Raw genomic sequence first — 72,089 nt, forward strand, 5'->3', positions numbered from 1 at the left:
GCGTTACCACACCGAAACAGTCAATTAAACGTGGTTGTGATTAATATTTCAGAGGATAACGCCGGTTATGTTTCGGTTAGGTCTGGAATTTGCCCTTATCTGGCTCGTACTTTCGCATTTTTCGCATACCTGTTGGCCAGATCCTGGGTTTTCTCTGGTTTGGATCCCGTAGTAATGTGGTTCCACAACGAAACAGTCAATTAAACCTGGTTGAGATTAATATTTTAGCGGATAACGCCGGTTATGTCTGGGTTAGGTCTGGTATTTGCCCTCATCTGGATCATACCTTCGTATTTTTCGCATACTTGTTGGCCATATTCGGGGTTTTTTTCTGGTTCGGATCCCGTAGTGATGTGGTTCCACACCGAAACAGTCAATAGAAGCTGGTTCCGATAAGTATTTTAGAGGATAACGCTGGTTATGTCTGGGTTACTTCTGGTATTTGCTATCATCTGGCACATACTTCCGCGTTTTTCGCATACTTGTTGGACAGATCCTGTGCTTTTTCTGTTTTGGAACCTGTAGTAATGAGGTTCCACACCGAAACAGTCAATTAAACTGGATGCGATTAATATTTTAGAGGATAACGCCGGTTATGTCTCGGGTAGGTCTGGGATTTGTCCTCATCTGACTCGTACTTTCACGTTTTTCGCATACTTGTTGGCCAGATCCTGGCCTTTTCCTGGTTTGGATCACGTAGAAATGTGGTACCACACTGAAATAGTCAATAGAAGCTGGTTCCGATTCGTATTTTAGAGGATAACGCTGGTTATGTCTGGCATAGTTCTGGTATTTGCAAACATCTGGCTCATACTTTCGCATTTTTCGCATACTTGTTGGCCAGATCATGGCCTTTTTCTGGTTTGGATCACGTAGTAATGCGGTACCACACCGAAACAGTCAATTAAACCTGGTTGCGATTAATATTTTAGAGGATAACGCCGGTTATGTCTCGGTTTGGTCTGGGATTTGTCCTCATCTGGCTCGTACTTTCGCATTTTTCGCATACTTGTTGGCCAGATCCTGGCCTTTTTCTGGTCTGGATCACGTAGTAATGCAGTACCACACCGAAACAGTCAATTAAACCTGGTTGCGATTAATATTTTGGAGGATAACGCTGGTTATGTCTGGGTTAGTTCTGGTATTTGCAATCATCTGGCTCATACTTTCGCATTTTTCGCAAACTTGTTGGCCAGATCCTGGGCTTTTTCAGGTTTGGATCACGCAGTAATGTGGTACCACACTGAAACAGTCAATTAAACTGGATGCGATAAATATTTAAGAGGATAACGCCGGTTATGTCTCGGGTAGGTCTGGGATTTGTCCTCATCTGACTCGTACTTTCACGTTTTTCGCATACTTGTTGGCCAGATCCTGGCCTTTTTCTGGTTTGGATCTCGTAGTAATGTGTTACCACAATGAAACAGTCATTAAAAGCATGATCCGATTCGTATTTTAGAGGATAACGCTGGTTATGTCAGGCATAGTTCTGGTATTTGCAATCATCTGGCTCATACTTTCGCATTTTTCGCATACTTGTTGGCCAGATCATGGCCTTTTTCTGGTTTGGATCATCGTAGCAATGCGGTACCACACCGAACCTGTCAACTATACCTGGTTGCGATTAATATTTTACAGGATAACGCTGGTTATGTCAGGGTTAGTTCTGGTATTTGCAATCATCTGGATCATATATTCGCATTTTTCTCATCCCTGTTGGCCAGATCCTGGCCTTTCTCTGGTTTGGATCACGTAGTAATGCGGTACCACACCGAAACAGTCAATTAAACCTGGTTGCGATTAATATTTTAGGGGATAACGCCGGTTATGTCTGGGTTAGTTCTGGTATTTGCAATCATCTGGCTCATACTTTCGCATTTTTCGCATACTTGTTAGCCAGATCCTGGGTTTCTTCTGGTTTGGATCCCGTAGTAATGTGGTTCGACAACGAAACAGTCAATTAAACCTGGTTGAGGTTAATATTTTAGAGGATAACGCCGGTTATGTCTCGGGTAGGTCTGGGATTTGTCCTCATCTGGCTCGTACTTTCGCGTATTTCGCACACTTGTTGGCCAGATCCTGGCCTTTTTCTGGTTTGGATCACGTAGTAATGTGGTACCACACTGAAACAGTCAATTAAACCTGGTTGCGATTAATATTTTAGAGGATAACGCCGGTTATGTCTCTGTTAGGTCTGGTATTTGCCCTCATCTGGCACGGACTTTCCCATTTTTCGCATACTTGTTGGCCAGACCCTGGCCCATTTCTGGTTTAGATCACGTAGTAATGTGGTACCACACTGAAACAGTCAATTAAACCTGGTTGCGATTAATATTTTAGAGGATAACGCTGGTTATGTCAGGCATAGTTCTGGTATTTGCAATCATCTGGCTCATACTTTCGCATTTTTCGCATACTTGTTGGCCAGGTCATGGCCTTTTTCTGGTTTGGATCACGTAGCAATGCGGTACCACACCGAAACAGTCAATTAAACCTGGTTGCGATTAATATTTTAAAGGATAACGCCGGTTATGTCTCGGTATTTTCTGGGATTTGCCCTCATCTGGCTCGTACTTTCGCATTTTGCGCATACTTGTTGGCCAGATACTGGCCTTTTTCTGGTTTGGATCACGTAGTAATGTGGTACCACACTGAAACAGTTAATAGAAGCTGGTTCCGATCAGTATTTTAGAGGATAACGCTGGTTATGTCTGGGTTAGTTCTGGTATTTGCAAACTTCTGGCTCATACATTCGCGTTTTTCGCATACTTGTTGGCCAGATCCTGGGCTTTTTCTGGTTTGGATCACGTAGTAATGTGGTACCACACTGAAACAGTCAATTAAACCTGGTTGCGATTAATATTTTAGAGGATAACGCCGGTTATGTCTCTGTTAGGTCTGGTATTTGCCCTCATCTGGCTCGGACTTTCCCATTTTTCGCATACTTGTTGGCCAGACCCTGGCCCATTTCTGGTTTAGATCACGTAGTAATGTGGTACCACACTGAAACAGTCAATTAAACCTGGTTGCGATTAATATTTTAGAGGATAACGCTGGTTATGTCTCGGTTAGGTCTGGGATTTGCCCCCATCTGGCTCGTACTTTCGCGTTTTTGTCATAGTTGTTGACCAGATCCTGGGTTTTTTCTGGTTTGGATCACGTAGTAATGCGGTACCACACCGAAACAGTCAACTAAACCTGGTTGCGATCAATATTTTAGAGAATAACGCTGGTTATGGCTGGGTTAGTTCTAGTGTTTGCTATCATCTGGCTCGTACTTTCGCATTATTCGCATTCTTGTTGGCCAGATCCTGGCCTCTTTCTGGTTTCGATCACGTAGTAATGCGGTACCACATCGAAACAGTCAATTAAACCTGGTTGCTAGTAATATTTTAGAGGATAGCGCCGGTTATGTCTCGGTTAGGTCTGGGATTTGCCCTCATCTGGATCGTACTTTCGCATTTTTCGCATACTTGTTGGCCAGATCCTGGGATTTTTCTGGTTTGGATCTCGTAGTAATGTGTTACCACACTGAAACGGTCATTAAAAGCATGTTCCGATTCGTATTTTAGAGGATAACGCTGGTTATGTCAGGCATAGTTCTGGTATTTGCAATCATCTGGCTCATACTTTCGCATTTTTCGCATACTTGTTGGCCAGGTCATGGCCTTTTTCTGGTTTGGATCACGTAGTAATGCGGTACCACACCGAAACAGTCAATTAAACCTGGTTGCGATTAATATTTTAAAGGATAACGCCGGTTATGTCTCGGTATTTTCTGGGATTTGCCCTCATCTGGCCCGTACTTTCGCATTTTGCGCACACTTGTTGGCCAGATACTGGCCTTTTTCTGGTTTCGATCACGTAGTAATGTGGTACCACACTGAAACAGTTAATAGAAGCTGGTTCCGATCAGTATTTTAGAGGATAACGCTGGTTATGTCTGGGTTAGTTCTGGTATTTGCAATCATCTGGCTCATACATTCGCGTTTTTCGCATACTTGTTGGCCAGATCCTGGGCTTTTTCTGATTTGGATCACGTAGTAATGTGGTACCACACTGAAACAGTCAATTAAACCTGGTTGCGATTAATATTTTAGAGGATAACGCCGGTTATGTCACTGTTAGGTCTGGTATTTGCCCTCATCTGGCACGGACTTTCCCATTTTTCGCATACTTGTTGGCCAGACCCTGGCCCATTTCTGGTTTAGATCACGTAGTAATGTGGTACCACACTGAAACAGTCAATTAAACCTGGTTGCGATTAATATTTTAGAGGATAACGCTGGTTATGTCTCGGTTAGGTCTGGGATTTGCCCCCATCTGGCTCGTACTTTCGCGTTTTTGTCATAGTTGTTGACCAGATCCTGGGTTTTTTCTGGTTTGGATCCCGTAGTAATGTTGTTCCACACCGAAACAGTCAATTAAACCTGGTTGCGATTAATATTTTAGAGGATAACGCTGGTTATGTCTCGGTTAGGTCTGGGATTTGCCCCCATCTGGCTCGTACTTTCGCGTTTTTGTCATAGTTGTTGACCAGATCCTGGGCTTTTTCTGGTTTGGATCACGTAGTAATGTGGTACCACACCGAAGCAGTCAATTAAATCTGGTTGCGATTAATATTTTAGACGATAATGCCGGTAATGTCTCGGTTAGGTCTGGTATTTCCCCTCATCTGGCGCGTACTTTCGCATTTTTCGCATACTTCTTGGCCAGATCCTGGGCTTTTTCTGTTTTGGATCCCGTAGTAATGAGGCTCCACACCGAAGCAGTCAATTAAACTGGTTGCGATTAATATTTTAGAGGATAACGCCGGTTATGTCTCGGGTAGGTCTGGGATTTGCCCACATCTGGCTCGTACTTTCGCATTTTTCGCATTCTTGTTGGCCAGATCCTGGCCTCTTTCCGGTTTGGATCCCGTAGTAATGTGGTACCACACTGTCATTAAAAGCTGGTTCCGCTTAGTATTTTAGACGATAACGCTGGTTATGCCTGGGTTAGTTCTGGTATTTACAATCATCTGGCTCATACTTTCGCATTTTTCGCATACTTGTTGGCCAGATCCAAGGCTTTTTCTGGTTTGGATCACGTAGTAATGCGTTACCACACCGAAACAGTCAATTAAACCTGGTTGCGATTAATATTTTAGAGGATAACGCCGGTTATGTCTCGGTTAGGTCTGGAATTTGCCCTCATCTGGATCGTACTTTCGCATTATTCGCATTCTTGTTGGCCAGATCCTGGCCTCTTTCTGGTTTGGATCACGTAGTAATGTGGTTCCACAACGAAACAGTCAACTAAACCTGGTTGCGATTAATATTTTAGATGATAACGCCGGTTATGTCTCGGTTAGGTCTGGGATTTGCCCTCAGCTGGATCGTACTTTCGCATTTTTCGCATTCTTGTTGGCCAGATCCTGGCCTTTTTCTGGCCTGGATCACGTAGTAATGCGGTACCACACCGAAACAGTCAATTAAGCATGGTTGAGATTACTATTTTAGAGGATAACGCCAGTTATGTCTCGGATAGGTCTGGGACTTATCTGGCTCGTACTTTCGCATTTTGCGCATTCTTGTTGGCCAGATCCTGGCCTCTTTCTGGTTTGGATCACGTAGTAATGCGGTACCACATCGAAACAGTCAATTAAACCTGGTTGCTAGTAATATTTTTGAGGATAACGCTGGTTATGTCTCGGTTAGATCTGGGATTTGCCCCCATCTGGCTCATACTTTCGCGTTTTTCGCACACTTGTTGGCCAGAGCCTGGCCTTTTTCTGGTTTGGATCACGTAGTAATGCGGTACCACACTGAAACAGTCAATTAATCCTGGTTCCGATTAATATTTTAGAGGATAACGCCGGTTATGTCTGTGTTAGATCTGGTATTTGCAATCATCTTGCTCATATTTTCGCATTTTTCGCATTTTTGGCCAGAACCTGGGTTTTTTCTGGTTTGGATCACGTAGTAATGTGGTACCACACTGAAACTGTCAATAGAAGCTGGTTCCGATTAGTATTATAGAGGATAACGCCGTTTATGTCTCGGTTAGGTCTGGTAATTGCCCTCATCTGGCTCGTACTTTCGCATTATTCGCATTCTTGTTGGCCAGATCCTGGCCTCTTTCTGGTTTGGATTACGTAGTAATGCGGTACCACATCGAAACAGTCAATTAAACCTGGTTGCTAGTAATAGTTTTGAGGATAACGCTGGTTATGTCTCGGTTAGGTCTGGGATTTGCCCCCATCTGGCTCGTAATTTCCCATTTTTCGCATTCTCGTTGGCCAGATCCTGGGCTTTTTCTGATTTGGATCCCGTAGTAATGTGGTACCACACTGTCATTAAAAGCTGGTTCCGCTTAGTATTTTAGAGGATAACGCTGGTTATGCCTGGGTTAGTTCTGGTATTTGCAATCATCTGGCTCATTCTTTCGCGTTTTTCGCATACTTGTTGGCCAGATCTTGGGTTTTTTGTAGATTGGATCCCGTCGTATTGTGGTTCCACACCGAAACGGTCAATTGAACCTGGTTGCGATTAATATTTTAGAGGATAACGCCGGTTATGTCTCGGGTAGGTCTGGGATTTGCCCACATCTGGCTCGTACTTTCGCATTATTCGCATACTTGTTGGCCAGATCTTGGGTTTTTTGTAGATTGGATCCCGTCGTATTGTGGTTCCACACCGAAACAGTCAATTAAACCTGGGTCCGATTAATATTTTAGAGGATAACGCCGGTTATGTCTGGGTTAGGTCTGGTATTTGCCCTCATCTGTCTCGTACTTTCGCATTTTTCTCATACTTGTTGGACAGAGCCTGGCCTTTTTCAGGGTTGGATCACGTAGTAATGCGTGCCACACCGAAACTATCAATTAAGCCTGGTTGCGATTTATATTTTAGAGGATAACGCCGGTTACGTCTCGGTTAGGTCTGGTATTTGCCCTCATCTGGCTCGTACTTTCGCATTTTTCTCATACTTGTTGGACAGAGCCTGGCCTTTTTCTGGTCTGGATCACGTAGTAATGCGGTACCACACCGAAACAGTCAATTAAGCATGGTTGAGATTACTATTTTAGAGGATAACGCCAGTTATGTCTCGGATAGGTCTGGGACTTATCTGGCTCGTACTTTCGCATTTTGCGCATTCTTGATGGCCAGATCTTGGCCTTTTTCAGGCTTGGACCAGGTAGTAATGTGGTGCTACACTGAAACAGTCAATTAAACCTGGTTCCGTTTAATATTTTAGAGGATAACGCCGGTTATGTCTGGGTTAGGTCTGGTATTTGCCGTAATCTGGCTCGTACTTTCGCATTTTTCTCATACTTGTCGGCCAGATCCTGGCCTTTTTCTGGCTTGGACCACGTAGTAAAGTGGTACCAGACTGTCAATAAAAGCTGGTTCCGATTAATATTTTAGAGGATAACGCTAGTTATGACTGGGATAGTTCTGGTATTTGCAATCATCTGGCTCATACTTTCGCGTTTTTCGCATAGTTGTTGGCCAGATCCTGGGTTTTTTTCTGGTTTGGATCCCGTAGTAATGTGGTTCCACACCGAAACAGTCAATTAAACCTGGTTGCGATTACTCTTTTGGAGGATAACGCCGGTTATGTCTGTGATAGTTCTGGTATTTGCAATCATCTGGCTCATACTTTCGCTTTTTCTCATAGTTGTTGGCCAGATCCTGTTTTTTTTTCTGGTTTGGATCCCGTAGTAATGCGGTTCCACAACGAAACAGTCAATTAAACCTGGTTGCGATAAATATTTTAGCGGATAACGCCGGATATGTCTGTGTTAGGTCTGGTATTTGCCCTCATCTGGCTCGTACTTTCGCATTTTTCGCATACTTGTTGGCCAGATCCTGGCCTTTTTCTGGTTTGGATCACGTAGTAATGCGGTACCACACCGAAACAGTTAATTAAATCTGGTTGCGATTAATATTTAAGAGGATAATGCCGGTAATGTCTCGGTTAGGTCTGGTATTTGCCCTCATCTGGCGCGTACTTTCGTATTTTTCGCATTCTTGTTGGCCAGATCCTGGCCTTTTTCTGGCATGGACCACGTAGTAATGTGGTACCACACCGAAACAGTCAATTAAACCTGGTTGCGAATAATATTTTAGAGGATAACGCTGGTTATGCCTGGGATAGTTCTGGTATTTGCATTCATCTGGCTCATACTTTCGCGTTTTTCTCATAGTTGTTGGCCAGATCCTGGGTTTTTCCTGGTTTGGATCCCGTAGTAATGTGGTTCCACACCGAAACAGTCAATTAAACCCGGTTGCGATTAATATTTTAGAGGATAACACCGGTTATATCTGTGGCTCATACTATCGCATTTTTCGTATACTTGTCGGCCAGATCCTGAGTTTTTTCTGGTTTGGATCCCGCAGTAATGTGGTTCCACACCGAAACAGTCAATTAAACCTGGATGCGATTAATATTTTAGAGGATAACGCCGGTTATGTCTCGGTTAGTTCCGGGATTTGCCCTCATCTGGCTCATACCTTCGTATTTTTCGCATACTTGTTGGCCATATCCGGGGTTTTTTTCTGGTTCGGATCCCGTAGTGATGTGGTTCCACACCGAAACAGTCAATAGAAGCTGGTTCCGATAAGTATTTAAGAGGATAACGCTGGTTATGTCAGGCATAGTTCTGGTATTTGCAAACATCTGGCTCATACTTTCGCATTTTTCGCATACTTGTTGGCCAGATCCAAGGCTTTTTCTGGTTTGGATCACGTAGTAATGCGTTACCACACCGAAACAGTCAATTAAACCTGGTTGCGATTACTATTTTAGAGGATAACGCCAGTTATGTCTCGGATAGGTCTGGGACTTATCTGGCTCGTACTTTCGCATTTTGCGCATTCTTGTTGGCCAGATCGTGGCCTCTTTCTGGTTTGGATCACGTAGTAATGCGGTACCACATCGAAACAGTCAATTAAACCTGGTTGCTAGTAATATTTTTGAGGATAACGCTGGTTATGTCTCGGTTAGATCTGGGATTTGCCCCCATCTGGCTCGTAATTTCCCATTTTTCGCATTCTTGTTGGCCAGATCCTGGGCTTTTTCTGCTTTGGATCTCGTAGTAATGAGGTTCCACACCGAAACAGTCAATTAAACTGGTTGCGATTAATATTTTAGAGGATAACGCCGGTTATGTCTCGGGTAGGTCTGGGATTTGTCATCATCTGGCTCATACTTTCGCGTTTTTCGCACACTTGTTGGCCAGAGCCTGGCCTTTTTCTGGTTTGGATCACGTAGTAATGCGGTACCACACTGAAACATTCAATTAATCCTGGTTCCGATTAATATTTTAGAGGATAACGCCGGTTATGTCTGTGTTAGATCTGGTATTTGCAATCATCTTGCTCATATTTTCGCATTTTTCGCATTTTTGGCCAGAACCTGGGTTTTTTCTGGTTTGGATCACGTAGTAATGTGGTACCACACTGAAACTGTCAATAGAAGCTGGTTCCGATTAGTATTATAGAGGATAACGCTGGTTATGTCTGGGTTAGGTCTGGTATTTGCCCTCATCTGGCTCGTACTTTCGCATTTTTCGCATACTTGTTGGCCAGATCTTGGGTTTTTTGTAGATTGGATCCCGTCGTATTGTGTTTCCACACCGAAACGGTCAATTGAACCTGGTTGCGATTAATATTTTAGAGGATAACGCCGGTTATGTCTCGGTTAGGTCTGGTAATTGCCCTCATCTGGCTCGTACTTTCGCATTATTCGCATTCTTGTTGGCCAGATCCTGGCCTCTTTCTGGTTTGGATCACGTAGCAATGCGGTACCACATCGAAACAGTCAATTAAACCTGGTTGCTAGTAATATTTTTGAGGATAACGCTGGTTATGTCTCGGTTAGGTCTGGGATTTGCCCCCATCTGGCTCGTAATTTCCCATTTTTCGCATTCTTGTTGGCCAGATCCTGGGCTTTTTCTGATTTGGATCCCGTAGTAATGTGGTACCACACTGTCATTAAAAGCTGGTTCCGCTTAGTATTTTAAAGGATAACGCTGGTTATGCCTGGGTTAGTTCTGGTATTTGCAATCATCTGGCTCATTCTTTCGCGTTTTTCGCATACTTGTTGGCCAGATCTTGGGTTTTTTGTAGATTGGATCCCGTCGTATTGTGGTTCCACACCGAAACGGTCAATTGAACCTGGTTGCGATTAATATTTTAGAGGATAACGCCGGTTATGTCTCGGGTAGGTCTGGGATTTGCCCACATCTGGCTCGTACTTTCGCATTATTCGCATTCTTGTTGGCCAGATCCTGGCCTCTTTCTGGTTTGGATCACGTAGTAATGCGGTACCACATCGAAACAGTCAATTAAACCTGGTTGCTAGTAATATTTTTGAGGATAACGCTGGTTATGTCTCGGTTAGGTCTGGGATTTGCCCCCATCTGGCTCGTAACTTCCCATTTTTCGCATTCCTGTTGGCCAGATCCTGGGCTTTTTCTGATTTGGATCCCGTAGTAATGTGGTACCACACTGTCATTAAAAGCTGGATCCGCTTAGTATTTTAGAGGATAACGCTGGTTATGCCTGGGTTAGTCCTGGTATTTCCAATCATCTGGCTCATTCTTTCGCGTTTTTCTCATAGTTGTTGACCAGATCCTGGGTTTTTTCTGGTTTGGATCCCGTAGTAATGTGGTTCCACACCGAAACGGTCAATTGAACCTGGTTGCGATTAATATTTTAGAGGATAACGCCGGTTATGTCTCGGTTGGGTCTGTTATTTGCCCTCATCTGGCGCGTACTTTCGTATTTTTCGCATTCTTGTTGGCCAGATCCTGGCCTTTTTCTGGCTTGGACCACGTAGTAATGTGGTACCACACCGAGACAGTCAATTAAACCTGGTTGCGAATAATATTTTAGAGGATAACGCTGGTTATGCCTGGGATAGTTCTGGTATTTGCATTCATCTGGCTCATACTTTCGCGTTTTTCTCATAGTTGTTGGCCAGATCCTGGGTTTTTCCTGGTTTGGATCACGTAGTAATGTGGTTCCACACCGAAACAGTCAATTAAACCCGGTTGCGGTTAATATTTTAGAGGATAACACCGGTTATGTCTGTGGCTCATACTATCGCATTTTACGTATACTTGTCGGCCAGATCCTGAGTTTTTTCTGGTTTGGATCCCGTAGTAATGTGGTTCCACACCGAAACAGTCAATTAAACCTGGATGCGATTAATATTTTAGGGGATAACGCCGGTTACGTCTCGGTTAGGTCTGGGATTTTCCCTCACCTGGCTCGTACTTTCGCATTTTTCGCAATCTTGTTGGCCCGATCCTGGGATGTTTCTGGTTTGGATCACGTAGTAATGTGTTACCACACTGAAACAGTCATTAAAAGCATGTTCCGTTTCGCATTTTAGAGGATAACGCTGGTTATGTCAGGGTTAGTTCTTGTATTTGCAATCATCTTGCTCATACTTTCGCATTTTTCTCATCCGTGTTGGCCAGATCCTGGCCTTTCTCTGGTTTGGTTCACGTAGTAATGCGGTACCACAACGAAACAGACAATTAAACCTGGTTGCGATTAATATTTTAGAGGATAACGCTGGTTATGTCTGGGTTAGTTCTAGTATTTGCAATCATCTGGCTCATACTTTCGCATTTTTCGCATTCTTGTTGGCCAGATCTTGGCCTTTTTCAGGCTTGGACCAGGTAGTAATGTGGTGCTACACTGAAACAGTCAATTAAACCTGGTTCCGTTTAATATTTTAGAGGATAACGCCGGTTATGTCTGGGTTAGGTCTGGTATTTGCCGTAATCTGGCTCGTACTTTCGCATTTTTCGCATACTTGTCGGCCAGATCCTGGCCTTTTTCTGGCTTGGACCACGTAGTAAAGTGGTACCAGACTGAAACAGTCAATAAAAGCTGGTTCCGATTAGTATTTTTGAGGATAACGCTGGTTATGTCTGGGTTAGTTCTGGTATTTGCAATCACCTGGCTCATACTTTCGCGTTTTTCGCATACTTGTTGGCCAGATCCTGCGTTTTTTCTGGTTTGGATCCCGTAGTAACGTGGTTCCACACCGAAACAGTCAATTAAACCTGGTTGCGATTAATATTTTAGCGGATAACGCCAGTTATGTCTGGGCTAGGTCTGGTATTTGCCCTCATCTGGCTCGTACTTTCGCATTTTTCGCATACTTGTTGGCCAGATCCTGGCCTTTTTCTGGTTTGGATCACGTAGTAATGCGTCACCACACCGAAATAGTCAATTAAACCTGGTTGCGATTAATATTTTACAGGATAACGCCGGTTATGTCTCGGTTTGGTCTGGGATTTGCCCTCATCTGGCTCGTACTTTCGCATTTTTCGCATACTTGTTAGCCAGATCCTGGCCTCTTTCTGGTTTGGATCCCGTAGTAATGTGGTTCCACAACGAAACAGTCAATTAAACCTGGTTGCGATTAATATTTTAGCGGATAACGCCAGTTATGTCTGGGCTAGGTCTGGTATTTGCCCTCATCTGGCTCGTACTTTCGCATTTTTCGCATACTTGTTGGCCAGATCCTGGCCTTTTTCTGGTTTGGATCACGTAGTAATGCGTCACCACACCGAAACAGTCAATTAAACCTGGTTGCGATTAATAATTTAGAGGATAACGCCGGTTATGTCTCGGTTAGGTCTGGGATTTGCCCTCATCTGGCTCGGACTTTCGCATTTTTCGCATACTTGTTGGCCAGATCCAAGGCATTTTCTGGTTTGGATCACGTAGTAATGCGTTACCACACCGAAACAGTCAATTAAACCTGGGTGCGATTAATATTTTAGAGGATAACGCCGGTTATGTCTCGGTTAGGTCTGGAATTTGCCCTCATCTGGAACGTACTTTCGCATTTTTCGCATACTTGTTGGCCAGATCCTAGGTTTTTTCTGGTTTGGATCACGCAGTAATGTGGTTCCACAACGAAACAGTCAACTAAACCTGGTTGCGATTAATATTTTAGAGGATAACGCCGGTTATGTCTCGGTTAGGTCTGGGATTTGCCCTCATCTGGATCGTACTTTCGCATTTTTCGCATACTTGTTAGCCAGATCCTGGCCTGTTTCTGGTTTGGATCATCGCAGCAATGCGGTACCACACCGAAACAGTCAATTATACCTGGTTGCGATTAATATTTTAGGGGATAACGCCGGTTTTGTCTGGGTTAGGTCTGGTACTTGCCCTCATCTGGCACATACTTTCGCGTTTTTCGCAAACTTGTTGGCCAGATCCTGGGCTTTTTCTGGTTTGGATCACGTAGTAATGCGGTACCACACCGAAACAGTCAATTAAATCTGGTTGCGATTAATATTTTAGAGGATAATGCCGGTAATGTCTCGGTTAGGTCTGGTATTTGCCCTCATCTGGCGCGTACATTCGCATTTTTCGCATACTTGTTGGCCCGATCCTGGGCTTTTTCTGGTTTGGATCACGTAGTAAAGTGGCACCAGACTGAAACGGTGAATTAAACCTGGTTGCGAATAATATTTTAGAGGATAACGCTGGTTATGTCTGGGATAGTTCTGGTATTTGCAATCATCTGGCTCATACTTTCGCGTTTTTCTCATAGTTCTTGGCCAGATCCTGGGTTTTTTCTGGTTTGGATCACGTAGTAATGGGGTTCCACAACGAAACAGTCAATTAAACCTGGTTGCGATTAATATTTTAGCGGATAACGCCGGTTATGTCTGGGCTAGGTCTGGTATTTGCCCTCATCTGGCTCGTTCTTTCGCATTTTTCGCATACTTGTTGGCCAGATCCTGGCCTTTTTCCGGTTTGGATCACGTAATAATGCGTCACCACACCGAAACAGTCAATTGAACCTGGTTGCGATTAATATTTTAGAGGATAACGCCGGTTATGTCTCGGTTAGTTCTGGGATTTGCCCTCATCTGGCTCATACCTTCGTATTTTTCGCATACTTGTTGGCCATATCCGGGGTTCTTTTCTGGTTCGGATCCCGTAGTGATGTGGTTCCACACCGAAACAGTCAATAGAAGCTGGTTCCGATAAGTATTTAAGAGGATAACGCTGGTTATGTCAGGCATAGTTCTGGTATTTGCAAACATCTGGCTCATACTTTCGCATTTTTCGCATACTTGTTGGCCAGATCATGGCCTTTTTCTGGTTTGGATCACGTAGTAATGCGGTTCCACAACGAAACAGTCAACTAAACCTGGTTGCGATTAATATTTTAGAGGATAACGCCGGTTATGTCTCGGTTAGGTCTGGGATTTGCCCTCATCTGGATCGTACTTTCGCATTTTTCGCATACTTGTTAGCCAGATCCTGGCCTGTTTCTGGTTTGGATCATCGCAGCAATGCGGTACCACACAGAAACAGTCAATTATACCTGGTTGCGATTAATATTTTAGGGGATAACGCCGGTTTTGTCTGGGTTAGGTCTGGTACTTGCCCTCATCTGGCTCGAACCTTCGCATTTTTCTCATACTTGTTGGCCAGATCCTGGGCTTTATCTGGTTTGGATCACGTAGTAATGAGGTTCCACACCGAAACAGTCAATTAAACTGGTTGCGATTAATATTTTAGAGGATAACGCCGGTTATGTCACGGTTAGGTCTGGGATTTGCCCTCATCTGGATCGTACTTTCGCATTTTTCGCATACTTGTTAGCCAGATCCTGGCCTGTTTCTGGTTTGGATCATCGCAGCAATGCGGTACCACACCGAAACAGTCAATTATACCTGGTTGCGATTAATATTTTAGAGGATAACGCCGGTTATGTCTCGGTTAGGTCTGGTATTTGCCCTCATCTGGCTCGGACTTTCGCATTTTTCGCATACTTGTTGGCCAGAGCCTGGCCCTTTTCTGGTTTGGATCCCGTAGTAATGTGGAACCACACTGAAACACTCAATAGAAGCTGGTTCCGATAAGTATTTTAGAGGATAACGCTGGTTATGTCTGGGTTAGTTCTGGTATTTGCTATCATCTGGCACATACTTTCGCGTTTTTCGCAAACTTGTTGGCCAGATCCTGGGCTTTTTCTGGTTTGGATCACGTAGTAATGCGGTACCACACCGAAACAGTCAATTAAATCTGGTTGCGATTAATATTTTAGAGGATAATGCCGGTAATGTCTCGGTTAGGTCTGGTATTTGCCCTCATCTGGCGCGTACTTTCGCATTTTTCGCATACTTGTTGGCCAGATCCTGGGCTTTTTCTGGTTTGGATCACGTAGTAAAGTGGCACCAGACTGAAACGGTGAATTAAACCTGGTTGCGAATAATATTTTAGAGGATAACGCTGGTTATGTCTGGGATATTTCTGGTATTTGCAATCATCTGGCTCATACTTTCGCGTTTTTCTCATAGTTCTGGGCCAGATCCTGGGTTTTTTCTGGTTTGGATCACGTAGTAATGCGGTTCCACAACGAAACAGTCAATTAAACCTGGATGCGATTAATATTTTAGCGGATAACGCCGGTTATGTCTGGGCTAGGTCTGGTATTTGCCCTCATCTGGCTCGTTCTTTCGCATTTTTCGCATACTTGTTGGCCAGATCCTGGCCTTTTTCTGGTTTGGATCACGTAATAATGCGTCACCACACCGAAACAGTCAATTGAACCTGGTTGCGATTAATATTTTAGAGGATAACGCCGGTTATGTCTCGGTTAGGTCTGGGATTTGCCCTCATCTGGCTCATACCTTCGTATTTTTCGCATACTTGTTTGCCATATCCGGGGTTTTTTTCTGGTTCGGATCCCGTAGTGATGTGGTTCCACACCGAAACAGTCAATAGAAACTGGTTCCGATAAGTATTTTAGAGGATAACGCTGGTTATGTCAGGCATAGTTCTGGTATTTGCAAACATCTGGCTCATACTTTCGCATTTTTCGCATACTTGTTGGCCAGATCATGGCCTTTTTCTGGTTTGGATCACGTAGTAATGCGGTACCACACCGAAACAGTCAATTAAACCTGGTTGCGATTAATATTTTAGAGGATAACGCCGGTTATGTCTCGGTTAGGTCTGGGATTTGCCCTCATCTGGCTCGTACTTTCGCATTTTTCGCAAACTTGTTGGCCAAGTCCTGGGCTTTTTCTGGTTTGGATCACGTAGTAATGTGGTACCACACTGAAACAGTCAATTAAACTGGTTGCGATTAATATTTTAGAGGATAACGCCGGTTATGTCTCGGTTAGGTCTGGGATTTGCCCTCATCTGGCTCATACCTTCGTATTTTTCGCATACTTGTTGGCCATATCCGGGGTTTTTTTCTGGTTCGGATCCCGTAGTGATGTGGTTCCACACCGAAACAGTCAATAGAAGCTGGTTCCGATAAGTATTTTAGAGGATAACGCTGGTTATGTCAGGCATAGTTCTGGTATTTGCAATCATCTGGCTCATACTTTCGCATTTTTCTCATCCTTGTTGGCCAGATCCTGGCCTCTCTCTGGTTTGGATCACGTAGTAATGCGGTACCACACCGAAACAGTCAATTAAACCTGGTTGCGATTAATATTTTAGGGGATAACGCCGGTTATGTCTGGGTTAGTTCTGGTATTTGCAATCATCTGTCTCATACTTTCGCATTTTTCGCATACTTGTTAGCCAGATCCTGGGTTTTTTCTGGTTTGGATCCCGTAGTAATGTGGTTCCACAACGAAACAGTCAATTAAACCTGGTTGCGATTAATATTTTAAAGGATAACGCCGGTTATGTCTCGGTATTTTCTGGGATTTGCCCTCATCTGGCTCGTACTTTCGCATTTTTCGCATACTTGTTGGCCATATCCGGGGTTTTTTTCTGGTTCGGATCCCGTAGTGATGTGGTTCCACACCGAAACAGTCAATAGAAGCTGGTTCCGATAAGTATTTTAGAGGATAACGCTGGTTATGTCAGGCATAGTTCTGGTATTTGCAATCATCTGGCTCATACTTTCGCATTTTTCGCATACTTGTTGGCCAGATACTGGCCTTTTTCTGGTTTGGATCACGTAGTAATGTGGTACCACACTGAACAGTTAATAGAAGCTGGTTCCGAACAGTATTTTAGAGGATAACGCTGGTTATGTCTGTGTTAGTTCTGGTATTTGCAATCATCTGGCTCATAGATTCGCGTTTTTCACATACTTGTTGGCCAGATCCTGGGCTTTTTCTGGTTTGGATCACGTAGTAATGCGGTACCACACCGAAACAGTCAATTAAACCTGGTTGCGATTAATATTTTAAAGGATAACGCCGGTTATGTCTCGGTATTTTCTGGGATTTGCCCTCATCTGGCTCGTACTTGCGCATTTTGCGCATACTTGTTGGCCAGATACTGGCCTTTTTCTGGTTTGGATCACGTAGGAATGTGGTACCACACTGAAACAGTTAATAGAAGCTGGTTCCGATCAGTATTTTAGAGGATAACGCTGGTTATGTCTGGGTTAGTTCTGGTATTTGCAATCATCTGGCTCATACATTCGCGATTTTCGCATACTTGTTGGCCAGATCCTGGACTTTTTCTGGTTTGGATCACGTAGTAATGTGGTACCACACTGAAACAGTCAATTAAACCTGGTTGCGATTAATATTTTAGAGGATAACGCCGGTTATGTCTCTGTTAGGTCTGGTATTTGCCCTCATCTGGCTCGGACTTTCCCATTTTTCGCATACTTGTTCGCCAGACCCTGGCCCTTTTCTGGTTTGGATCACGTAGTAATGTGGTACCACACTGAAACAGTCAATTAAACCTGGTTGCGATTAATATTTTAGAGGATAACGCTGGTTATGTCTCGGTTAGGTCTGGGATTTGCCCCCATCTGGCTCGTACTTTCGCGTTTTTGTCATAGTTGTTGACCAGATCCTGGGTTTTTTCTGGTTTGGATCCCGTAGTAATGTTGTTCCACACCGAAACAGTCAATTAAATCTGGTTGCGATTAATATTTTAGTGGATAATGCCGGTAATGTCTCGGTTAGGTCTGGTATTTGCCCTCATCTGGCGCGTACTTTCGCATTTTTCGCATACTTGTTGGCCAGATCCTGGGCTTTTTCTGGTTTGGATCACGTAGTAAAGTGGCACCAGACTGAAACGGTGAATTAAACCTGGTTGCGAATAATATTTTAGAGGATAACGCTGGTTATGTCTGGGATAGTTCTGGTATTTGCAATCATCTGGCTCATACTTTCGCGTTTTTCTCATAGTTCTGGGCCAGATCCTGGGTTTTTTCTGGTTTGGATCACGTAGTAATGCGGTTCCACAACGAAACAGTCAATTAAACCTGGATGCGATTAATATTTTAGCGGATAACGCCGGTTATGTCTGGGCTAGGTCTGGTAATTGCCCTCATCTGGCTCGTTCTTTCGCATTTTTCGCATACCTGTTGGCCAGATCCTGGCCTTTTTCTGGTTTGGATCACGTAATAATGCGTCACCACACCGAAACAGTCAATTGAAACTGGTTGCGATTAATATTTTAGAGGATAACGCCGGTTACGTCTCGGTTATGTCTGGGATTTGCCCTCATCTGGCTCATACCTTCGTATTTTTCGCATACTTGTTGGCCATATCCGGGGTTTTTTTCTGGTTCGGATCCCGTAGTGATGTGGTTCCACACCGAAACAGTCAATAGAAGCTGGTTCCGATAAGTATTTTAGAGGATAACGCTGGTTATGTCAGGCATAGTTCTGGTATTTGCAAACATCTGGCTCATACTTTCGCATTTTTCGCATACTTGTTGGCCAGATCATGGCCTTTTTCTGGTTTGGATCACGTAGTAATGCGGTACCACACCGAAACAGTCAATTAAGCCTGGTTGCGATTAATATTTTAGAGGATAACGCCGGTTATGTCTCGGTTAGGTCAGGGATTTGCCCTCATCTGGCTCGTACTTTCGCATTTTTCGCAAACTTGTTGGCCAGGTCCTGGGCTTTTTCTGGTTTGGATCACGTAGTAATGTGGTACCACACTGAAACAGTCAATTAAACTGGATGCGATAAATATTTAAGAGGATGACGCCGGTTATGTCTCGGGTAGGTCTGGGATTTGTCCTCATCTGACTCGTACTTTCACGTTTTTCGCATACTTGTTGGCCAGATCCTGGCCTTTTTCTGGTTTGGATCTCGTACTAATGTGTTACCACACTGAAACAGTCATTAAAAGCATGTTCCGATTCGTATTTTAGAGGATAACGCTGGTTATGTCAGGCATAGTTCTGGTATTTGCAATCATCTGGCTCATACTTTCGCATTTTTCGCATACTTGTTGGCCAGATCATGGCCTTTTTCTGGTTTGGATCATCGTAGCAATGCGGTACCACACCGAACCTGTCAACTATACCTGGTTGCGATTAATATTTTACAGGATAACGCTGGTTATGTCAGGGTTAGTCCTGGTACTTGCAATCATCTGGATCATATATTCGCATTTTTCTCATACTTGTTGGCCAGATCCTGGCCTCTCTCTGGTTTGGATCACGTAGTAATGCGGTACCACACCGAAACAGTCAATTAAACCTGGTTGCGATTAATATTTTAGGGGATAACGCCGGTTATGTCTGGGTTAGTTCTGGTATTTGCAATCGTCTGTCTCATACTTTCGCATTTTTCGCATACTTGTTAGCCAGATCCTGGGTTTTTTCTGGTTTGGATCCCGTAGTAATGTGGTTCCACAACGAAACAGTCAATTAAACCTGGTTGAGGTTAATATTTTAGAGGATAACGCCGGTTATGTCTCGGGTAGGTCTGGGATTTGTCCTCATCTGGCTCGTACTTTCGCGTTTTTCGCATACTTGTGTGCCAGATCCTGGGTTTTTTCTGGTTTGGATGACGTAGTAATGCGTTACCACACCGAAACAGTCAATTACACCTGGTTGCGATTAATATTTTAAAGGATAACGCCGGTTATGTCTCGGTATTTTCTGGGATTTGCCCTCATCTGGCTCGTACTTTCGCATTTTGCGCATACTTGTTGGCCAGATACTGGCCTTTTTCTGGTTTGGATCACGTAGTAATGTGGTACCACACTGAACAGTTAATAGAAGCTGGTTCCGAACAGTATTTTAGAGGATAACGCTGGTTATGTCTGTGTTAGTTCTGGTATTTGCAATCATCTGGCTCATAGATTCGCGTTTTTCACATACTTGTTGGCCAGATCCTGGGCTTTTTCTGGCTTGGATCACGTAGTAATGCGGTACCACACCGGAACAGTCAATTAAACCTGGTTGCGATTAATATTTTAATGGATCACGCCGGTTATGTCTCGGTATTTTCTAGGATTTGCCCTCATCTGGCTCGTACTTTCGCATTTTGCGCATACTTGTTGGCCAGATACTGGCCTTTTTCTGGTTTGGATCACGTAGTAATGTGGTACCACACTGAAACAGTTAATAGAAGCTGGTTCCGATCAGTATTTTAGAGGATAACGCTGGTTATGTCTCGGTTAGGTCTGGGATTTGCCCCCATCTGGCTCGTACTTTCGCGTTTTTGTCATAGTTGTTGACCAGATCCTGGGTTTTTTCTGGTTTGGATCCCGTAGTAATGTTGTTCCACACCGAAACAGTCAATTAAATCTGGTTGCGATTAATATTTTAGTGGATAATGCCGGTAATGTCTCGGTTAGGTCTGGTATTTGCCCTCATCTGGCGCGTACTTTCGCATTTTTCGCATACTTGTTGGCCAGATCCTGGGCTTTTTCTGGTTTGGATCACGTAGTAAAGTGGCACCAGACTGAAACGGTGAATTAAACCTGGTTGCGAATAATATTTTAGAGGATAACGCTGGTTATGTCTGGGATAGTTCTTGTATTTGCAATCATCTGGCTCATACTTTCGCGTTTTTCTCATAGTTCTGGGCCAGATCCTGGGTTTTTTCTGGTTTGGATCACGTAGTAATGCGGTTCCACAACGAAACAGTCAATTAAACCTGGATGCGATTAATATTTTAGCGGATAACGCCGGTTATGTCTGGGCTAGGTCTGGTATTTGCCCTCATCTGGCTCGTTCTTTCGCATTTTTCGCATACCTGTTGGCCAGATCCTGGCCTTTTTCTGGTTTGGATCACGTAATAATGCGTCACCACACCGAAACAGTCAATTGAAACTGGTTGCGATTAATATTTTAGAGGATAACGCCGGTTACGTCTCGGTTAGGTCTGGGATTTGCCCTCATCTGGCTCATACCATCGTATTTTTCGCATACTTGTTGGCCATATCCGGGGTTTTTTTCTGGTTCGGATCCCGTAGTGATGTGGTTCCACACCGAAACAGTCAATAGAAGCTGGTTCCGATAAGTATTTTAGAGGATAACGCTGGTTATGTCAGGCATAGTTCTGGTATTTGCAAACATCTGGCTCATACTTTCGCATTTTTCGCATACTTGTTGGCCAGATCATGGCCTTTTTCTGGTTTGGATCACGTAGTAATGCGGTACCACACCGAAACAGTCAATTAAGCCTGGTTGCGATTAATATTTTAGAGGATAACGCCGGTTATGTCTCGGTTAGGTCAGGGATTTGCCCTCATCTGGCTCGTACTTTCGCATTTTTCGCAAACTTGTTGGCCAGGTCCTGGGCTTTTTCTGGTTTGGATCACGTAGTAATGTGGTACCACACTGAAACAGTCAATTAAACTGGATGCGATAAATATTTAAGAGGATGACGCCGGTTATGTCTCGGGTAGGTCTGGGATTTGTCCTCATCTGACTCGTACTTTCACGTTTTTCGCATACTTGTTGGCCAGATCCTGGCCTTTTTCTGGTCTGGATCTCGTACTAATGTGTTACCACACTGAAACAGTCATTAAAAGCATGTTCCGATTCGTATTTTAGAGGATAACGCTGGTTATGTCAGGCATAGTTCTGGTATTTGCAATCATCTGGCTCATACTTTCGCATTTTTCGCATACTTGTTGGCCAGATCATGGCCTTTTTCTGGTTTGGATCATCGTAGCAATGCGGTACCACACCGAACCTGTCAACTATACCTGGTTGCGATTAATATTTTACAGGATAACGCTGGTTATGTCAGGGTTAGTTCTGGTACTTGCAATCATCTGGATCATATATTCGCATTTTTCTCATCCTTGTTGGCCAGATCCTGGCCTCTCTCTGGTTTGGATCACGTAGTAATGCGGTACCACACCGAAACAGTCAATTAAACCTGGTTGCGATTAATATTTTAGGGGATAACGCCGGTTATGTCTGGGTTAGTTCTCGTATTTGCAATCGTCTGTCTCATACTTTCGCATTTTTCGCATACTTGTTAGCCAGATCCTGGGTTTTTTCTGGTTTGGATCCCGTAGTAATGTGGTTCCACAACGAAACAGTCAATTAAACCTGGTTGAGGTTAATATTTTAGAGGATAACGCCGGCTATGTCTCGGGTAGGTCTGGGATTTGTCCTCATCTGGCTCGTACTTTCGCGTTTTTCGCATGCTTGTTGGCCAGATCCTGGGTTTTTTCTGGTTTGGATGACGTAGTAATGCGTTACCACACCGAAACAGTCAATTACACCTGGTTGCGATTAATATTTTAAAGGATAACGCCGGTTATGTCTCGGTATTTTCTGGGATTTGCCCTCATTTGGCTCGTACTTTCGCATTTTGCGCATACTTGTTGGCCAGATACTGGCCTTTTTCCGGTTTGGATCACGTAGTAATGTGGTACCACACTGAACAGTTAATAGAAGCTGGTTCCGAACAGTATTTTAGAGGATAACGCTGGTTATGTCTGTGTTAGTTCTGGTATTTGCAATCATCTGGCTCATAGATTCGCGTTTTTCACATACTTGTTGGCCAGATCCTGGGCTTTTTCTGGCTTGGATCACGTAGTAATGCGGTACCACACCGGAACAGTCAATTAAACCTGGTTGCGATTAATATTTTAATGGATCACGCCGGTTATGTCTCGGTATTTTCTGGGATTTGCCCTCATCTGGCTCGTACTTTCGCATTTTGCGCATACTTGTTGGCCAGATACTGGCCTTTTTCTGGTTTGGATCACGTAGTAATGTGGTACCACACTGAAACAGTTAATAGAAGCTGGTTCCGATCAGTATTTTAGAGGATAACGCTGGTTATGTCTGGGTTAGTTCTGGTATTTGCAATCATCTGGCTCATACATTCGCGTTTTTCGCATACTTGTTGGCCAGATCCTGGGCTTTTTCTGGTTTGTATCACGTAGTAATGTGGTACCACACTGAAACAGTCAATTAAACCTGGTTGCGATTAATATTTTAGAGGATAACGCCGGTTATGTCTCTGTTAGGTCTGGTATTTGCCCTCAACTGGCTCGGACTTTCCCATTTTTCGCATACTTGTTGGCCAGACCCTGGCCCTTTTCTGGATTGGATCACGTAGTAATGTGGTACCACACTGAAACAGTCAATTAAACCTGGTTGCGATTAATATTTTAGAGGATAACGCTGGTTATGTCTCGGTTAGGTCTGGGATTTGCCCCCATCTGGCTCGTACTTTCGCGTTTTTGTCATAGTTGTTGACCAGATCCTGGGTTTTTTCTGGTTTGGATCCCGTAGTAATGTTGTTCCACACCGAAACAGTCAATTGAACCTGGTTGCGATTAATATTTTAGAGGATAACGCCGGTTACGTCTCTGTCAGGTCTGGTATTTGCCCTCATCTGGCTCGGACTTTCCCATTTTTCGCATACTTGTTGGCCAGACCCTGGCCCTTTTCTGGATTGGATCACGTAGTAATGTGGTACCACACTGAAACAGTCAATTAAACCTGGTTGCGATTAATATTTTAGAGGATAACGCTGGTTATGTCTCGGTTAGGTCTGGGATTTGCCCCCATCTGGCTCGTACTTTCGCGTTTTTGTCATAGTTGTTGACCAGATCCTGGGTTTTTTCTGGTTTGGATCCCGTAGTAATGTTGTTCCACACCGAAACAGTCAATTAAACCCGGTTGCGATTAATATTTTAGAGGATAACACCGGTTATGTCTGTGGCTCATACTATCGCATTTTTCGTATACTTGTCGGCCAGATCCTGAGTTTTTTCTGGTTTGGATCCCGTAGTAATGTGGTTCCACACCGAAACAGTCAATTAAACCTGGATGCGATTAATATTTTAGGGGATAACGCCGGTTACGTCTCGGTTAGGTCTGGGATTTTCCCTCACCTGGCTCGTACTTTCGCATTTTTCGCATTCTTGTTGGCCCGATCCTGGGATGTTTCTGGTTTGGATCACGTAGTAATGTGTTACCACACTGAAACAGTCATTAAAAGCATGTTCCGTTTCGCATTTTAGAGGATATCGCTGGTTATGTCAGGGTTAGTTCTTGTATTTGCAATCATCTTGCTCATACTTTCGCATTTTTCTCATCCGTGTTTTCCAGATCCTGGCCTTTCTCTGGTTTGGTTCACGTAGTAATGCGGTACCACAACGAAACAGACAATTAAACCTGGTTGCGATTAATATTTTAGAGGATAACGCTGGTTATGTCTGGGTTAGTTCTAGTATTTGCAATCATCTGGCTCATACTTTCGCATTTTTCGCATTCTTGTTGGCCAGATCTTGGCCTTTTTCAGGCTTGGACCAGGTAGTAATGCGTCACCACACCGAAACAGTCAATTAAACCTGGTTGCGATTAATATTTTAGAGGATAACGCTGGTTATGTCTGGGTTAGTTCTAGTATTTGCAATCATCTGGCTCATACTTTCGCATTTTTCGCATACTTGTTAGCCAGATCCTGGCCTCTTTCTGGTTTGGATCCCGTAGTAATGTGGTTCCACAACGAAACAGTCAATTAAACCTGGTTGCGATTAATATTTTAGCGGATAACGCCAGTTATGTCTGGGCTAGGTCTGGTATTTGCCCTCATCTGGCTCGTACTTTCGCATTTTTCGCATACTTGTTGGCCAGATCCTGGCCTTTTTCTGGTTTGGATCACGTAGTAATGCGTCACCACACCGAAACAGTCAATTAAACCTGGTTGCGATTAATAGTTTAGAGGATAACGCCGGTTATGTCTCGGTTAGGTCTGGGATTTGCCCTCATCTGGCTCGGACTTTCGCATTTTTCGCATACTTGTTGGCCAGATCCAAGGCTTTTTCTGGTTTGGATCACGTAGTAATGCGTTACCACACCGAAACAGTCAATTAAACCTGGTTGCGATTAATATTTTAGAGGATAACGCCGGTTATGTCTCGGTTAGGTCTGGAATTTGCCCTCATCTGGATCGTACTTTCGCATTTTTCGCATACTTGTTGGCCAGATCCTAGGTTTTTTCTGGTTTGGATCCCGCAGTAATGTGGTTCCACAACGAAACAGTCAACTAAACCTGGTTGCGATTAATATTTTAGAGGATAACGCCGGTTATGTCTCGGTTAGGTCTGGGATTTGCCCTCATCTGGATCGTACTTTCGCATTTTTCGCATACTTGTTAGCCAGATCCTGGCCTGTTTCTGGTTTGGATCATCGCAGCAATGCGGTACCACACCGAAACAGTCAATTATACCTGGTTGCGATTAATATTTTAGGGGATAACGCCGGTTTTGTCTGGGTTAGGTCTGGTACTTGCCCTCATCTGGCACATACTTTCGCGTTTTTCGCAAACTTGTTGGCCAGATCCTGGGCTTTTTCTGGTTTGGATCACGTAGTAATGCGGTACCACACCGAAACAGTCAATTAAATCTGGTTGCGATTAATATTTTAGAGGATAATGCCGGTAATGTCTCGGTTAGGTCTGGTATTTGCCCTCATCTGGCGCGTACTTTCGCATTTTTCGCATACTTGTTGGCCCGATCCTGGGCTTTTTCTGGTTTGGATCACGTAGTAAAGTGGCACCAGACTGAAACGGTGAATTAAACCTGGTTGCGAATAATATTTTAGAGGATAACGCTGGTTATGTCTGGGATAGTTCTGGTATTTGCAATCATCTGGCTCATTCTTTCGCGTTTTTCTCATAGTTCTTGGCCAGATCCTGGGTTTTTTCTGGTTTGGATCACGTAGTAATGCGGTTCCACAACGAAACAGTCAATTAAACCTGGATGCGATTAATATTTTAGCGGATAACGCCGGTTATGTCTGGGCTAGGTCTGGTATTTGCCCTCATCTGGCTCGTTCTTTCGCATTTTTCGCATACTTGTTGGCCAGATCCTGGCCTTTTTCTGGTTTGGATCACGTAATAATGCGTCACCACACCGAAACAGTCAATTGAACCTGGTTGCGATTAATATTTTAGAGGATAACGCCGGTTATGTCTCGGTTAGTTCTGGGATTTGCCCTCATCTGGCTCATACCTTCGCATTTTTCGCATACTTGTTGGCCATATCCGGGGTTTTTTTCTGGTTCGGATCCCGTAGTGATGTGGTTCCACACAGAAACAGTCAATAGAAGCTGGTTCCGATAAGTATTTAAGAGGATAACGCTGGTTATGTACAGGCATAGTTCTGGTATTAGCAAACATCTGGCTCATACTTTCGCATTTTTCGCATAATTGTTGGCCAGATCATGGCCTTTTTCTGGTTTGGATCACGTAGTAATGCGGTTCCACAACGAAACAGACAACTAAACCTGGTTGCGATTAATATTTTAGAGGATAACGCCGGTTATGTCTCGGTTAGGTCTGGGATTTGCCCTCATCTGGATCGTACTTTCGCATTTTTCGCATACTTGTTAGCCAGATCCTGGCCTGTTTCTGGTTTGGATCATCGCAGCAATGCGGTACCACACAGAAACAGTCAATTATACCTGGTTGCGATTAATATTTTAGGGGATAACGCCGGTTTTGTCTGGGTTAGGTCTGGTACTTGCCCTCATCTGGCTCGAACCTTCGCATTTTTCTCATACTTGTTGGCCAGATCCTGGGCTTTATCTGGTTTGGATCACGTAGTAATGAGGTTCCACACCGAAACAGTCAATTAAACTGGTTGCGATTAATATTTTAGAGGATAACGCCGGTTATGTCACGGTTAGGTCTGGGATTTGCCCTCATCTGGATCGTACTTTCGCATTTTTCGCATACTTGTTAGCCAGATCCTGGCCTGTTTCTGGTTTGGATCATCGCAGCAATGCGGTACCACACCGAAACAGTCAATTATACCTGGTTGCGATTAATATTTTAGAGGATAACGCCGGTTATGTCTCGGTTAGGTCTGGTATTTGCCCTCATCTGGCTCGGACTTTCGCATTTTTCGCATACTTGTTGGCCAGAGCCTGGCCCTTTTCTGGTTTGGATCCCGTAGTAATGTGGAACCACACTGAAACACTCAATAGAAGCTGGTTCCGATAAGTATTTTAGAGGATAACGCTGGTTATGTCTGGGTTAGTTCTGGTATTTGCTATCATCTGGCACATACTTTCGCGTTTTTCGCAAACTTGTTGGCCAGATCCTGGGCTTTTTCTGGTTTGGATCACGTAGTAATGCGGTACCACATCGAAACAGTCAATTAAATCTGGTTGCGATTAATATTTTAGAGGATAATGCCGGTAATGTCTCGGTTAGGTCTGGTATTTGCCCTCATCTGGCGCGTACTTTCGCATTTTTCGCATACTTGTTGGCCAGATCCTGGGCTTTTTCTGGTTTGGATCACGTAGTAAAGTGGCACCAGACTGAAACGGTGAATTAAACCTGGTTGCGAATAATATTTTAGAGGATAACGCTGGTTATGTCTGGGATAGTTCTGGTATTTGCAATCATCTGGCTCATACTTTCGCGTTTTTCTCATAGTTCTGGGCCAGATCCTGGGTTTTTTCTGGTTTGGATCCCGTAGTAATGTGGAACCACACTGAAACACTCAATAGAAGCTGGTTCCGATAAGTATTTTAGAGGATAACGCTGGTTATGTCTGGGTTAGTTCTGGTATTTGCTATCATCTGGCACATACTTTCGCGTTTTTCGCAAACTTGTTGGCCAGATCCTGGGCTTTTTCTGGTTTGGATCACGTAGTAATGCGGTACCACATCGAAACAGTCAATTAAATCTGGTTGCGATTAATATTTTAGCGGATAACGCCGGTTATGTCTGGGCTAGGTCTGGTATTTGCCCTCATCTGGCTCGTTCTTTCGCATTTTTCGCATACTTGTTGGCCAGATCCTGGCCTTTTTCTGGTTTGGATCACGTAATAATGCGTCACCACACCGAAACAGTCAATTGAACCTGGTTGCGATTAATATTTTAGAGGATAACGCCGGTTATGTCTCGGTTAGGTCTGGGATTTGCCCTCATCTGGCTCATACCTTCGTATTTTTCGCATACTTGTTGGCCATATCCGGGGTTTTTTTCTGGTTCGGATCCCGTAGTGATGTGGTTCCACACCGAAACAGTCAATTGAACCTGGTTGCGATTAATATTTTAGAGGATAACGCCGGTTATGTCTCGGTTAGGTCTGGGATTTGCCCTCATCTGGCTCATACCTTCGTATTTTTCGCATACTTGTTGGCCATATCCGGGGTTTTTTTCTGGTTCGGATCCCGTAGTGATGTGGTTCCACACCGAAACAGTCAATAGAAGCTGGTTCCGATAAGTATTTTAGAGGATAACGCTGGTTATGTCAGGCATAGTTCTGGTATTTGCAAACATCTGGCTCATACTTTCGCATTTTTCGCATACTTGTTGGCCAGATCATGGCCTTTTTCTGGTTTGGATCACGTAGTAATGCGGTACCACACCGAAACAGTCAATTAAACCTGGTTGCGATTAATATTTTAGAGGATAACGCCGGTTATGTCTCGGTTAGGTCTGGGATTTGCCCTCATCTGGCTCGTACTTTCGCATTTTTCGCAAACTTGTTGGCCAGGTCCTGGGCTTTTTCTGGTTTGGATCACGTAGTAATGTGGTACCACACTGAAACAGTCAATTAAACTGGTTGCGATTAATATTTTAGAGGATAACGCCGGTTATGTCTCGGTTAGGTCTGGGATTTGCCCTCATCTGGCTCATACCTTCGTATTTTTCGCATACTTGTTGGCCATATCCGGGGTTTTTTTCTGGTTCGGATCCCGTAGTGATGTGGTTCCACACCGAAACAGTCAATAGAAGCTGGTTCCGATAAGTATTTTAGAGGATAACGCTGGTTATGTCAGGCATAGTTCTGGTATTTGCAATCATCTGGCTCATACTTTCGCATTTTTCGCATACTTGTTGGCCAGATCATGGCCTTTTTCTGGTTTGGATCATCGTAGCAATGCGGTACCACACCGAACCTGTCAACTATACCTGGTTAAGATTAATATTTTACAGGATAACGCTGGTTATGTCAGGGTTAGTTCTGGTACTTGCAATCATCTGGATCATATATTCGCATTTTTCTCATCCTTGTTGGCCAGATCCTGGCCTCTCTCTGGTTTGGATCACGTAGTAATGCGGTACCACACCGAAACAGTCAATTAAACCTGGTTGCGATTAATATTTTAGGGGATAACGCCGGTTATGTCTGGGTTAGTTCTGGTATTTGCAATCATCTGTCTCATACTTTCGCATTTTTCGCATACTTGTTAGCCAGATCCTGGGTTTTTTCTGGTTTGGATCCCGTAGTAATGTGGTTCCACAACGAAACAGTCAATTAAACCTGGTTGAGGTTAATATTTTAGAGGATAACGCCGGTTATGTCTCGGGTAGGTCTGGGATTTGCCCTCATCTGGCTCGTACTTTCGCATTTTGCGCATACTTGTTGGCCAGATACTGGCCTTTTTCTGGTTTGGATCAGGTAGTAATGTGGTACCACACTGAACAGTTAATAGAAGCTGGTTCCGAACAGTATTTTAAAGGATAACGCTGGTTATGTCTGTGTTAGTTCTGGTATTTGCAATCATCTGGCTCATAGATTCGCGTTTTTCACATACTTGTTGGCCAGATCCTGGGCTTTTTCTGGTTTGGATCACGTAGTAATGCGGTACCACACCGAAACAGTCAATTAAACCTGGTTGCGATTAATATTTTAAAGGATAACGCCGGTTATGTCTCGGTATTTTCTGGGATTTGCCCTCATCTGGCTCGTACTTTCGCATTTTGCGCATACTTGTTGGCCAGATACTGGCCTTTTTCTGGTTTGGATCACGTAGGAATGTGGTACCACACTGAAACAGTTAATAGAAGCTGGTTCCGATCAGTATTTTAGAGGATAACGCTGGTTATGTCTGGGTTAGTTCTGGTATTTGCAATCATCTGGCTCATACATTCGCGATTTTCGCATACTTGTTGGCCAGATCCTGGACTTTTTCTGGTTTGGATCACGTAGTAATGTGGTACCACACTGAAACAGTCAATTAAACCTGGTTGCGATTAATATTTTAGAGGATAACGCCGGTTATGTCTCTGTTAGGTCTGGTATTTGCCCTCATCTGGCTCGGACTTTCCCATTTTTCGCATACTTGTTGGCCAGACCCTGGCCCTTTTCTGGTTTGGATCACGTAGAAATGTGGTACCACACTGAAACAGTCAATTAAACCTGGTTGCGATTAATATTTTAGAGGATAACGCTGGTTATGTCTCGGTTAGGTCTGGGATTTGCCCCCATCTGGCTCGTACTTTCGCGTTTTTGTCATAGTTGTTGACCAGATCCTGGGTTTTTTCTGGTTTGGATCCCGTAGTAATGTTGTTCCACACCGAAACAGTCAATTAAATCTGGTTGCGATTAATATTTTATTGGATAATGCCGGTAATGTCTCGGTTAGGTCTGGTATTTGCCCTCATCTGGCGCGTACTTTCGCATTTTTCGCATACTTGTTGGCCAGATCCTGGGCTTTTTCTGGTTTGGATCACGTAGTAAAGTGGCACCAGACTGAAACGGTGAATTAAACCTGGTTGCGAATAATATTTTAGAGGATAACGCTGGTTATGTCTGGGATAGTTCTGGTATTTGCAATCATCTGGCTCATAGATTCGCGTTTTTCACATACTTGTTGGCCAGGTCCTGGGCTTTTTCTGGTTTGGATCACGTAGTAATGTGGTACCACACTGAAACAGTCAATTAAACTGGATGCGATAAATATTTAAGAGGATGACGCCGGTTATGTCTCGGGTAGGTCTGGGATTTGTCCTCATCTGACTCGTACTTTCACGTTTTTCGCATACTTGTTGGCCAGATCCTGGCCTTTTTCTGGTTTGGATCTCGTACTAATGTGTTACCACACTGAAACAGTCATTAAAAGCATGTTCCGATTCGTATTTTAGAGGATAACGCTGGTTATGTCAGGCATAGTTCTGGTATTTGCAATCATCTGGCTCATACTTTCGCATTTTTCGCATACTTGTTGGCCAGATCATGGCCTTTTTCTGGTTTGGCTCATCGTAGCAATGCGGTACCACACCGAACCTGTCAACTATACCTGGTTGCGATTAATATTTTACAGGATAACGCTGGTTATGTCAGGGTTAGTTCTGGTACTTGCAATCATCTGTCTCATACTTTCGCATTCTTCGCATACTTGTTAGCCAGATCCTGGGTTTTTTCTGGTTTGGATCCCGTAGTAATGTGGTTCCACAACGAAACAGTCAATTAAACCTGGTTGAGGTTAATATTTTAGAGGATAACGCCGGTTATGTCTCGGGTAGGTCTGGGATTTGTCCTCATCTGGCTCGTACTTTCGCGTTTTTCGCATACTTGTTGGCCAGATCCTGGGTTTTTTCTGGTTCGGATGACGTAGTAATGCGTTACCACACCGAAACAGTCAATTAAACCTGGTTGCGATTAATATTTTAAAGGATAACGTCGGTTATGTCTCGGTATTTTCTGGGATTTGCCCTCATCTGGCTCGTACTTTCGCACTTTGCGCATACTTGTTGGCCAGATACTGGCCTTTTTCTGGTTTGGATCACGTAGTAATGTGGTACCACACTGAACAGTTAATAGAAGCTGGTTCCGAACAGTATTTTAGAGGATAACGCTGGTTATGTCTGTGTTAGTTCTGGTATTTGCAATCATCTGGCTCATAGATTCGCATTTTTCACATACTTGTTGGCCAGATCCTGGGCTTTTTCTGGTTTGGATCACGTAGTAATGCGGTACCACACCGAAACAGTCAATTAAACCTGGTTGCGATTAATATTTTAAAGGATAACGCCGGTTATGTCTCGGTATTTTCTGGGATTTGCCCTCATCTGGCTCGTACTTTCGCATTTTGCGCATACTTGTTGGCCAGATACTGGCCTTTTTCTGGTTTGGATCACGTAGGAATGTGGTACCACACTGAAACAGTTAATAGAAGCTGGTTCCGATCAGTATTTTAGAGGATAACGCTGGTTATGTCTGGGTTAGTTCTGGTATTTGCAATCATCTGGCTCATACATTCGCGATTTTCGCATACTTGTTGGCCAGATCCTGGACTTTTTCTGGTTTGGATCACGTAGTAATGTGGTACCACACTGAAACAGTCAATTAAACCTGGTTGCGATTAATATTTTAGACGATAACGCCGGTTATGTCTCTGTTAGGTCTGGTATTTGCCCTCATCTGGCTCGGACTTTCCCATTTTTCGCATACTTGTTGGCCAGACCCTGGCCCTTTTCTGGTTTGGATCACGTAGTAATGTGGTACCACACTGAAACAGTCAATTAAACCTGGTTGCGATTAATATTTTAGAGGATAACGCTGGTTATGTCTCGGTTAGGTCTGGGATTTGCCCCCATCTGGCTCGTACTTTCGCGTTTTTGTCATAGTTGTTGACCAGATCCTGGGTTTTTTCTGGTTTGGATCACGTAGTAATGCGGTACCACACCGAAACAGTCAATTAAACCTGGTTGCGATTAATATTTTAGAGGATAACGCCGGTTATGTCTCGGTTAGGTCTGGGATTTGCCCTCATCTGGCTCGTACTTTCGCATTTTTCGCAAACTTGTTGGCCAGGTCCTGGGCTTTTTCTGGTTTGGATCACGTAGTAATGTGGTACCACACTGAAACAGTCAATTAAACTGGATGCGATAAATATTTAAGAGGATGACGCCGGTTATGTCTCGGGTAGGTCTGGGATTTGTCCTCATCTGACTCGTACTTTCACGTTTTTCGCATACTTGTTGGCCAGATCCTGGCCTTTTTCTGGTTTGGATCTCGTACTAATGTGTTACCACACTGAAACAGTCATTAAAAGCATGTTCCGATTCGTATTTTAGAGGATAACGCTGGTTATGTCAGGCATAGTTCTGGTACTTGCAATCATCTGGCTCATACTTTCGCATTTTTCGCATACTTGTTGGCCAGATCATGGCCTTTTTCTGGTTTGGATCATCGTAGCAATGCGGTACCACACCGAACCTGTCAACTATACCTGGTTGCGATTAATATTTTACAGGATAACGCTGGTTATGTCAGGGTTAGTTCTGGTACTTGCAATCATCTGTCTCATACTTTCGCATTTTTCGCATACTTGTTAGCCAGATCCTGGGTTTTTTTGGTTTGGATGACGTAGTAATGCGTTACCACACCGAAACAGTCAATTAAACCTGGTTGCGATTAATATTTTAAAGGATAACGTCGGTTATGTCTCGGTATTTTCTGGGATTTGCCCTCATCTGGCTCGTACTTTCGCACTTTGCGCATACTTGTTGGCCAGATACTGGCCTTTTTCTGGTTTGGATCACGTAGTAATGTGGTACCACACTGAACAGTTAATAGAAGCTGGTTCCGAACAGTATTTTAGAGGATAACGCTGGTTATGTCTGTGTTAGTTCTGGTATTTGCAATCATCTGGCTCATAGATTCGCATTTTTCACATACTTGTTGGCCAGATCCTGGGCTTTTTCTGGTTTGGATCACGTAGTAATGCGGTACCACACCGAAACAGTCAATTAAACCTGGTTGCGATTAATATTTTAAAGGATAACGCCGGTTATGTCTCGGTATTTTCTGGGATTTGCCCTCATCTGGCTCGTACTTTCGCATTTTGCGCATACTTGTTGGCCAGATACTGGCCTTTTTCTGGTTTGGATCACGTAGGAATGTGGTACCACACTGAAACAGTTAATAGAAGCTGGTTCCGATCAGTATTTTAGAGGATAACGCTGGTTATGTCTGGGTTAGTTCTGGTATTTGCAATCATCTGGCTCATACATTCGCGATTTTCGCATACTTGTTGGCCAGATCCTGGACTTTTTCTGGTTTGGATCACGTAGTAATGTGGTACCACACTGAAACAGTCAATTAAACCTGGTTGCGATTAATATTTTAGAGGATAACGCCGGTTATGTCTCTGTTAGGTCTGGTATTTGCCCTCATCTGGCTCGGACTTTCCCATTTTTCGCATACTTGTTGGCCAGACCCTGGCCCTTTTCTGGTTTGGATCACGTAGTAGTGTGGTACCACACTGAAACAGTCAATTAAACCTGGTTGCGATTAATATTTTAGAGGATAACGCTGGTTATGTCTCGGTTAGGTCTGGTATTTGCCCTCATCTGGCTCGGACTTTCGCATTTTTCGCATACTTGTTGGCCAGAGCCTGGCCCATTTCTGGTTTGGATCCCGTAGTAATGTGGTACCACACTGAAACACTCAATAGAAGCTGGTTCCGATAAGTATTTTAGAGGATAACGCTGGTTATGTCTGGGTTAGTTCTGGTATTTGCTATCATCTGGCACATACTTTCGCGTTTTTCGCAAACTTGTTGGCCAGATCCTGGCCCATGTCTGGTTTGGATCCCGTAGTAATGTGGTACCACACTGAAACACTCAATAGAAGCTGGTTCCGATAAGTATTTTAGAGGATAACGCTGGTTATGTCTGGGTTAGTTCTGGTATTTGCTATCATCTGGCGCATACTTTCGCGTTTTTCGCAAACTTGTTGGTCAGATCCTGGGCTTTTTCTGGTTTGGATCACGTAGTAATGCGGTACCACACCGAAACAGTCAATTAAATCTGGTTGCGATTAATATTTTAGTGGATAATGCCGGTAATGTCTCGGTTAGGTCTGGTATTTGCCCTCATCTGGCGCGTACTTACGCATTTTTCGCATACTTGTTGGCCAGATCCTGGGCTTTTTCTGGTTTGGATCACGTAGTAAAGTGGCACCAGACTGAAACGGTGAATTAAACCTGGTTGCGAATAATATTTTAGAGGATAACGCTGGTTATGTCTGGGATAGTTCTGGTATTTGCAATCATCTGGCTCATACTTTCGCATTTTTCGCATACTTGTTGGCCAGATCATGGCCTTTTTCTGGTTTGGATCACGTAGTAATGCGGTACCACACCGAAACAGTCAATTAAACCTGGTTGCGATTAATATTTTAGAGGATAACGCCGGTTATGTCTCGGTTAGGTCTGGGATTTGCCCTCATCTGGCTCGTACTTTCGCATTTTTCGCAAACTTGTTGGCCAGGTCCTGGGCTTTTTCTGGTTTGGATCACGTAGTAATGTGGTACCACACTGAAACAGTCAATTAAACTGGATGCGATAAATATTTAAGAGGATGACGCCGGTTATGTCTCGGGTAGGTCTGGGATTTGTCCTCATCTGACTCGTACTTTCACGTTTTTCGCATACTTGTTGGCCAGATCCTGGCCTTTTTCTGGTTTGGATCTCGTACTAATGTGTTACCACACTGAAACAGTCATTAAAAGCATGTTCCGATTCGTATTTTAGAGGATAACGCTGGTTATGTCAGGCATAGTTCTGGTATTTGCAATCATCTGGCTCATACTTTCGCATTTTTCGCATACTTGTTGGCCAGATCATGGCCTTTTTCTGGTTTGGATCATCGTAGCAATGCGGTACCACACCGAACCTGTCAACTATACCTGGTTGCGATTAATATTTTACAGGATAACGCTGGTTATGTCAGGGTTAGTTCTGGTACTTGCAATAATCTGGATCATATATTCGCATTTTTCTCATCCTTGTTGGCCAGATCCTGGCCTCTCTCTGGTTTGGATCACGTAGTAATGCGGTACCACACCGAAACAGTCAATTAAACCTGGTTGCGATTAATATTTTAGGGGATAACGCCGGTTATGTCTGGGTTAGTTCTGGTATTTGCAATCATCTGTCTCATACTTTCGCATTTTTCGCATACTTGTTAGCCAGATCCTGGGTTTTTTCTGGTTTGGATCCCGTAGTAACGTGGTTCCACAACGAAACAGTCAATTAAACCTGGTTGAGGTTAATATTTTAGAGGATAACGCCGGTTATGTCTCGGGTAGGTCTGGGATTTGTCCTCATCTGGCTCGTACTTTCGCGTTTTTCGCATACTTGTTGGCCAGATCCTGGGTTTTTTCTGGTTTGGATGACGTAGTAATGCGTTACCACACCGAAACAGTCAATTAAACCTGGTTGCGATTAATATTTTAAAGGATAACGCCGGTTATGTCTCGGTATTTTCTGGGATTTGCCCTCATCTGGCTCGTACTTTCGCATTTTGCGCATACTTGTTGGCCAGATACTGGCCTTTTTCTGGTTTGGATCACGTAGTAATGTGGTACCACACTGAACAGTTAATAGAAGCTGGTTCCGAACAGTATTTTAGAGGATAACGCTGGTTATGTCTGTGTTAGTTCTGGTATTTGCAATCATCTGGCTCATAGATTCGCGTTTTTCACATACTTGTTGGCCAGATCCTGGGCTTTTTCTGGTTTGGATCACGTAGTAATGCGGTACCACACCGAAACAGTCAATTAAACCTGGTTGCGATTAATATTTTAAAGGATAACGCCGGTTATGTCTCGGTATTTTCTGGGATTTGCCCCCATCTGGCTCGTACTTTCGCGTTTTTGTCATAGTTGTTGACCAGATCCTGGGTTTTTTCTGGTTTGGATCACGTAGTAATGTGGTACCACACTGAAACAGTTAATAGAAGCTGGTTCCGATCAGTATTTTAGAGGATAACGCTGGTTATGTCTGGGTTAGTTCTGGTATTTGCAATCATCTGGCTCATACATTCGCGTTTTTCGCATACTTCTGGCCAGATCCTGGGCTTTTTCTGGTTTGGATCACGTAGTAATGTGGTACCACACTGAAACAGTCAATTAAACCTGGTTGCGATTAATATTTTAGAGGATAACGCCGGTTATGTCTCTGTTAGGTCTGGTATTTGCCCTCATCTGGCTCGGACTTTCCCATTTTTCGCATACTTGTTGGCCAGACCCTGGCCCTTTTCTGGATTGGATCACGTAGTAATGTGGTACCACACTGAAACAGTCAATTAAACCTGGTTGCGATTAATATTTTAGAGGATAACGCTGGTTATGTCTCGGTTAGGTCTGGGATTTGCCCCCATCTGGCTCGTACTTTCGCGTTTTTGTCATAGTTGTTGACCAGATCCTGGGTTTTTTCTGGTTTGGATCCCGTAGTAATGTTGTTCCACACCGAAACAGTCAATTGAACCTGGTTGCGATTAATATTTTAGAGGATAACGCCGGTTACGTCTCTATCAGGTCTGGTATTTGCCCTCATCTGGCTCGGACTTTCCCATTTTTCGCATACTTGTTGGCCAGACCCTGGCCCTTTTCTGGTTTGGATCACGTAGTAACGTGGTACCACACTGAAACAGTCAATAGAAGCTGGTTCCTATAGGTATTTTAGAAGATAACGCTGGTTATGTCTGGGTTAGTTCTGGTATTTGCTATCATCTGGCACATACTTTCGCGTTTTTCGCATACTTGTTGGCCAGATCCTGGCCTTTCTCTGGCTTGGATCACGTAGTAATGCGGTACCACACCGAAACAGTCAATTAAACCTGGGTGCGATTAATATTTTAGAGGATAACGCTGGTTATGTCTGGGTTAGTTCTAGTATTTGCAATCATCTGGCTCATACTTTCGCATTTTTCGCATCCTTGTTGGCCAGATCCTGGCCATTCTCTGGTTTGGATCACGTAGTAATGCGGTACCACACCGAAACAGTCAATTAAACCTGGTTGCGATTAATATTTTAGGGGATAACGCCGGTTATGTCTGGGTTAGTTCTGGTATTTGCAATCATCTGGCTCATACTTTCGCATTTTTCGCATACTTGTTGGCCAGATCCTGGGCTTTTTCTGGTTTGGATCACGTAGTAAAGTGGCACCAGACTGAAACGGTGAATTAAACCTGGTTGCGAATAATATTTTAGAGGATAACGCTGGTTATGTCTGGGATAGTTCTGGTATTTGCAATCATCTGGCTCATACTTTCGCATTTTTCGCATACTTGTTGGCCAGATCATGGCCTTTTTCAGGTTTGGATCACGTAGTAATGCGGTACCACACCGAAACAGTCAATTAAACCTGGTTGCGATTAATATTTTAGAGGATAACGCCGGTTATGTCTCGGTTAGGTCTGGGATTTGCCCTCATCTGGCTCGTACTTTCGCATTTTTCGCAAACTTGTTGGCCAGGTCCTGGGCTTTTTCTGGTTTGGATCACGTAGTAATGTGGTACCACACTGAAACAGTCAATTAAACTGGATGCGATAAATATTTAAGAGGATGACGCCGGTTATGTCTCGGGTAGGTCTGGGATTTGTCCTCATCTGACTCGTACTTTCACGTTTTTCGCATACTTGTTGGCCAGATCCTGGCCTTTTTCTGGTTTGGATCTCGTACTAATGTGTTACCACACTGAAACAGTCATTAAAAGCATGTTCCGATTCGTATTTTAGAGGATAACGCTGGTTATGTCAGGCATAGTTCTGGTATTTGCATTCATCTGGCTCATACTTTCGCATTTTTCGCATACTTGTTGGCCAGATCATGGCCTTTTTCTGGTTTGGATCATCGTAGCAATGCGGTACCACACCGAACCTGTCAACTATACCTGGTTGCGATTAATATTTTACAGGATAACGCTGGTTATGTCAGGGTTAGTTCTGGTACTTGCAATCATCTGGATCATATATTCGCATTTTTCTCATCCTTGTTGGCCAGATCCTGGCCTCTCTCTGGTTTGGATCACGTAGTAATGCGGTACCACACCGAAACAGTCAATTAAACCTGGTTGCGATTAATATTTTAGGGGATAACGCCGGTTATGTCTGGGTTAGTTCTGGTATTTGCAATCATCTGTCTCATACTTTCGCATTTTTCGCATACTTGTTAGCCAGATCCTGGGTTTTTTCTGGTTTGGATCCCGTAGTAACGTGGTTCCACAACGAAACAGTCAATTAAACCTGGTTGAGGTTAATATTTTACAGGATAACGCCGGTTATGTCTCGGGTAGGTCTGGGATTTGTCCTCATCTGGCTCGTACTTTCGCGTTTTTCGCATACTTGTTGGCCAGATCCTGGGTTTTTTCTGGTTTGGATGACGTAGTAATGCGTTACCACACCGAAACAGTCAATTAAACCTGGTTGCGATTAATATTTTAAAGGATAACGCTGGTTATGTCAGGCATAGTTCTGGTATTTGCAAACATCTGGCTCATACTTTCGCATTTTTCGCATACTTGTTGGCCAGATCATGGCCTTTTTCTGGTTTGGATCACGTAGTAATGCGGTACCACACCGAAACAGTCAATTAAACCTGGTTGCGATTAATATTTTAGAGGATAACGCCGGTTATGTCTCGGTTAGGTCTGGGATTTGCCCTCATCTGGCTCGTACTTTCGCGTTTTTCGCAAACTTGTTGGCCAGGTCCTGGGCTTTTTCTGGTTTGGATCACGTAGTAATGTGGTACCACACTGAAACAGTCAATTAAACTGGATGCGATAAATATTTAAGAGGATGACGCCGGTTATGTCTCGGGTAGGTCTGGGATTTGTCCTCATCTGACTCGTACTTTCACGTTTTTCGCATACTTGTTGGCCAGATCCTGGCATTTTTCTGGTTTGGATCTCGTACTAATGTGTTACCACACTGAAACAGTCATTAAAAGCATGTTCCGATTCGTATTTTAGAGGATAACGCTGGTTATGTCAGGCATAGTTCTGGTATTTGCAATCATCTGGCTCATACTTTCGCATTTTTCGCATACTTGTTGGCCAGATCATGGCCTTTTTCTGGTTTGGATCATCGTAGCAATGCGGTACCACACCGAACCTGTCAACTATACCTGGTTGCGATTAATATTTTACAGGATAACGCTGGTTATGTCAGGGTTAGTTCTGGTACTTGCAATCATCTGTCTCATACTTTCGCATTTTTCGCATACTTGTTAGCCAGATCCTGGGTTTTTTCTGGTTTGGATCCCGTAGTAATGTGGTTCCACAACGAAACAGTCAATTAAACCTGGTTGAGGTTAATATTTTAGAGGATAACGCCGGTTATGTCTCGGGTAGGTCTGGGATTTGTCCTCATCTGGCTCGTACTTTCGCGTTTTTCGCATACTTGTTGGCCAGATCCTGGGTTTTTTCTGGTTTGGATGACGTAGTAATGCGTTACCACACCGAAACAGTCAATTAAACCTGGTTGCGATTAATATTTTAAAGGATAACGTCGGTTATGTCTCGGTATTTTCTGGGATTTGCCCTCATCTGGCTCGTACTTTCGCACTTTGCGCATACTTGTTGGCCAGATACTGGCCTTTTTCTGGTTTGGATCACGTAGTAATGTGGTACCACACTGAACAGTTAATAGAAGCTGGTTCCGAACAGTATTTTAGAGGATAACGCTGGTTATGTCTGTGTTAGTTCTGGTATTTGCAATCATCTGGCTCATAGATTCGCATTTTTCACATACTTGTTGGCCAGATCCTGGGCTTTTTCTGGTTTGGATCACGTAGTAATGCGGTACCACACCGAAACAGTCAATTAAACCTGGTTGCGATTAATATTTTAAAGGATAACGCCGGTTATGTCTCGGTATTTTCTGGGATTTGCCCTCATCTGGCTCGTACTTTCGCATTTTGCGCATACTTGTTGGCCAGATACTGGCCTTTTTCTGGTTTGGATCACGTAGGAATGTGGTACCACACTGAAACAGTTAATAGAAGCTGGTTCCGATCAGTATTTTAGAGGATAACGCTGGTTATGTCTGGGTTAGTTCTGGTATTTGCAATCATCTGGCTCATACATTCGCGATTTTCGCATACTTGTTGGCCAGATCCTGGACTTTTTCTGGTTTGGATCACGTAGTAATGTGGTACCACACTGAAACAGTCAATTAAACCTGGTTGCGATTAATATTTTAGAGGATAACGCCGGTTATGTCTCTGTTAGGTCTGGTATTTGCCCTCATCTGGCTCGGACTTTCCCATTTTTCGCATACTTGTTGGCCAGACCCTGGCCCTTTTCTGGTTTGGATCACGTAGTAATGTGGTACCACACTGAAACAGTCAATTAAACCTGGTTGCGATTAATATTTTAGAGGATAACGCTGGTTATGTCTCGGTTAGGTCTGGTATTTGCCCTCATCTGGCTCGGACTTTCGCATTTTTCGCATACTTGTTGGCCAGAGCTTGGCCCATTTCTGGTTTGGATCCCGTAGTAATGTGGTACCACACTGAAACACTCAATAGAAGCTGGTTCCGATAAGTATTTTATAGGATAACGCTGGTTATGTCTGGGTTAGTTCTGGTATTTGCTATCATCTGGCACATACTTTCGCGTTTTTCGCAAACTTGTTGGCCAGATCCTGGCCCATTTCTGGTTTGGATCCCGTAGTAATGTGGTACCACACTGAAACACTCAATAGAAGCTGGTTCCGATAAGTATTTTAGAGGATAACGCTGGTTATGTCTGGGTTAGTTCTGGTATTTGCTATCATCTGGCACATACTTTCGCGTTTTTCGCAAACTTGTTGGCCAGATCCTGGGCTTTTTCTGGTTTGGATCACGTAGTAATGCGGTACCACACCGAAACAGTCAATTAAATATGGTTGCGATTAATATTTTAGTGGATAATGCCGGTAATGTCTCGGTTAGGTCTGGTATTTGCCCTCATCTGGCGCGTACTTTCGCATTTTTCGCATACTTGTTGGCCAGATCCTGGGCTTTTTCTGGTTTGGATCACGTAGTAAAGTGGCACCAGACTGAAACGGTGAATTAAACCTGGTTGCGAATAATATTTTAGAGGATAACGCTGGTTATGTCTGGGATAGTTCTGGTATTTGCAATCATCTGGCTCATACTTTCGCATTTTTCGCATACTTGTTGGCCAGATCATGGCCTTTTTCTGGTTTGGATCACGTAGTAATGCGGTACCACACCGAAACAGTCAATTAAACCTGGTTGCGATTAATATTTTAGAGGATAACGCCGGTTATGTCTCGGTTAGGTCTGGGATTTGCCCTCATCTGGCTCGTACTTTCGCATTTTTCGCAAACTTGTTGGCCAGGTCCTGGGCTTTTTCTGGTTTGGATCACGTAGTAATGTGGTACCACACTGAAACAGTCAATTAAACTGGATGCGATAAATATTTAAGAGGATGACGCCGGTTATGTCTCGGGTAGGTCTGGGATTTGTCCTCATCTGACTCGTACTTTCACGTTTTTCGCATACTTGTTGGCCAGATCCTGGCCTTTTTCTGGTTTGGATCTCGTACTAATGTGTTACCACACTGAAACAGTCATTAAAAGCATGTTCCGATTCGTATTTTAGAGGATAACGCTGGTTATGTCAGGCATAGTTCTGGTATTTGCAATCATCTGGCTCATACTTTCGCATTTTTCGCATACTTGTTGGCCAGATCATGGCCTTTTTCTGGTTTGGATCATCGTAGCAATGCGGTACCACACCGAACCTGTCAACTATACCTGGTTGCGATTAATATTTTACAGGATAACGCTGGTTATGTCAGGGTTAGTTCTGGTACTTGCAATCATCTGGCTCATATATTCGCATTTTTCTCATCCTTGTTGGCCAGATTCTGGCCTCTCTCTGGTTTGGATCACGTAGTAATGCGGTACCACACCGAAACAGTCAATTAAACCTGGTTGCGATTAATATTTTAGGGGATAACGCCGGTTATGTCTGGGTTAGTTCTGGTATTTGCAATCATCTGTCTCATACTTTCGCATTTTTCGCATACTTGTTAGCCAGATCCTGGGTTTTTTCTGGTTTGGATCCCGTAGTAACGTGGTTCCACAACGAAACAGTCAATTAAACCTGGTTGAGGTTAATATTTTAGAGGATAACGCCGGTTATGTCTCGGGTAGGTCTGGGATTTGTCCTCATCTGGCTCGTACTTTCGCGTTTTTCGCATACTTGTTGGCCAGATCCTGGGTTTTTTCTGGTTTGGATGACGTAGTAATGCGTTACCACACCGAAACAGTCAATTAAACCTGGTTGCGATTAATATTTTAAAGGATAACGCCGGTTATGTCTCGGTATTTTCTGGGATTTGCCCTCATCTGGCTCGTACTTTCGCATTTTGCGCATACTTGTTGGCCAGATACTGGCCTTTTTCTGGTTTGGATCACGTAGTAATGTGGTACCACACTGAACAGTTAATAGAAGCTGGTTCCGAACAGTATTTTAGAGGATAACGCTGGTTATGTCTGTGTTAGTTCTGGTATTTGCAATCATCTGGCTCATAGATTTGCGTTTTTCACATACTTGTTGGCCAGATCCTGGGCTTTTTCTGGTTTGGATCACGTAGTAATGCGGTACCACACCGAAACAGTCAATTAAACCTGGTTGCGATTAATATTTTAAAGGATAACGCCGGTTATGTCTCGGTATTTTCTGGGATTTGCCCCCATGTGGCTCGTACTTTCGCATTTTGCGCATACTTGTTGGCCAGATACTGGCCTTTTTCTGGTTTGGATCACGTAGTAATGTGGTACCACACTGAAACAGTTAATAGAAGCTGGTTCCGATCAGTATTTTAGAGGATAACGCTGGTTATGTCTGGGTTAGTTCTGGTATTTGCAATCATCTGGCTCATACATTCGCGTTTTTCGCATACTTGTTGGCCAGATCCTGGGCTTTTTCTGGTTTGGATCACGTAGTAATGTGGTACCACACTGAAACAGTCAATTAAACCTGGTTGCGATTAATATTTTAGAGGATAACGCCGGTTATGTCTCTGTTAGGTCTGGGATTTGCCCCCATCTGGCTCGTACTTTCGCGTTTTTGTCATAGTTGTTGACCAGATCCTGGGTTTTTTCTGGTTTGGATCCCGTAGTAATGTTGTTCCACACCGAAACAGTCAATTGAACCTGGTTGCGATTAATATTTTAGAGGATAACGCCGGTTACGTCTCTGTCAGGTCTGGTATTTGCCCTCATCTGGCTCGGACTTTCCCATTTTTCGCATACTTGTTGGCCAGACCCTGGCCCTTTTCTGGTTTGGATCACGTAGTAACGTGGTACCACACTGAAACAGTCAATAGAAGCTGGTTCCTATAGGTATTTTAGAAGATAACGCTGGTTATGTCTGGGTTAGTTCTGGTATTTGCTATCATCTGGCACATACTTTCGCGTTTTTCGCATACTTGTTGGCCAGATCCTGGCCTTTCTCTGGCTTGGATCACGTAGTAATGCGGTACCACACCGAAACAGTCAATTAAACCTGGGTGCGATTAATATTTTAGAGGATAACGCTGGTTATGTCTGGGTTAGTTCTAGTATTTGCAATCATCTGGCTCATACTTTCGCATTTTTCGCATCCTTGTTGGCCAGATCCTGGCCATTCTCTGGTTTGGATCACGTAGTAATGCGGTACCACACCGAAACAGTCAATTAAACCTGGTTGCGATTAATATTTTAGGGGATAACGCCGGTTATGTCTGGGTTAGTTCTGGTATTTGCAATCATCTGGCTCATACTTTCGCATTTTTCGCATACTTGTTGGCCAGATCCTGGGCTTTTTCTGGTTTGGATCACGTAGTAAAGTGGCACCAGACTGAAACGGTGAATTAAACCTGATTGCGAATAATATTTTAGAGGATAACGCTGGTTATGTCTGGGATAGTTCTGGTATTTGCAATCATGTGGCTCATACTTTCGCATTTTTCGCATACTTGTTGGCCAGATCATGGCCTTTTTCTGGTTTGGATCACGTAGTAATGCGGTACCACACCGAAACAGTCAATTAAACCTGGTTGCGATTAATATTTTAGAGGATAACGCCGGTTATGTCTCGGTTAGGTCTGGGATTTGCCCTCATCTGGCTCGTACTTTCGCATTTTTCGCAAACTTGTTGGCCAGGTCCTGGGCTTTTTCTGGTTTGGATCACGTAGTAATGTGGTACCACACTGAAACAGTCAATTAAACTGGATGCGATAAATATTTAAGAGGATGACGCCGGTTATGTCTCGGGTAGGTCTGGGATTTGTCCTCATCTGACTCGTACTTTCACGTTTTTCGCATACTTGTTGGCCAGATCCTGGCCTTTTTCTGGTTTGGATCTCGTACTAATGTGTTACCACACTGAAACAGTCATTAAAAGCATGTTCCGATTCGTATTTTAGAGGATAACGCTGGTTATGTCAGGCATAGTTCTGGTATTTGCAATCATCTGGCTCATACTTTCGCATTTTTCGCATACTTGTTGGCCAGATCATGGCCTTTTTCTGGTTTGGATCATCGTAGCAATGCGGTACCACACCGAACCTGTCAACTATACCTGGTTGCGATTAATATTTTACAGGATAACGCTGGTTATGTCAGGGTTAGTTCTGGTACTTGCAATCATCTGGATCATATATTCGCATTTTTCTCATCCTTGTTGGCCAGATTCTGGCCTCTCTCTGGTTTGGATCACGTAGTAATGCGGTACCACACCGAAACAGTCAATTAAACCTGGTTGCGATGAATATTTTAGGGGATAACGCCGGTTATGTCTGGGTTAGTTCTGGTATTTGCAATCATCTGTCTCATACTTTCGCATTTTTCGCATACTTGTTAGCCAGATCCTGGGTTTTTTCTGGTTTGGATCCCGTAGTAACGTGGTTCCACAACGAAACAGTCAATTAAACCTGGTTGAGGTTAATATTTTAGAGGATAACGCCGGTTATGTCTCGGGTAGGTCTGGGATTTGTCCTCATCTGGCTCGTACTTTCGCGTTTTTCGCATACTTGTTGGCCAGATCCTGGGTTTTTTCTGGTTTGGATGACGTAGTAATGCGTTACCACACCGAAACAGTCAATTAAACCTGGTTGCGATTAATATTTTAAAGGATAACGCCGGTTATGTCTCGGTATTTTCTGGGATTTGCCCTCATCTGGCTCGTACTTTCGCATTTTGCGCATACTTGTTGGCCAGATACTGGCCTTTTTCTGGTTTGGATCACGTAGTAATGTGGTACCACACTGAACAGTTAATAGAAGCTGGTTCCGAACAGTATTTTAGAGGATAACGCTGGTTATGTCTGTGTTAGTTCTGGTATTTGCAATCATCTGGCTCATAGATTTGCGTTTTTCACATACTTGTTGGCCAGATCCTGGGCTTTTTCTGGTTTGGATCACGTAGTAATGCGGTACCACACCGAAACAGTCAATTAAACCTGGTTGCGATTAATATTTTAAAGGATAACGCCGGTTATGTCTCGGTATTTTCTGGGATTTGCCCCCATGTGGCTCGTACTTTCGCATTTTGCGCATACTTGTTGGCCAGATACTGGCCTTTTTCTGGTTTGGATCACGTAGTAATGTGGTACCACACTGAAACAGTTAATAGAAGCTGGTTCCGATCAGTATTTTAGAGGATAACGCTGGTTATGTCTGGGTTAGTTCTGGTATTTGCAATCATCTGGCTCATACATTCGCGTTTTTCGCATACTTGTTGGCCAGATCCTGGGCTTTTTCTGGTTTGGATCACGTAGTAATGTGGTACCACACTGAAACAGTCAATTAAACCTGGTTGCGATTAATATTTTAGAGGATAACGCCGGTTATGTCTCTGTTAGGTCTGGGATTTGCCCCCATCTGGCTCGTACTTTCGCGTTTTTGTCATAGTTGTTGACCAGATCCTGGGTTTTTTCTGGTTTGGATCCCGTAGTAATGTTGTTCCACACCGAAACAGTCAATTGAACCTGGTTGCGATTAATATTTTAGAGGATAACGCCGGTTACGTCTCTGTCAGGTCTGGTATTTGCCCTCATCTGGCTCGGACTTTCCCATTTTTCGCATACTTGTTGGCCAGACCCTGGCCCTTTTCTGGTTTGGATCACGTAGTAACGTGGTACCACACTGAAACAGTCAATAGAAGCTGGTTCCTATAGGTATTTTAGAAGATAACGCTGGTTATGTCTGGGTTAGTTCTGGTATTTGCTATCATCTGGCACATACTTTCGCGTTTTTCGCATACTTGTTGGCCAGATCCTGGCCTTTCTCTGGCTTGGATCACGTAGTAATGCGGTACCACACCGAAACAGTCAATTAAACCTGGGTGCGATTAATATTTTAGAGGATAACGCTGGTTATGTCTGGGTTAGTTCTAGTATTTGCAATCATCTGGCTCATACTTTCGCATTTTTCGCATCCTTGTTGGCCAGATCCTGGCCATTCTCTGGTTTGGATCACGTAGTAATGCGGTACCACACCGAAACAGTCAATTAAACCTGGTTGCGATTAATATTTTAGGGGATAACGCCGGTTATGTCTGGGTTAGTTCTGGTATTTGCAATCATCTGGCTCATACTTTCGCATTTTTCGCATACTTGTTGGCCAGATCCTGGGCTTTTTCTGGTTTGGATCACGTAGTAAAGTGGCACCAGACTGAAACGGTGAATTAAACCTGATTGCGAATAATATTTTAGAGGATAACGCTGGTTATGTCTGGGATAGTTCTGGTATTTGCAATCATGTGGCTCATACTTTCGCATTTTTCGCATACTTGTTGGCCAGATCATGGCCTTTTTCTGGTTTGGATCACGTAGTAATGCGGTACCACACCGAAACAGTCAATTAAACCTGGTTGCGATTAATATTTTAGAGGATAACGCCGGTTATGTCTCGGATAGGTCTGGGATTTGCCCTCATCTGGCTCGTACTTTCGCATTTTTCGCAAACTTGTTGGCCAGGTCCTGGGCTTTTTCTGGTTTGGATCACGTAGTAATGTGGTACCACACTGAAACAGTCAATTAAACTGGATGCGATAAATATTTAAGAGGATGACGCCGGTTATGTCTCGGGTAGGTCTGGGATTTGTCCTCATCTGACTCGTACTTTCACGTTTTTCGCATACTTGTTGGCCAGATCCTGGCCTTTTTCTGGTTTGGATCTCGTACTAATGTGTTACCACACTGAAACAGTCATTAAAAGCATGTTCCGATTCGTATTTTAGAGGATAACGCTGGTTATGTCAGGCATAGTTCTGGTATTTGCATTCATCTGGCTCATACTTTCGCATTTTTCGCATATTTGTTGGCCAGATCATGGCCTTTTTCTGGTTTGGATCATCGTAGCAATGCGGTACCACACCGAACCTGTCAACTATACCTGGTTGCGATTAATATTTTACAGGATAACGCTGGTTATGTCAGGGTTAGTTCTGGTACTTGCAATCATCTGGATCATATATTCGCATTTTTCTCTACCTTGTTGGCCAGATCCTGGCGTCTCTCTGGTTTGGATCACGTAGTAAAGCGGTACCACACCGAAACAGTCAATTAAACCTGGTTGCGATTAATATTTTAGGGGATAGCGCCGGTTATGTCTGGGTTAGTTCTGGTATTTGCAATCATCTGTCTCATACTTTCGCATTTTTCGCATACTTGTTAGCCAGATCCTGGGTTTTTTCTGGTTTGGATCCCGTAGTAATGTGGTTCCACAACGAAACAGTCAATTAAACCTGGTTGAGGTTAATATTTTACAGGATAACGCCGGTTATGTCTCGGGTAGGTCTGGGATTTGTCCTCATCTGGCTCGTACTTTCGCGTTTTTCGCATACTTGTTGGCCAGATCCTGGGTTTTTTCTGGTTTGGATGACGTAGTAATGCGTTACCACACCGAAACAGTCAATTAAACCTGGTTGCGATTAATATTTTAAAGGATAACGCTGGTTATGTCAGGCATAGTTCCGGTATTTGCAAACATCTGGCTCATACTTTCGCATTTTTCGCGTACTTGTTGGCCAGATCATGGCCTTTTTCTGGTTTGGATCACGTAGTAATGCGGTACCACACCGAAACAGTCAATTAAACCTGGTTGCGATTAATATTTTAGAGGATAACGCCGGTTATGTCTCGGTTAGGTCTGGGATTTGCCCTCATCTGGCTCGTACTTTCGCATTTTTCGCAAACTTGTTGGCCAGGTCCTGGGCTTTTTCTGGTTTGGATCACGTAGTAATGTGGTACCACACTGAAACAGTCAATTAAACTGGATGCGATAAATATTTAAGAGGATGACGCCGGTTATGTCTCGGGTAGGTCTGGGATTTGTCCTCATCTGACTCGTACTTTCACGTTTTTCGCATACTTGTTGGCCAGATCCTGGCCTTTTTCTGGTTTGGATCTCGTACTAATGTGTTACCACACTGAAACAGTCATTAAAAGCATGTTCCGATTCGTATTTTAGAGGATAACGCTGGTTATGTCAGGCATAGTTCTGGTATTTGCAATCATCTGGCTCATACTTTCGCATTTTTCGCATACTTGTTGGCCAGATCATGGCCTTTTTCTGGTTTGGATCATCGTAGCAATGCGGTACCACACCGAACCTGTCAACTATACCTGGTTGCGATTAATATTTTACAGGATAACGCTGGTTATGTCAGGGTTAGTTCTGGTACTTGCAATCATCTGTCTCATACTTTCGCATTTTTCGCATACTTGTTAGCCAGATCCTGGGTTTTTTCTGGTTTGGATCCCGTAGTAATGTGGTTCCACAACGAAACAGTCAATTAAACCTGGTTGAGGTTAATATTTTAGAGGATAACGCCGGTTATGTCTCGGGTAGGTCTGGGATTTGTCCTCATCTGGCTCGTACTTTCGCGTTTTTCGCATACTTGTTGGCCAGATCCTGGGTTTTTTCTGGTTTGGATGACGTAGTAATGTGTTACCACACCGAAACAGTCAATTAAACCTGGTTGCGATTAATATTTTAAAGGATAACGTCGGTTATGTCTCGGTATTTTCTGGGATTTGCCCTCATCTGGCTCGTACTTTCGCACTTTGCGCATACTTGTTGGCCAGATACTGGCCTTTTTCTGGTTTGGATCACGTAGTAATGTGGTACGACACTGAACAGTTAATAGAAGCTGGTTCCGAACAGTATTTTAGAGGATAACGCTGGTTATGTCTGTGTTAGTTCTGGTATTTGCAATCATCTGGCTCATAGATTCGCATTTTTCACATACTTGTTGGCCAGATCCTGGGCTTTTTCTGGTTTGGATCACGTAGTAATGCGGTACCACACCGAAACAGTCAATTAAACCTGGTTGCGATTAATATTTTAAAGGATAACGCCGGTTATGTCTCGATATTTTCTGGGATTTGCCCTCATCTGGCTCGTACTTTCGCATTTTGCGCATACTTGTTGGCCAGATACTGGCCTTTTTCTGGTTTGGATCACGTAGGAATGTGGTACCACACTGAAACAGTTAATAGAAGCTGGTTCCGATCAGTATTTTAGAGGATAACGCTGGTTATGTCTGGGTTAGTTCTGGTATTTGCAATCATCTGGCTCATACATTCGCGATTTTCGCATACTTGTTGGCCAGATCCTGGACTTTTTCTGGTTTGGATCACGTAGTAATGTGGTACCACACTGAAACAGTCAATTAAACCTGGTTGCGATTAATATTTTAGAGGATAACGCCGGTTATGTCTCTGTTAGGTCTGGTATTTGCCCTCATCTGGCTCGGACTTTCCCATTTTTCGCATACTTGTTGGCCAGACCCTGGCCCTTTTCTGGTTTGGATCACGTAGTAATGTGGTACCACACTGAAACAGTCAATTAAACCTGGTTGCGATTAATATTTTAGAGGATAACGCTGGTTATGTCTCGGTTAGGTCTGGGATTTGCCCCAATCTGGCTCGTACTTTCGCGTTTTTGTCATAGTTGTTGACCAGATCCTGGGTTTTTTCTGGTTTGGATCCCGTAGTAATGTTGTTCCACACCGAAACAGTCAATTGAACCTGGTTGCGATTAATATTTTAGAGGATAACGCCGGTTATGTCTCGGTTAGGTCTGGTATTTGCCCTCATCTGGCTCGGACTTTCGCATTTTTCGCATACTTGTTGGCCAGAGCCTGGCCCATTTCTGGTTTGGATCCCGTAGTAATGTGGTACCACACTGAAACACTCAATAGAAGCTGGTTCCGATAAGTATTTTAGAGGATAACGCTGGTTATGTCTGGGTTAGTTCTGGTATTTGCTATCATCTGGCACATACTTTCGCGTTTTTCGCAAACTTGTTGGCCAGATCCTGGGCTTTTTCTGGTTTGGATCACGTAGTAATGCGGTACCACACCGAAACAGTCAATTAAATCTGGTTGCGATTAATATTTTAGTGGATAATGCCGGTAATGTCTCGGTTAGGTCTGGTATTTGCCCTCATCTGGCGCGTACTTTCGCATTTTTCGCATACTTGTTGGCCAGATCCTGGGCTTTTTCTGGTTTGGATCACGTAGTAAAGTGGCACCAGACTGAAACGGTGAATTAAACCTGGTTGCGAATAATATTTTAGAGGATAACGCTGGTTATGTCTGGGATAGTTCTGGTATTTGCAATCATCTGGCTCATACTTTCGCATTTTTCGCATACTTGTTGGCCAGATCATGGCCTTTTTCTGGTTTGGATCATCGTAGCAATGCGGTACCACACCGAACCTGTCAACTATACCTGGTTGCGATTAATATTTTACAGGATAACGCTGGTTATGTCAGGGTTAGTTCTGGAACTTGCAATCATCTGGATCATATATTCGCATTTTTCTCATCCTTGTTGGCCAGATCCTGGCCTCTCTCTGGTTTGGATCACGTAGTAATGCGGTACCACACCGAAACAGTCAATTAAACCTGGTTGCGATTAATATTTTAGGGGATAACGCCGGTTATGTCTGGGTTAGTTCTGGTATTTGCAATCATCTGTCTCATACTTTCGCATTTTTCGCATACTTGTTAGCCAGATCCTGGGTTTATTCTGGTTTGGATCCCGTAGTAATGTGGTTCCACAACGAAACAGTCAATTAAACCTGGTTGAGGTTAATATTTTAGAGGATAACGCCGGTTATGTCTCGGGTAGGTCTGGGATTTGTCCTCATCTGGCTCGTACTTTCGCGTTTTTCGCATACTTGTTGGCCAGATCCTGGGTTTTTTCTGGTTTGGATGACGTAGTAATGCGTTACCACACCGAAACAGTCAATTAAACCTGGTTGCGATTAATATTTTAAAGGATAACGCCGGTTATGTCTCGGTATTTTCTGGGATTTGCCCTCATCTGGCTCGTACTTTCGCATTTTGCGCATACTTGTTGGCCAGATACTGGCCTTTTTCTGGTTTGGATCACGTAGTAATGTGGTACCACACTGAACAGTTAATAGAAGCTGGTTCCGAACAGTATTTTAGAGGATAACGCTGGTTGTGTCTGTGTTAGTTCTGGTATTTGCAATCATCTGGCTCATAGATTCGCGTTTTTCACATACTTGTTGGCCAGATCCTGGGCTTTTTCTGGTTTGGATCACGTAGTAATGCGGTACCACACCGAAACAGTCAATTAAACCTGGTTGCGATTAATATTTTAAAGGATAACGCCGGTTATGTCTCGGTATTTTCTGGGATTTGCCCCCATCTGGCTCGTACTTTCGCATTTTGCACATACTTGTTGGCCAGATACTGGCCTTTTTCTGGTTTGGATCACGTAGTAATGTGGTACCACACTGAAACAGTTAATAGAAGCTGGTTCCGATCAGTATTTTAGAGGATAACGCTGGTTATGTCTGGGTTAGTTCTGGTATTTGCAATCATCTGGCTCATACATTCGCGTTTTTCGCATACTTGTTGGCCAGATCCTGGGCTTTTTCTGGTTTGGATCACGTAGTAATGTGGTACCACACTGAAACAGTCAATTAAACCTGGTTGCGATTAATATTTTAGAGGATAACGCCGGTTATGTCTCTGTTGGGTCTGGTATTTGCCCTCATCTGGTTCGGACTTTCCCATTTTTCGCATACTTGTTGGCCAGACCCTGGCCCTTTTCTGGATTGGATCACGTAGTAATGTGGTACCACACTGAAACAGTCAATTAAACCTGGTTGCGATTAATATTTTAGAGGATAACGCTGGTTATGTCTCGGTTAGGTCTGGGATTTGCCCCCATCTGGCTCGTACTTTCGCGTTTTTGTCATAGTTGTTGACCAGATCCTGGGTTTTTTCTGGTTTGGATTCCGTAGTAATGTTGTTCCACACCGATACAGTCAATTGAACCTGGTTGCGATTAATATTTTAGAGGATAACGCCGGTTACGTCTCTGTCAGGTCTGGTATTTGCCCTCATCTGGCTCGGACTTTCCCATTTTTCGCATACTTGTTGGCCAGACCCTGGCCCTTTTCTGGTTTGGATCACGCAGTAACGTGGTACCACACTGAAACAGTCAATAGAAGCTGGTTCCTATAGGTATTTTAGAGGATAACGCTGGTTATGTCTGGGTTAGTTCTGGTATTTGCTATCATCTGGCACATACTTTCGCATTTTTCGCATACTTGTTGGCCAGATCCTGGGCTCTTTCTGGTTTAGATCACGTAGTAATGCGGTACAACACCGAAACAGTCAATTAAACCTGGTTGCGATTAATATTTTAGAGGATAACGCCGGTTATGTCTCGGGTAGGTCTGGGATTTGCCCACATCTGGCTCGTACTTTCGCTTTTTTCGCATTCTTGTTGGCCAGATCCTGGCCTCTTTCTGGTTTAGATCACGTAGTAATGCGGTACAACACCGAAACAGTTAATAGAAGCTGGTTCCGATCAGTATTTTAGAGGATAACGCTGGTTATCACTGGGATAGTTCTGGTATTTGCAATCATCTGGCTCATACATTCGCGTTTTTCGCATACTTGTTGGCCAGATCCTGGGCTTTTTCTGGTTTGGATCACGTAGTAATGTGGTACCACACTGAAACAGTCAATTAAACCTGGTTGCGATTAATATTTTAGAGGATAACGCCGGTTATGTCTCGGGTAGGTCTGGGATTTGCCCACATCTGGCTCGTACTTTCGCTTTTTTCGCATTCTTGTTGGCCAGATCCTGGCCTCTTTCTGGTTTAGATCACGTAGTAATGCGGTACAACACCGAAACAGTCAATTAAACCTGGTTGCAATTAATATTTTAGAGGATAACGCTGGTTATGTCTCGGTTAGGTCTGGGATTTGCCCCCATCTGGCTCGTTCTTTCGCGTTTTTCTCATAGTTGTTGGCCAGATCCTGGGTTTTTTCTGGTTTGGATCCCGTAGTAATGTTGTTCCACCCTGAAACAGTCAATTGAACCTGGTTGCGATTAATATTTTAGAGGATAACGCCGGTTATGTTTCTGTTAGGTCTGGTATTTGCCCTCATCTGGCTCGGACTTTCCCATTTTTCGCATACTTGTTGGCCAGACCCTGGCCATTTTCTGGTTTGGATCACGTAGTAATGTGGTACCACACTGAAACAGTCAATAGAAGCTGGTTCGTATAGGTATTTTAAAGGATAACGCTGGTTATGTCTGGGTTAGTTCTGGTATTTGCTATCATCTGGCACATACTTTCGCATTTTTCGCATACTTCTTGGCCAGATCCTGGGCTTTTTCTGGTTTGGATCACGTAGTAAAGTGGCACCAGACAGAAACAGTCAATTAAACCTGGTTGCGAATAATATTTTAGAGGATAACGCTGGTTATGTCTGGGATAGTTCTGGTATTTGCAATCAGCTGGCTCATACTTTCGCGTTTTTCTCATAGTTGTTGGCCAGATCTCGGGTTTTTACTGGTTTGGATCACGTAGTAATGCGTTACCACACCGAAACAGTCAATTAAACCTGGTTGCGATAAATATTTTAGAGGATAACGCCGGTTATGTCTCGGTTAGGTCTGGGATTTGCCCTCATCTGGCTCGTACTTTCGCATTTTTCGCATACTTGTTGGCCAGATCATGGCCTTTTTCTGGTTTGGATCACGTAGTAATGCGGTACCACAACGAAACAGTCAATTAAACCTGGTTGCGATTAATATTTTAAAGGATAACGCCGTTCATGTCTCGGTATTTTCTGGGATTTGCCCTCATCTGGCTCGTACTTTCGCATTTTGCGCATACTTGTTGGCCAGATACTGGCCTTTTTCTGGTTTGGATCACATAGTAATGTGGTACCACACTGAAACAGTCAATTAAACCTGGTTGCGATTAATATTTTAGAGGATAACGCTGGTTATGTCTGGGTTAGTTCTGGTATTTGCAATCATCTGGCTCAAACATTCGCGTTTTTCGCATACTTGTTGGCCAGATCCTGGGCCTTTTCTGGTTTGGATCACGTAGTAATGTGGTACCACACTGAAACAGTCAATTAAACCTGGTTGCGATTAATATTTTAGAGGATAACACCGGTTATGTCTCTGTTAGGTCTGGTATTTGCCCTCATCTGGCTCGGACTTTCCCATTTTTCGCATACTTGTTGGCCAGACCCTGGCGCTTTTCTGGTTTGGATCACGTGGTAATGTGGTACCACACTGAAACAGTCAATTAAACCTGGTTGCGATTAATATTTTAGAGGATAACGCTGGTTATGTCTCGGTTAGGTCTGGGATTTGCCCCCATCTGGCTCGTACTTTCGCGTTTTTGTCATAGTTGTTGACCAGATCCTGGGTTTTTTCTGGTTTGGATCCCGTAGTAATGTTGTTCCACACCGAAACAGTCAATTGAACCTGGTTGCGATTAATATTTTAGAGGATAACGCCGGTTATGTCTCTGTTAGGTCTGGTATTTGCCCTCATCTGGCTCGGACTTTCCCATTTTTCGCATACTTGTTGGCCAGACCCTGGCCCTTCTCTGGTTTGGATCACGTAGTAATGCGGTACCACAACGAAACAGTCAATTAAACCTGGGTGCGATTAATATTTTAGAGGATAACGCTGGTTATGTCTGGGTTAGTTCTAGTATTTGCAATCATCTGGCTCATACTTTCGCATTTTTCGCATCCTTGTTGGCCAGATCCTGGCCATTCTCTGGTTTGGATCACGTAGTAATGCGGTACCACACCGAAACAGTCAATTAAACCTGGTTGCGATTAATATTTTAGGGGATAACGCCGGTTATGTCTGGGTTAGTTCTGGTATTTGCAATCATCTGGCTCATACTTTCGCATTTTTCGCATACTTGTTAGCCAGATCCTGGGTTTTTTCTGGTTTGGATCCCGTAGTAATGTGGTTCCACAACGAAACAGTCAATTAAACCTGGTTGAGGTTAATATTTTAGAGGATAACGCCGGTTCTGTCTCGGGTAGGTCTGGGATTTGTCCTCATCTGGCTCGTACTTTCGCGTTTTTCGCATACTTGTTGGCCAGATCCTGGCCTTTTTCTGGTTTGGATCACGTAGTAATGTGGTACCACACTGAAACAGTTAATAGAAGCTGGTTCCGATCAGTATTTTAGAGGATAACGCTGGTTATGTCTGGGTTAGTTCTGGTATTTGCAATCATCTGGCTCATACATTCGCGTTTTTCGCATACTTGTTGGCCAGATCCTAGGCTTTTTCTGGTTTGGATCACGTAGTAATGTGGTACCACACTGAAACAGTCAATTAAACCTGGTTGCGATTAATATTTTAGAGGATAACGCCGGTTATGTCTCGGGTAGGTCTGGGATTTGCCCACATCTGGCTCGTACTTTCGCTTTTTTCGCATTCTTGTTGGCCAGATCCTGGCCCTTTTCTGGTTTGGATCACGTAGTAACGTGGTACCACACTGAAATAGTCAATAGAAGCTGGTTCCTATAGGTATTTTAGAGGATAACGCTGGTTATGTCTTGGTTAGTTCTGGTATTTGCTATCATCTGGCACATACTTTCGCGTTTTTCGCATACTTGTTGGCCAGATCCTGGCCTTTCTCTGGCTTGGATCACGTAGTAATGCGGTACCACACCGAAACAGTCAATTAAACCTGGGTGCGATTAATATTTTAGAGGATAACGCTGGTTATGTCTGGGTTAGTTCTAGTATTTGCAATCATCTGGCTCATACTTTCGCATTTTTCGCATCCTTGTTGGCCAGATCCTGGCCATTCTCTGGTTTGGATCACGTAGTAATGTGGTACCACACCGAAACAGTCAATTAAACCTGGTTGCGATTAATATTTTAGGGGATAACGCCGGTTATGTCTGGGTTAGTTCTGGTATTTGCAATCATCTGGCTCATACTTTCGCATTTTTCGCATACTTGATAGCCAGATCCTGGGTTTTTTCTGGTTTGGATCCCGTAGTAATGTGGTTCCACAACGAAACAGTCAATTAAACCTGGTTGAGGTTAATATTTTAGAGGATAACGCCGGTTATGTCTCGGGTAGGTCTGAGATTTGTCCTCATCTGGCTCGTACTTTCGCGTTTTTCGCATACTTCTTGGCCAGATCCTGGCCTTTTTCTGGTTTGGATCACGTAGTAATGTGGTACCACACTGAAACAGTTAATAGAAGCTGGTTCCGATCAGTATTTTAGAGAATAACGCTGGTTATCTCTGGGATAGTTCTGGTATTTGCAATCATCTGGCTCATACATTCGCGTTTTTCGCATACTTGTTGGCCAGATCCTGGGCTTTTTCTGGTTTGGATCACGTAGTAATGTGGTACCACACTGAAACAGTCAATTAAACCTGGTTGCGATTAATATTTTAGAGGATAACGCCGGTTATGTCTCGGGTAGGTCTGGGATTTGCCCACATCTGGCTCGTACTTTCGCTTTTTTCGCATTCTTGTTGGCCAGATCCTGGCCTCTTTCTGGTTTGGATCACGTAGTAATGCGGTACAACACCGAAACAGTCAATTAAACCTGGTTGCAATTAATATTTTAGAGGATAACGCTGGTTATGTCCCGGTTAGGACTGGGATTTGCCCCCATCTGGCTCGTTCTTTCGCGTTTTTCTCATAGTTGTTGGCCAGATCCTGGGTTTTTTCTGGTTTGGATCCCGTAGTAATGTTGTTCCACCCTGAAACAGTCAATTGAACCTGGTTGCGATTAATATTTTAGAGGATAACGCCGGTTATGTCTCTGTTAGGTCTGGTATTTGCCCTCATCTGGCTCGGACTTTCCCATTTTTCGCATACTTGTTGGCCAGACCCTGGCCCTTTTCTGGTTTGGATCACGTAGTAATGTGGTACCACACTGAAACAGTCAATAGAAGCTGGTTCGTATAGGTATTTTAAAGGATAACGCTGGTTATGTCTGGGTTAGTTCTGGTATTTGCTATCATCTGGCACATACTTTCGCATTTTTCGCATACTTGTTGGCCAGATCCTGGGCTTTTTCTGGTTTGGATCACGTAGTAAAGTGGCACCAGACAGAAACAGTCAATTAAACCCGGTTGCGAATAATATTTTAGAGGATAACGCTGGTTATGTCTGGGATAGTTCTGGTATTTGCAATCATCTGGCTCATACTTTCGCGTTTTTCTCATAGTTGTTGGCCAGATCCCGGGTTTTTACTGGTTTGGATCACGTAGTAATGCGTTACCACACCGAAACAGTCAATTAAACCTGGTTGCGATAAATATTTTAGAGGATAACGCCGGTTATGTCTCGGTTAGGTCTGGGATTTGCCCTCATCTGGCTCGTACTTTCGCATTTTTCGCATACTTGTTGGCCAGATCATGGCCTTTTTCTGGTTTGGATCACGTAGTAATGCGGTACCACAACGAAACAGTCAATTAAACCTGGTTGCGATTAATATTTTAAAGGATAACGCCGTTCATGTCTCGGTATTTTCTGGGATTTGCCCTCATCTGGCTCGTACTTTCGCATTTTGCGCATACTTGTTGGCCAGATACTGGCCTTTTTCTGGTTTGGATCACGTAGTAATGTGGTACCACACTGAAACAGTTAATAGAAGCTGGTTCCGATCAGTATTTTAGAGGATAACGCTGGTTATGTCTGGGTTAGTTCTGGTATTTGCAATCATCTGGCTCAAACATTCGCGTTTTTCGCATACTTGTTGGCCAGATCCTGGGCCTTTTCTGGTTTGGATCACGTAGTAATGTGGTACCACACTGAAACAGTCAATTAAACCTGGTTGCGATTAATATTTTAGAGGATAACGCCGGTTATGTCTCGGTTAGGTCTGGGATTTGGCCTCATCTGGCTCGTACTTTCGCCTTTTTCGCATATTTGGCCAGATCCAGGGTTTTTTCTGGTTTGGATCCCGTAGTAATGTTGTTCCACACCGAAACAGTCAATTAAACCTGGTTGCGATTAATATTTTAGAGGATAACGCCGGTTATGTCTCTGTTGGGTCTGGTATTTGCCCTCATCTGGTTCGGACTTTCCCATTTTTCGCATACTTGTTGGCCAGACCCTGGCCCTTTTCTGGATTGGATCACGTAGTAATGTGGTACCACACTGAAACAGTCAATTAAACCTGGTTGCGATTAATATTTTAGAGGATAACGCTGGTTATGTCTCGGTTAGGTCTGGGATTTGCCCCCATCTGGCTCGTACTTTCGCGTTTTTGTCATAGTTGTTGACCAGATCCTGGGTTTTTTCTGGTTTGGATCCCGTAGTAATGTTGTTCCACACCGATACAGTCAATTGAACCTGGTTGCGATTAATATTTTAGAGGATAACGCCGGTTACGTCTCTGTCAGGTCTGGTATTTGCCCTCATCTGGCTCGGACTTTCCCATTTTTCGCATACTTGTTGGCCAGACCCTGGCCCTTTTCTGGTTTGGATCACGCAGTAACGTGGTACCACACTGAAACAGTCAATAGAAGCTGGTTCCTATAGGTATTTTAGAGGATAACGCTGGTTATGTCTGGGTTAGTTCTGGTATTTGCTATCATCTGGCACATACTTTCGCATTTTTCGCATACTTGTTGGCCAGATCCTGGGCTCTTTCTGGTTTAGATCACGTAGTAATGCGGTACAACACCGAAACAGTCAATTAAACCTGGTTGCGATTAATATTTTAGAGGATAACGCCGGTTATGTCTCGGGTAGGTCTGGGATTTGCCCACATCTGGCTCGTACTTTCGCTTTTTTCGCATTCTTGTTGGCCAGATCCTGGCCTCTTTCTGGTTTAGATCACGTAGTAATGCGGTACAACACCGAAACAGTTAATAGAAGCTGGTTCCGATCAGTATTTTAGAGGATAACGATGGTTATCACTGGGATAGTTCTGGTATTTGCAATCATCTGGCTCATACATTCGCGTTTTTCGCATACTTGTTGGCCAGATCCTGGGCTTTTTCTGGTTTGGATCACGTAGTAATGTGGTACCACACTGAAACAGTCAATTAAACCTGGTTGCGATTAATATTTTAGAGGATAACGCCGGTTATGTCTCGGGTAGGTCTGGGATTTGCCCACATCTGGCTCGTACTTTCGCTTTTTTCGCATTCTTGTTGGCCAGATCCTGGCCTCTTTCTGGTTTAGATCACGTAGTAATGCGGTACAACACCGAAACAGTCAATTAAACCTGGTTGCAATTAATATTTTAGAGGATAACGCTGGTTATGTCTCGGTTAGGTCTGGGATTTGCCCCCATCTGGCTCGTTCTTTCGCGTTTTTCTCATAGTTGTTGGCCAGATCCTGGGTTTTTTCTGGTTTGGATCCCGTAGTAATGTTGTTCCACCCTGAAACAGTCAATTGAACCTGGTTGCGATTAATATTTTAGAGGATAACGCCGGTTATGTTTCTGTTAGGTCTGGTATTTGCCCTCATCTGGCTCGGACTTTCCCATTTTTCGCATACTTGTTGGCCAGACCCTGGCCATTTTCTGGTTTGGATCACGTAGTAATGTGGTACCACACTGAAACAGTCAATAGAAGCTGGTTCGTATAGGTATTTTAAAGGATAACGCTGGTTATGTCTGGGTTAGTTCTGGTATTTGCTATCATCTGGCACATACTTTCGCATTTTTCGCATACTTCTTGGCCAGATCCTGGGCTTTTTCTGGTTTGGATCACGTAGTAAAGTGGCACCAGACAGAAACAGTCAATTAAACCTGGTTGCGAATAATATTTTAGAGGATAACGCTGGTTATGTCTGGGATAGTTCTGGTATTTGCAATCAGCTGGCTCATACTTTCGCGTTTTTCTCATAGTTGTTGGCCAGATCTCGGGTTTTTACTGGTTTGGATCACGTAGTAATGCGTTACCACACCGAAACAGTCAATTAAACCTGGTTGCGATAAATATTTTAGAGGATAACGCCGGTTATGTCTCGGTTAGGTCTGGGATTTGCCCTCATCTGGCTCGTACTTTCGCATTTTTCGCATACTTGTTGGCCAGATCATGGCCTTTTTCTGGTTTGGATCACGTAGTAATGCGGTACCACAACGAAACAGTCAATTAAACCTGGTTGCGATTAATATTTTAAAGGATAACGCCGTTCATGTCTCGGTATTTTCTGGGATTTGCCCTCATCTGGCTCGTACTTTCGCATTTTGCGCATACTTGTTGGCCAGATACTGGCCTTTTTCTGGTTTGGATCACGTAGTAATGTGGTACCACACTGAAACAGTCAATTAAACCTGGTTGCGATTAATATTTTAGAGGATAACGCTGGTTATGTCTGGGTTAGTTCTGGTATTTGCAATCATCTGGCTCAAACATTCGCGTTTTTCGCATACTTGTTGGCCAGATCCTGGGCCTTTTCTGGTTTGGATCACGTAGTAATGTGGTACCACACTGAAACAGTCAATTAAACCTGGTTGCGATTAATATTTTAGAGGATAACACCGGTTATGTCTCTGTTAGGTCTGGTATTTGCCCTCATCTGGCTCGGACTTTCCCATTTTTCGCATACTTGTTGGCCAGACCCTGGCGCTTTTCTGGTTTGGATCACGTGGTAATGTGGTACCACACTGAAACAGTCAATTAAACCTGGTTGCGATTAATATTTTAGAGGATAACGCTGGTTATGTCTCGGTTAGGTCTGGGATTTGCCCCCATCTGGCTCGTACTTTCGCGTTTTTGTCATAGTTGTTGACCAGATCCTGGGTTTTTTCTGGTTTGGATCCCGTAGTAATGTTGTTCCACACCGAAACAGTCAATTGAACCTGGTTGCGATTAATATTTTAGAGGATAACGCCGGTTATGTCTCTGTTAGGTCTGGTATTTGCCCTCATCTGGCTCGGACTTTCCCATTTTTCGCATACTTGTTGGCCAGACCCTGGCCCTTCTCTGGTTTGGATCACGTAGTAATGCGGTACCACAACGAAACAGTCAATTAAACCTGGGTGCGATTAATATTTTAGAGGATAACGCTGGTTATGTCTGGGTTAGTTCTAGTATTTGCAATCATCTGGCTCATACTTTCGCATTTTTCGCATCCTTGTTGGCCAGATCCTGGCCATTCTCTGGTTTGGATCACGTAGTAATGCGGTACCACACCGAAACAGTCAATTAAACCTGGTTGCGATTAATATTTTAGGGGATAACGCCGGTTATGTCTGGGTTAGTTCTGGTATTTGCAATCATCTGGCTCATACTTTCGCATTTTTCGCATACTTGTTAGCCAGATCCTGGGTTTTTTCTGGTTTGGATCCCGTAGTAATGTGGTTCCACAACGAAACAGTCAATTAAACCTGGTTGAGGTTAATATTTTAGAGGATAACGCCGGTTCTGTCTCGGGTAGGTCTGGGATTTGTCCTCATCTGGCTCGTACTTTCGCGTTTTTCGCATACTTGTTGGCCAGATCCTGGCCTTTTTCTGGTTTGGATCACGTAGTAATGTGGTACCACACTGAAACAGTTAATAGAAGCTGGTTCCGATCAGTATTTTAGAGGATAACGCTGGTTATGTCTGGGTTAGTTCTGGTATTTGCAATCATCTGGCTCATACATTCGCGTTTTTCGCATACTTGTTGGCCAGATCCTAGGCTTTTTCTGGTTTGGATCACGTAGTAATGTGGTACCACACTGAAACAGTCAATTAAACCTGGTTGCGATTAATATTTTAGAGGATAACGCCGGTTATGTCTCGGGTAGGTCTGGGATTTGCCCACATCTGGCTCGTACTTTCGCTTTTTTCGCATTCTTGTTGGCCAGATCCTGGCCCTTTTCTGGTTTGGATCACGTAGTAACGTGGTATCACACTGAAATAGTCAATAGAAGCTGGTTCCTATAGGTATTTTAGAGGATAACGCTGGTTATGTCTTGGTTAGTTCTGGTATTTGCTATCATCTGGCACATACTTTCGCGTTTTTCGCATACTTGTTGGCCAGATCCTGGCCTTTCTCTGGCTTGGATCACGTAGTAATGCGGTACCACACCGAAACAGTCAATTAAACCTGGGTGCGATTAATATTTTAGAGGATAACGCTGGTTATGTCTGGGTTAGTTCTAGTATTTGCAATCATCTGGCTCATACTTTCGCATTTTTCGCATCCTTGTTGGCCAGATCCTGGCCATTCTCTGGTTTGGATCACGTAGTAATGTGGTACCACACCGAAACAGTCAATTAAACCTGGTTGCGATTAATATTTTAGGGGATAACGCCGGTTATGTCTGGGTTAGTTCTGGTATTTGCAATCATCTGGCTCATACTTTCGCATTTTTCGCATACTTGATAGCCAGATCCTGGGTTTTTTCTGGTTTGGATCCCGTAGTAATGTGGTTCCACAACGAAACAGTCAATTAAACCTGGTTGAGGTTAATATTTTAGAGGATAACGCCGGTTATGTCTCGGGTAGGTCTGAGATTTGTCCTCATCTGGCTCGTACTTTCGCGTTTTTCGCATACTTCTTGGCCAGATCCTGGCCTTTTTCTGGTTTGGATCACGTAGTAATGTGGTACCACACTGAAACAGTTAATAGAAGCTGGTTCCGATCAGTATTTTAGAGAATAACGCTGGTTATCTCTGGGATAGTTCTGGTATTTGCAATCATCTGGCTCATACATTCGCGTTTTTCGCATACTTGTTGGCCAGATCCTGGGCTTTTTCTGGTTTGGATCACGTAGTAATGTGGTACCACACTGAAACAGTCAATTAAACCTGGTTGCGATTAATATTTTAGAGGATAACGCCGGTTATGTCTCGGGTAGGTCTGGGATTTGCCCACATCTGGCTCGTACTTTCGCTTTTTTCGCATTCTTGTTGGCCAGATCCTGGCCTCTTTCTGGTTTGGATCACGTAGTAATGCGGTACAACACCGAAACAGTCAATTAAACCTGGTTGCAATTAATATTTTAGAGGATAACGCTGGTTATGTCCCGGTTAGGACTGGGATTTGCCCCCATCTGGCTCGTTCTTTCGCGTTTTTCTCATAGTTGTTGGCCAGATCCTGGGTTTTTTCTGGTTTGGATCCCGTAGTAATGTTGTTCCACCCTGAAACAGTCAATTGAACCTGGTTGCGATTAATATTTTAGAGGATAACGCCGGTTATGTCTCTGTTAGGTCTGGTATTTGCCCTCATCTGGCTCGGACTTTCCCATTTTTCGCATACTTGTTGGCCAGACCCTGGCCCTTTTCTGGTTTGGATCACGTAGTAATGTGGTACCACACTGAAACAGTCAATAGAAGCTGGTTCGTATAGGTATTTTAAAGGATAACGCTGGTTATGTCTGGGTTAGTTCTGGTATTTGCTATCATCTGGCACATACTTTCGCATTTTTCGCATACTTGTTGGCCAGATCCTGGGCTTTTTCTGGTTTGGATCACGTAGTAAAGTGGCACCAGACAGAAACAGTCAATTAAACCCGGTTGCGAATAATATTTTAGAGGATAACGCTGGTTATGTCTGGGATAGTTCTGGTATTTGCAATCATCTGGCTCATACTTTCGCGTTTTTCTCATAGTTGTTGGCCAGATCCCGGGTTTTTACTGGTTTGGATCACGTAGTAATGCGTTACCACACCGAAACAGTCAATTAAACCTGGTTGCGATAAATATTTTAGAGGATAACGCCGGTTATGTCTCGGTTAGGTCTGGGATTTGCCCTCATCTGGCTCGTACTTTCGCATTTTTCGCATACTTGTTGGCCAGATCATGGCCTTTTTCTGGTTTGGATCACGTAGTAATGCGGTACCACAACGAAACAGTCAATTAAACCTGGTTGCGATTAATATTTTAAAGGATAACGCCGTTCATGTCTCGGTATTTTCTGGGATTTGCCCTCATCTGGCTCGTACTTTCGCATTTTGCGCATACTTGTTGGCCAGATACTGGCCTTTTTCTGGTTTGGATCACGTAGTAATGTGGTACCACACTGAAACAGTTAATAGAAGCTGGTTCCGATCAGTATTTTAGAGGATAACGCTGGTTATGTCTGGGTTAGTTCTGGTATTTGCAATCATCTGGCTCAAACATTCGCGTTTTTCGCATACTTGTTGGCCAGATCCTGGGCCTTTTCTGGTTTGGATCACGTAGTAATGTGGTACCACACTGAAACAGTCAATTAAACCTGGTTGCGATTAATATTTTAGAGGATAACGCCGGTTATGTCTCGGTTAGGTCTGGGATTTGGCCTCATCTGGCTCGTACTTTCGCCTTTTTCGCATATTTGGCCAGATCCAGGGTTTTTTCTGGTTTGGATCCCGTAGTAATGTTGTTCCACACCGAAACAGTCAATTAAACCTGGTTGCGATTAATATTTTAGAGGATAACGCCGGTTATGTCTCTGTTAGGTCTGGTATTTGCCCTCATCTGGCTCGGACTTTCCCATTTTTCGCATACTTGTTGGCCAGACCCTGGCCCTTTTCTGGTTTGGATCACGTAGTAATGTGGTACCACACTGAAACAGTCAATAGAAGCTGGTTCCTATAGGTATTTTAGAGGATAACGATGGTTATGTCTGGGTAAGTTCTGGTATTTGCTATCATCTGGCACATACTTTCGCGTTTTTCGCATAGTTGTTGGCCAGATCCTGGGCTTTTTCTGGTTTGGATCACGTAGTAATGCGGTACCACACCGAAACAGTCAATTAAATCTGGTTGCGATTAACATTTTAGAAGATAATGCCGGTAATGTCTCGGTTAGGTCTGGTATTTACCATCATCTGGCGCGTACTTTCGCATTTTTCGCATACTTCTTGGCCAGATCTTGGGCTTTTTCTGGTTTGGATCACGTAGTAAAGTGGCACCAGACTGAAACAGTCAATTAAACCTGGTTGCGAATATTATTTTAGAGGATAACGCTGGTTATCTCTGGGATAGTTCTGGTATTTGCAATCATCTGGCTCATACTTTCGCGTTTTTCTCATAGTTGTTGGCCAGATCCTGGGATTTTTCTGGTTTGGATCACGTAGTAATGCGTTACCAGACCGAAACAGTCACTTAAACCTGGTTGCGATTAATATTTTAGAGGATAACGCCGGTTATGTCTCGGGTAGGTCTGGGATTTGCCCACATCTGGCTCGTACTTTCGCTTTTTTCGCATTCTTGTTGGCCAGATCCTGGCCTCTTTCTGGTTTAGATCACGTAGTAATGCGGTACAACACCGAAACAGTTAATAGAAGCTGGTTCCGATCAGTATTTTAGAGGATAACGCTGGTTATCACTGGGATAGTTCTGGTATTTGCAATCATCTGGCTCATACATTCGCGTTTTTCGCATACTTGTTGGCCAGATCCTGGGCTTTTTCTGGTTTGGATCACGTAGTAATGTGGTACCACACTGAAACAGTCAATTAAACCTGGTTGCGATTAATATTTTAGAGGATAACGCCGGTTATGTCTCGGGTAGGTCTGGGATTTGCCCACATCTGGCTCGTACTTTCGCTTTTTTCGCATTCTTGTTGGCCAGATCCTGGCCTCTTTCTGGTTTAGATCACGTAGTAATGCGGTACAACACCGAAACAGTCAATTAAACCTGGTTGCAATTAATATTTTAGAGGATAACGCTGGTTATGTCTCGGTTAGGTCTGGGATTTGCCCCCATCTGGCTCGTTCTTTCGCGTTTTTCTCATAGTTGTTGGCCAGATCCTGGGTTTTTTCTGGTTTGGATCCCGTAGTAATGTTGTTCCACCCTGAAACAGTCAATTGAACCTGGTTGCGATTAATATTTTAGAGGATAACGCCGGTTATGTTTCTGTTAGGTCTGGTATTTGCCCTCATCTGGCTCGGACTTTCCCATTTTTCGCATACTTGTTGGCCAGACCCTGGCCATTTTCTGGTTTGGATCACGTAGTAATGTGGTACCACACTGAAACAGTCAATAGAAGCTGGTTCGTATAGGTATTTTAAAGGATAACGCTGGTTATGTCTGGGTTAGTTCTGGTATTTGCTATCATCTGGCACATACTTTCGCATTTTTCGCATACTTCTTGGCCAGATCCTGGGCTTTTTCTGGTTTGGATCACGTAGTAAAGTGGCACCAGACAGAAACAGTCAATTAAACCTGGTTGCGAATAATATTTTAGAGGATAACGCTGGTTATGTCTGGGATAGTTCTGGTATTTGCAATCAGCTGGCTCATACTTTCGCGTTTTTCTCATAGTTGTTGGCCAGATCTCGGGTTTTTACTGGTTTGGATCACGTAGTAATGCGTTACCACACCGAAACAGTCAATTAAACCTGGTTGCGATAAATATTTTAGAGGATAACGCCGGTTATGTCTCGGTTAGGTCTGGGATTTGCCCTCATCTGGCTCGTACTTTCGCATTTTTCGCATACTTGTTGGCCAGATCATGGCCTTTTTCTGGTTTGGATCACGTAGTAATGCGGTACCACAACGAAACAGTCAATTAAACCTGGTTGCGATTAATATTTTAAAGGATAACGCCGTTCATGTCTCGGTATTTTCTGGGATTTGCCCTCATCTGGCTCGTACTTTCGCATTTTGCGCATACTTGTTGGCCAGATACTGGCCTTTTTCTGGTTTGGATCACGTAGTAATGTGGTACCACACTGAAACAGTCAATTAAACCTGGTTGCGATTAATATTTTAGAGGATAACGCTGGTTATGTCTGGGTTAGTTCTGGTATTTGCAATCATCTGGCTCAAACATTCGCGTTTTTCGCATACTTGTTGGCCAGATCCTGGGCCTTTTCTGGTTTGGATCACGTAGTAATGTGGTACCACACTGAAACAGTCAATTAAACCTGGTTGCGATTAATATTTTAGAGGATAACACCGGTTATGTCTCTGTTAGGTCTGGTATTTGCCCTCATCTGGCTCGGACTTTCCCATTTTTCGCATACTTGTTGGCCAGACCCTGGCGCTTTTCTGGTTTGGATCACGTGGTAATGTGGTACCACACTGAAACAGTCAATTAAACCTGGTTGCGATTAATATTTTAGAGGATAACGCTGGTTATGTCTCGGTTAGGTCTGGGATTTGCCCCCATCTGGCTCGTACTTTCGCGTTTTTGTCATAGTTGTTGACCAGATCCTGGGTTTTTTCTGGTTTGGATCCCGTAGTAATGTTGTTCCACACCGAAACAGTCAATTGAACCTGGTTGCGATTAATATTTTAGAGGATAACGCCGGTTATGTCTCTGTTAGGTCTGGTATTTGCCCTCATCTGGCTCGGACTTTCCCATTTTTCGCATACTTGTTGGCCAGACCCTGGCCCTTCTCTGGTTTGGATCACGTAGTAATGCGGTACCACAACGAAACAGTCAATTAAACCTGGGTGCGATTAATATTTTAGAGGATAACGCTGGTTATGTCTGGGTTAGTTCTAGTATTTGCAATCATCTGGCTCATACTTTCGCATTTTTCGCATCCTTGTTGGCCAGATCCTGGCCATTCTCTGGTTTGGATCACGTAGTAATGCGGTACCACACCGAAACAGTCAATTAAACCTGGTTGCGATTAATATTTTAGGGGATAACGCCGGTTATGTCTGGGTTAGTTCTGGTATTTGCAATCATCTGGCTCATACTTTCGCATTTTTCGCATACTTGTTAGCCAGATCCTGGGTTTTTTCTGGTTTGGATCCCGTAGTAATGTGGTTCCACAACGTAACAGTCAATTAAACCTGGTTGAGGTTAATATTTTAGAGGATAACGCCGGTTCTGTCTCGGGTAGGTCTGGGATTTGTCCTCATCTGGCTCGTACTTTCGCGTTTTTCGCATACTTGTTGGCCAGATCCTGGCCTTTTTCTGGTTTGGATCACGTAGTAATGTGGTACCACACTGAAACAGTTAATAGAAGCTGGTTCCGATCAGTATTTTAGAGGATAACGCTGGTTATGTCTGGGTTAGTTCTGGTATTTGCAATCATCTGGCTCATACATTCGCGTTTTTCGCATACTTGTTGGCCAGATCCTAGGCTTTTTCTGGTTTGGATCACGTAGTAATGTGGTACCACACTGAAACAGTCAATTAAACCTGGTTGCGATTAATATTTTAGAGGATAACGCCGGTTATGTCTCGGGTAGGTCTGGGATTTGCCCACATCTGGCTCGTACTTTCGCTTTTTTCGCATTCTTGTTGGCCAGATCCTGGCCCTTTTCTGGTTTGGATCACGTAGTAACGTGGTACCACACTGAAATAGTCAATAGAAGCTGGTTCCTATAGGTATTTTAGAGGATAACGCTGGTTATGTCTTGGTTAGTTCTGGTATTTGCTATCATCTGGCACATACTTTCGCGTTTTTCGCATACTTGTTGGCCAGATCCTGGCCTTTCTCTGGCTTGGATCACGTAGTAATGCGGTACCACACCGAAACAGTCAATTAAACCTGGGTGCGATTAATATTTTAGAGGATAACGCTGGTTATGTCTGGGTTAGTTCTAGTATTTGCAATCATCTGGCTCATACTTTCGCATTTTTCGCATCCTTGTTGGCCAGATCCTGGCCATTCTCTGGTTTGGATCACGTAGTAATGTGGTACCACACCGAAACAGTCAATTAAACCTGGTTGCGATTAATATTTTAGGGGATAACGCCGGTTATGTCTCGGGTAGGTCTGGGATTTGTCCTCATCTGGCTCGTACTTTCGCGTTTTTCGCATACTTGTTGGCCAGATCCTGGCCTTTTTCTGGTTTGGATCACGTAGTAATGTGGTACCACACTGAAACAGTTAATAGAAGCTGGTTCCGATCAGTATTTTAGAGGATAACGCTGGTTATGTCTGGGTTAGTTCTGGTATTTGCAATCATCTGGCTCATACATTCGCGTTTTTCGCATACTTGTTGGCCAGATCCTAGGCTTTTTCTGGTTTGGATCACGTAGTAATGTGGTACCACACTGAAACAGTCAATTAAACCTGGTTGCGATTAATATTTTAGAGGATAACGCCGGTTATGTCTCGGGTAGGTCTGGGATTTGCCCACATCTGGCTCGTACTTTCGCTTTTTTCGCATTCTTGTTGGCCAGATCCTGGCCCTTTTCTGGTTTGGATCACGTAGTAACGTGGTACCACACTGAAATAGTCAATAGAAGCTGGTTCCTATAGGTATTTTAGAGGATAACGCTGGTTATGTCTTGGTTAGTTCTGGTATTTGCTATCATCTGGCACATACTTTCGCGTTTTTCGCATACTTGTTGGCCAGATCCTGGCCTTTCTCTGGCTTGGATCACGTAGTAATGCGGTACCACACCGAAACAGTCAATTAAACCTGGGTGCGATTAATATTTTAGAGGATAACGCTGGTTATGTCTGGGTTAGTTCTAGTATTTGCAATCATCTGGCTCATACTTTCGCATTTTTCGCATCCTTGTTGGCCAGATCCTGGCCATTCTCTGGTTTGGATCACGTAGTAATGTGGTACCACACCGAAACAGTCAATTAAACCTGGTTGCGATTAATATTTTAGGGGATAACGCCGGTTATGTCTGGGTTAGTTCTGGTATTTGCAATCATCTGGCTCATACTTTCGCATTTTTCGCATACTTGTTAGCCAGATCCTGGGTTTTTTCTGGTTTGGATCCCGTAGTAATGTGGTTCCACAACGAAACAGTCAATTAAACCTGGTTGAGGTTAATATTTTAGAGGATAACGCCGGTTATGTCTCGGGTAGGTCTGAGATTTGTCCTCATCTGGCTCGTACTTTCGCGTTTTTCGCATACTTCTTGGCCAGATCCTGGCCTTTTTCTGGTTTGGATCACGTAGTAATGTGGTACCACACTGAAACAGTTAATAGAAGCTGGTTCCGATCAGTATTTTAGAGAATAACGCTGGTTATCTCTGGGATAGTTCTGGTATTTGCAATCATCTGGCTCATACATTCGCGTTTTTCGCATACTTGTTGGCCAGATCCTGGGCTTTTTCTGGTTTGGATCACGTAGTAATGTGGTACCACACTGAAACAGTCAATTAAACCTGGTTGCGATTAATATTTTAGAGGATAACGCCGGTTATGTCTCGGGTAGGTCTGGGATTTGCCCACATCTGGCTCGTACTTTCGCTTTTTTCGCATTCTTGTTGGCCAGATACTGGCCTCTTTCTGGTTTGGATCACGTAGTAATGCGGTACAACACCGAAACAGTCAATTAAACCTGGTTGCAATTAATATTTTAGAGGATAACGCTGGTTATGTCTCGGTTAGGACTGGGATTTGCCCCCATCTGGCTCGTTCTTTCGCGTTTTTCTCATAGTTGTTGGCCAGATCCTGGGTTTTTTCTGGTTTGGATCCCGTAGTAATGTTGTTCCACCCTGAAACAGTCAATTGAACCTGGTTGCGATTAATATTTTAGAGGATAACGCCGGTTATGTCTCTGTTAGGTCTGGTATTTGCCCTCATCTGGCTCGGACTTTCCCATTTTTCGCATACTTGTTGGCCAGACCCTGGCCCTTTTCTGGTTTGGATCACGTAGTAATGTGGTACCACACTGAAACAGTCAATAGAAGCTGGTTCGTATAGGTATTTTAAAGGATAACGCTGGTTATGTCTGGGTTAGTTCTGGTATTTGCTATCATCTGGCACATACTTTCGCATTTTTCGCATACTTGTTGGCCAGATCCTGGGCTTTTTCTGGTTTGGATCACGTAGTAAAGTGGCACCAGACAGAAACAGTCAATTAAACCCGGTTGCGAATAATATTTTAGAGGATAACGCTGGTTATGTCTGGGATAGTTCTGGTATTTGCAATCATCTGGCTCATACTTTCGCGTTTTTCTCATAGTTGTTGGCCAGATCCCGGGTTTTTACTGGTTTGGATCACGTAGTAATGCGTTACCACACCGAAACAGTCAATTAAACCTGGTTGCGATAAATATTTTAGAGGATAACGCCGGTTATGTCTCGGTTAGGTCTGGGATTTGCCCTCATCTGGCTCGTACTTTCGCATTTTTCGCATACTTGTTGGCCAGATCATGGCCTTTTTCTGGTTTGGATCACGTAGTAATGCGGTACCACAACGAAACAGTCAATTAAACCTGGTTGCGATTAATATTTTAAAGGATAACGCCGTTC

Source organism: Colletes latitarsis, unplaced genomic scaffold (genome assembly GCF_051014445.1).
Source record: "Colletes latitarsis isolate SP2378_abdomen unplaced genomic scaffold, iyColLati1 scaffold0013, whole genome shotgun sequence".
NCBI classification, from domain to species: domain Eukaryota; kingdom Metazoa; phylum Arthropoda; class Insecta; order Hymenoptera; family Colletidae; genus Colletes; species Colletes latitarsis.